Below are 70,688 nucleotides of genomic sequence, written 5' to 3'. Positions count from 1 at the left end.
GGTCTCTCCCTCTCTGTGGTCACATCCGAAAGTTCCACCCTCTGAAGTCTTAAGAAAGGTCAATGATGTGTGTGTGTGTGTGTGTGTGTGTGTGTGTGTGTGTGTGTACACACACACAATTTAAGCCTTTAAAAATGGCAATTTTTTAGATGATTTATGGGTTTTTTCCCCCTTTACTACTACAATTTAAGCCTTTAAAAAATGGCAATTTTTTAGATGCTTGAGATAGTTTGGGGGATCCCTAGCTCTTAATCGTGGCACTCTGTTGAGTTTGTGAAATGGATCTTCAAAGAGGTTGTCAATAATAACCAAATTTTTGAAACGAGTCAGATTACTAATTATTGATGAATAAAAAATGAGTACTTTTAGGCTAGGTGCAGTGGCTCATGCCTGTAATCCCAGCGCTCTGGGAGGCCGAGGCGGGTGGATCACGAGGTCAGGAGATCGAGACCATCCTGGCTAACACAGTGAAACCCCGTCTCTACTAAAAATACAAAAAATTAGGCAGGCGTGGTGGTGGGCGCCTGTAGTCCCAGCTACTCGGAAGGCTGAGGGAGGAGAATGGCGTGAACCTGGGAAGCGGAGCTTACAGTGAGCCGAGATCGTGACACTGTACTCCAACCTGGGAGACAGAGTGAGCCCCCGTCTCAAAAAAAAAAAATGTGGTAATATTTGAAATTGCTAAGACAGCAGATTTTAAATGTTCTCACCAAACACACGCAAAAAGATAAGTATTGATTGGCCAGGCACAGTGGCTCATGCCTGTAATCCCAGCACTTTGGGAGGCCGAGGTGGGTGCATCACGAGGTCAGAAGCTTGCCAAGATGGTGAAACCCCATCTCTACTAAAAATACAAAAATTAGCCTAGCGTGGTGGCAGGCGCTTGTAATCCCAGCCACTCAGGAGGCTGAGACAGGAGAATCACTTGAACCTGGGAGGCAGAGGTTGCAGTGAGCCGAGATTGCACCATTGCACTCTAGCCTGGGTGACAGAGGGAGACTCCATCTAAAAATAAAAAAATTAAAAAAAAAAGATAAGTATCTAAGCTAACAGATATGCTATGTCGGTTGATTTAGCCATTCTATAATGTATGTCTGTGGCTATATAGATACACACAGATTTAACTATTCTACAATGCTTGTCTGTGTGTGTGTATATATGTATAATGTGGTACAACACAAATACACACAATTTATCAATTAATTTTTTTAATTCCAAAGATTTTTTTGACTAATATACAACCCAACCACAAGTTTAAGAGCATTCTAATTAGATGTTCTTTCCAATACCTAATTTTGTCAGTCTTTCTTTTATATATTCTGGTTAGTGGGTAATGTTATTACATTTTTATTGATTTTGGTCTTCTAATTATTAAAATGCCTGAGACCATTTTCATATATGTTTATTGAAAATGTATATAATCAGGCTGGGCACGGTGGCTCATGCTTGCAGTCCCAGCACTTTGGGAGGCCAAGGCGGGCAGATCACTTGAGGTCAGGAGTTTGAGACCAGCCTGGCTAACATCATGAAAACCTGTCTCTACTAAAAATACAAAAAAATTAGCCGGGCTTGCTGGTGGGAGCCTGTAATCCCAGCTACTCGGGAGGCTGAGGCGGGAGAATCGCTTGAAGCCTGGAGTCGGATGTTGCAGTGAGCCGAGAACTTACCATTGCACTCCAGCCTGGGCGACAAGAACAAAGCTCTGTCTCAACAAACAAGCAACCAACCAACCAACCAACCAAACAAACAAAAAGTAGCTTCTTGGTTGAAAGGCTGAGGTGGGAGAATCCACCCGGGAGGTGGATGTTGCAGTGAGCCGAGAACACGCCACTGCTCCAGGCTGGGCGCAAGAGCGAAACTTCATCTCAAAAAACCAAGCCAAAACAAAACAAAACAAAAAAGAAAATCTATATAATTGTATTTTCAGGGATCTGTGCAATATTTTTTTTTTTTTTTGAGACAGTCTAGTAGCTCTGTTGCCAGGCTGGAGTGCAGTGGTGCGATCTGGGCTCACTGCAACCTCCACCTCCCGAGTTCAAGCAATTCTCTTGCCTCAGCCTCCCGAATAGCTAGGATTACAGGCACGTGCCGCCATGCCCAGCTAATTTTTTTTTTTTTTGAAACGGAGTCTCGCTCTGTCGCCCAGGCTAGAGTGCAATGGCACGATCTTGGCTCACTGCAAGCTCCGCTTCCTGGGTTCACACCATTCTCTTGCCTCAGCCTCCCGAGTAGCTGGGACTACAGGGGCCCGCCACCACGCCCAGCTAAATTGTTTGTATTTTTAGCAGAGACGGGGTTTCTCCACGTTGGCCAGGTTGGTCTTGATCTCCTGACCTCATGATCCGCCCACCTCGGCCTCCCAAAATGCTGGGATTACAGTCATGAGCCACCACGCCTGGCCAAGACTACTCTTTAATTCCCAAGGCCAGCCACTGTGGTTTGAGCATGTGCAACAGCCTGTGCTCGGGTTGATGCCCCACATTCCCATGGTTATCCAAAAGAGGCCCTCAGACTCACAGTGGCCATTATTAATACTCTGAGGTTCAGCAGCGGTGGCAACTGAAAATCTACAAGCATCAGAAGAAAGAAGTGCTGCAGAGAGGAACCACAACCATCACAAACCTGGAAGGCTGGGTGGGCCACCCCCTGGATCCCATCGGCTGCCTGTTTCTCACTTTGACTGAGGCCTGCCTCCTGAATGATGACAGGTATCTAGATACGAATGAAAGCAGACCCCCTGTGTACCAACATGTACCTGTGGCTGTAAGCTCCCCAAACAGCAGTGAGTCCTACTTGTCATTGGCCCTGGAGGCTGCATCGATGGGCCTGGGTCACAGAGGGTAATGCCTGAAGGCTCCTATGCACAGGACAAGGTGTGCCGTAATGAGGAGCAGCTCCTCAGCCAACTCCAAGAGCTGCAATTGGATGATGACCCAGTGCAAACACTCCAAAAATAGTGCATCTTGCTGCTGGAAGGGGACCCTTTCAGGGATCTGGGAGAAGTCATCCACCGAGAGAGCGTTTCCATGCATACCTCTGCCAAGTATTTGTTCTCAGCTCTGCTGTCTTGTGATCCAGACCCTGCCTATAAATTAGGCTTACGTGTATAAGGTTACCTGTTTTAGAAAATTCAGGTTGTGCAGGCCACACATCCCTCACTCACTGTATGGTGTCTCTGGTGCCCAGCCATTATCCTCCCTGGTTCTCGCTTGGACACTTGGAATCACAGCGGTGGGAACTGGCCTCCACCATGCTGACTGCTGCCAAAGGAGACACTCTGAGGCTCTGAACAATTCCGGAAGCAATGCAGAAGCACATTCGTTCTTCCCCGCTCATCTTCAAACTGGCCCAAAATGCGTTCAAGATTGCTACTCCCACTAACAGTAGTACTGACAGCACCCTGCTCAATGTGGCCCTGGAACCTGGGTTACAGGTGATGCGATGACCTTATCATCCCTTAACTGGAGACGCGGAGAGATGGTACGATGGTTGGTGACCTGTGCTACAGAAGTGGGTAGTGCCCACCTCCCTCTACTCCCACGGGAAAGGAGTTTCTATACCCTACTCTTGGGACAGGAGAACGAATCCTTGGAGCTCTCATATTCCTATTCCTGATGGCCTAAGAAAGGATGCGGCTGCTGGTGGGAGAAGATAGCGTCTGTTCAGCCAGCCCAAGTTCTGTCCTCACTGCTTAAACCAACCACATGCTGATGTCAGCAGCACTTTGACCCTCTCATCAGAGACATGTCTAAGAGAATGAATTTTCAGCTGCCAATACTCAAGTGTGCCCTTGGGAGGTAGTGGGCCTGGTGGTTTGGTCCCCGTCCCTGTCCATGCTTGTGAGAAACTCCAGACACCTTGGAGGCTCAGGACCCTTTCTAAAGCCCAAAGCCCCAGCACAAGACTCTACCCTGACAGGCCCCACTTCGGCTAGAACCCCTGGCAGATCTGCAACCCTGGCCTCGGGTTAAGCAAACCCCAGGATCTACTGCTCCATCCTTGTGAGGGGCTGAGAGCACCTGCAGAAACCTTCAACCCTCTGACCTGGGTAAGGAAGGGATAGGAAGAGACCCCAAACAAGGTTTGGCCATCTGGGATGCTTCTCTTGCCCTGGTTTGCCTCAGATCGTGTCAAGGTTGCTGAGGAGGAGGGAGAACTCATCTCTGCAGGCCAAGTTCAAACCCCACACGGTAATGTGGGCCGAACTGAATCAGGACTGAGATGGCCACAGCTGAGCTCAGGCTCTCCCCGACAGGTGTGTGGGCCTCAGGGAGCATCTTGCAGAGCTGGCACACACTCTTCACCCCTACTGAGGCTGCTAGTATTGTAGCTGCCACAGCCGTATCCCACACCACTATCCTGCGCCTCAGTCTTGACTATCCACACTGGCTAGCTGTGCTTGCACATTGGCCCTGCAGTGTGCTACGAAGCATCCACAGAGATGTGCCCTGTCAGCCCTTACACTCTGTGAGAAAGACCACATTGCCTTTGAGGCAGCCTGCCAGATTGCCACCGAAGCTGCTGCCGGTGGCATGACCCATTCACAGCTGTTCACCATTGCCTGCTACGTGGAGCTCCGGGGCTACACGCTCCACGCCTTCGAGCTGGTCTCATTGGCCATGAGCCATCTTAACGTGGCTCATAACCAGGATACCCACCCAGCCATCAGTGATGTGCTCTGGGTTTGTGCCCTCAGCCACTCTCTGGGCAAGAATGAGCTGGCAGTTCTCATCCCCCTGGTGGTGAAGAGTGCGCACATTGCCATGGTGCTTTCAGACATCCTGTGTGCGAGGCTGCACGGTGACTGCACCTGGCCTGGCCGGCACCCCGGGCCACCACAGCTCTGGAAAGCTCATCTCCACTGACAGAGCTCCATGGCACCAGTTGCTGATGCAATGCTTACATCAACACCACACACTACACCTAACACACATTAGCCATTGCCAGTATGGACAGTTCATTGAGTTTCTAAGCAAGGCTCGGGAGACCCTCCTGCTGCCTTAGGATGGCTACCTGCAATTTGCCCTGTTCATCAACAACCACAAACGATCTACAAAGGCAAGAAAAAGCTGATGCTGCTGGTTCGAGAGCCCTTTGGCTGAGAAAGCAGATAGCTCACCGGCCCGGCAGCCTGGGTCCCCAGGTAGTATCAGGTCAGGCCAAAAACACTGAAACATTTGTCCACCCTGGGAGGACTCTGAGCACCTGTGGCTGAGGCCAAAGGACCACAGGGCTAAGGATGGGGAGAGTCCAACTCCAGTCGATATGCATACCTTGGCAAGCTTCTCACTACAGCCCACTGTTCATGGAGAAACTGGGCCTTGTAGATCGACCAGAAACCCCCACGATATGCCACCTTCTGCCCCTATGTCCTGAGTGTCCTGGGCATTGGCCCTGTCTCCCTTGGCAAACACAGAACACTGTTCCATCTCAGAGATTGCTTCACCAGAGAAACAGATGCATTTATGGTACTGTAAGTACTATAGTATATCTGTTGCCAATTACTGTAAAGTCGTAAGTATTTATAATTCTGGTTCTGATTTGATGGGCACTTGAGGTAGCTGTGGGTGGGAGGGTATGCTTATTGTCCGAGGAGACTCACAACCATTTCTCAGGTTTCCCTTGCAGAGTGTATGCCGTTACCAGTGGGATAGTGGGTGTGCCAAGGAGAAAAATGGCCAGTTAGAAAAAAATCCCAAGACTAGTCTATGCAGAATCTCTCGCCTACAGACAGGGCATTAATAGCCCAGTGGTGGGTGAGCGGCAGAGGCCAGGACTGGACTCAGACTTTTGCCTCACAAAGCTGTGAGGACTCTGAAGGTCCTGCCCCTGCCTCACACAGCCTCGCCAGGAGTCTGCTGAGCACCTTTGAAACAAGAGTAGGGAAAAGATGAAGGTCTGGGAAGCCACTGAGCTCACAATATTCATCTACACTGGTCACCTTTGTGTTAGAGAGTGTGTGTATCTGCATGACTGAGTACATGTGTCTATGTGCATAGATATATCTGCGCGTGCCTGTCTGTATGTGCACATTATATGTTGATGTGTATGTATGTCAGTTCTATGGCTGTGTACCTGTGTGGATATGTGCACACTGGAATGTGGGTCTCTGTGTGAGGATGTAACATTTGCACACATGTGAGGGTGCATATCTATGTGTAAATGCTGTCGTGTTTTGCATGTTTAGTGTGTGTGTATCTGGGAACACATGAGTGCATGTGTAGAGATATGTGTCTGTGTGTATGCTTGCTCTCCATGCATCTGTGTTTTTATATGTGTAACTGAGCATATTTCTACATGTAGGGATGACTGCGTGTCCATCTTTGAGGATCTGCATGAATGTGTCCTTTTTGCGAGATTTCTCTTCCCATTCGTCTTAAATCTCTCTCACTAGTTAAATGTTTGTTCCCCATTTCTGTGCCTCCTCTATTCATTCCCTCTCACCAAACAAGCTTCTAAGCACCGGTCTCCCTCTGCCATCAGATTGGCTGCTTTCACTGCACATTTCCCTTCTCGCCCCGTACTTGCTTTCTTCCCCTGCCTTTCTACGTCAAGCTTCCTCTGCCTGCTTTTGTCACAGTCTCATTGCGTGCTGACTTGGAGGCTAGGGCTGGTCTGCACTTAGCCTCTCCCTTCTTAATTTCTAGCCCTAATGAGCAGCCCTGTCTTAGCCCTGGCTGACCTCCACAGTGTATCATCATGTTCCTGCTACCTTCCTGACCCCTATGCTCAGCCTGGAATTGTTGTAGGAGATAGCCAGGGCATTCAGAAGAGTCAGTTGGTTACCCGTGCCTTTGTGTTTACTCTTTTACATGTTAGATCCTGAGTTGGGGGTGGGGTTTGATAAGGAAGAGGTAGTATAGCTAGAATGCGAACTAAGAACTTCTCCATCTGCTTTACTTTTCCTTTTGTTGACAAACTGTCACCTTTTCTACTCCAAACTGAGCAAGAAGTTGTATTTGCCGTATGTAGCTACTCAAGTCCTACTGCCCAGCCAAGGGTCCCTACAATGTCTCAGCCCAGTTGGTTGGTTAAAAAGAGAGAGAGAGAGGGAGGTCACTCTCATTTTTGTATCGCAATTGTCCTTCTTTTTAGCAAGTGTGTGAACTCACAGTGCTTTCTATGAATAAACCATGGATCACATGAAAGATCATTTTTCTTAAAGAAAACAAAAATTGTCTAAATTTTTGTTTAGACAATTTTGTTTAGACAATCCCCAGAGGGGACCAGCAAATACTTAATAGAAGATTATAGATTTCCCGTGAGTGCATATGGCTCGGGGTGACCTGATTCTATAAAGCAAATGTTATTGTCCTCCTCAAATTCATGCGTTGGATTCTATGTGATGGTATTTGGGGGTGGGGCCTTGGAAGGTGATTAAGTTCATGAAGGCAGGGACCTCATGAATGGAATTGGTGTCCCTATCAAAGGGACTGCAGAGAGCTCCCTCACCCCTTCTGTCATGTAAAGACACAGTAAAAAGATGGCTGTCTATGAACCAGGAAGCCAGCCCTCCGCAGACACGGAATCTGCTGACCATTTGACCTTGGATTTTACCATCTCCAGAACTGTGAGAAATCAATTTTCTATGCTACCTAGTCTATGGCATTCTGTTTTGACACCCAGATTAGCTAAAGTACCAGCATGTCAATTTGCACACATAATTCTTGGAAACTCTGATGCCAAATCCTTGATGGCAAAAGGTGAATGATCTGCCGGAGACATGAGCCTACATCATCCTTCTTTCCACAATAAACCAGAGAGTCAAAACAGGCAAGAGTGGGTCAAGGTCTTCTAAAAGCCATACCTGAAAGGTTTCCAATAACAGATGACTCGATGGTAATTCAGCCACACAAACAACCACAACAAAAGACACAACTATCCGAGATTTTCAGGATAGCCTCAAAAACACCATCTAATATTAGGGAGTTCAAAAAGGTGAGAAGTTTCAGAAATCAAACTTTATTTATATTTCATTTCATAAACTTGTAATTCTAACACTATTAATAAATGCTAGGGCAGGTGGTGGCATGGAGAGCCTGGAGCACAACGGCTGTCTTTAAAAGCTTTCCTTGCTGTACCCTTTGGAGCCACGTCCTGGTCCCCTCAACCCCTGCCCACCTAAGAGCCCGTTCGGGGCAGCACATTAAGGGCAAACAGCCTGGATGCCCAGTTGCAGACACACATCCATGCCTGGAGGAGAAGATTGCGTCTGAGAGCAGGAGGAGCTGCTGGAACTCTTCTTCCCAGCCTTCTTTTAATGCTCTTGAGCACCACCTGCACAGAGATATACCCCACCAGCATTAGCACAATAAACAGGCACTGCAGCAGCAGGGCTGTGGTTCTAGTGAATGAGAGAAGCCTCTCTCCAGCGAGGTACAGGAGTCCAGTCTGAATACCCTGGTCTCCGCCTCCATGTTTGCCACCATGCCCAGGACTAGGGGCAGCATGGGATCTGCTGGCTGGGGCTGTGCTTGTCACCCCCTCCCTCCCACTTCTCTCTCCAGCCACGTTTTCAGCTCCAGCATTAAGGCCAGTGGCTACAGTAGGTGCCATGATTTCAGGCAGCTCTTGGCTGGGTTGGTCCTTGGCTGGAGCTCCCTCCACCTCCAGCGCTCTCTCTGGAGGGGGCTCTTCCCATGCTGGCTTTGGCTTGACAGCTGGTGCCGCAAGTGCTCTTATTTCTGCGTACGGACCAGGAGCTGAAAAAGGAGAAAGGGTCACCAGCATCAGTCACTTTCCACTGGAATTTCCAAACACAGAGACAACCTCACTGAGTTCAAAGGAATTCCAGCCCAAAAGCACCGCCCCCGCAAAGTCTTCCAGGCTGCAGCCACCTCACCATGTGTCTGTGCCTCCATGGGCTCCCGAATCTCCTCCTGGACAAGGACAATGTGCAGAGGCAGCCCCGATGGGATCTCTGGTGTGGCCTGGCCTGCTAGGGCCTGCCCCGGGCTGTCCTGTGGTACCTGGGTGCGCCTTCTTACAAAGGGCCACAGGCGTCTGGGGTGAGGGATGAGCCTTCTTCGGCATCGTCGGAAAAGGCTCTCACTCCCTCCGTTCCTGAAGCAGCAACCTCTCGAAGTGGGGAAGCAACACGAGAACATCTTGCTCTCTTGAGCGTCTCCCACAAAGTGAGCTGGTTACGGCGCTGACTCTAGGATATGGGTGCCTGGTTACCAGAGTTCTAAGTTCTGTTCGTGTGTGTCATCATCGAGGAAGTGAGGTCGCTTCTTTACGGTTCTGTCCCCTAGGCCCCTTCCTTCCATAAGCCTACTCAGGACTCCACTGGGCTGCTGACTACTCACCCTCCCCCCAGGTCAACTCCTTACCCGTACACAGTTATGTCCACCCAGGGTCTGCTTGGACACCTGTGCCTGATGTTCACCAGGGGCCAGATGTCGTCCTCAGGCCTGATGTCCACCTAGGGCCTGATGTCTGCCGTGGCCTATGTCCCTCTTGGGGTCTTGTGTTCACCTGGGGACTGTATCCAGCTGAGGCCTGATGGCCTACTGGGTCTTGTTGTTCACCTAAGGCCTTGTGTCCACCTGGGGACTGGTGATCACCTGGGGCCTGGGTGTCCACCTGAGGCCGGATGTGCACCTAAGGCCTGAGTTTTCACCTGGGCCTGATGATCACCTGGGGACTGGGTGTGTGCCTTGGGTCTTTTCCCTTTTCCTGAACAGGGCTTGCAGTTTCCAAACCAGACACAATCTCCCAGTTGGAGAAAGAAAAAGGATCCTAGATGATAGTGAGACAAATTTCAGGAAACTCCATCCAAATAAGTAAATGAGAATGAGGACAGGATTCATTGTAAGTAACATTCTCAGGTGGTGTTCCAAAGTTATCTTTTGCCTGGGTACAGTGGCTCACACCTGTAATCCCAGCTCTTTGGGAGCCCAAGGTGGGAGGATCACTAGAGGCTAACAGTTGGAGACCAGCTTGGGCAATGGAGTGAGATCCCCATTCTGAAAAAAAAAATTAAAATTTTACCAGGCATGGTGGCATGTGCCTGCAGTCCCAGCTACTCAGGAGGCTGAGGTGGGAGGATCGCTTGAACTCAGGAGTTGAAGGCTGCAGTGGGTGAGGATCACAACACTGAATTCCAGCTTAGGTGACAGAATGAGACCCTGTCTCTCTAAAAAACAAGCAAGCAAACAAACCAAAAACCACAAACAAACCAGATCCCTCTTAGCAGAATACTTCCATGAGGTAATAAAAGGTATGTACCAAATGCCTACAACAAGCATATGTCATGATGAAATGTTAAATGCTTCCCATGGAATTAGGTTCAGGACAAGGTTCCATCCACCATCGCATTTGAATTCCACATTGCACAGTGTAAAGGGGCTGCCCAAGGTCATAACATTGCACACTGGGTAAGTCAAGAGAACCCAGTACAGCACTTTAGATCCTTCATTATAGTTTTGTTCTAAAACTGCTCCTGTTACCCTTTGGACATGAGTCTCTTAAGTATTATCATTTGAATTCACGTATACTAGTTCATTTTCACACTGCTCTAAAGAATACCTGAGACTGGGTGATATATAAGCAAAAGAGGTTTAATTGGCTCACAGTTCTGCATGGCTGCGAAGGCCTCAGGAAACTTACAATCATGATGGAAGGCAAAGGGGAAGCAGGCAATTTCTTCACAAGGCAGCAGGAGAGAGGGGAGAGCAGGGGAAACTGCCACTTATAAATCCATCAGACCTCATGAAAACTCACTTACTATCATGAGAAGAGCATGGGGCAAACCACCCCCATGATCCAATCACCTCCCACCAGGTCCCTCCCTTGACACAGGGGATTAAAATTCAAGATGAGATTTGGGTGGGGACACAGAGCCAAACCATATCATTCTGACACTGGTCCCTCCCAAATCTCATGCCCTTTTCACATTTCAAAACCAATTATGCCTTCCCAACAGTCCCCCAAAGTCTTAACTCATTCCAGCATTAACCCAAAAGTCCAAGTTCAAAGTCTCATCTGAGACAAGGCAAGTCCCTTCCACTTACGAGCCTGTAAAATCAAAAGCAAGTTAGTGACTTCCAAGATGCAATGCGGGTACAGGCATTGGGTAAATGTTCCCATTCCAAATGGGAGAAATTGGCCAAAACAAAGGGGCCAATGGGCCTCATGCAAGTCCAGAATCTGGTAGGGGAGTCATTAAATCTTAAAGCTCCAACATTATCTCCTTTGACTCCATATCTCACATCCAGGGCATTCTGATGTGTGCTCCCAAGGCCTTGGGCAGCTCTGTCCCTGCGGCACTGCTGGGCATAGCCCCTTTGGCTGTTTTTACAGGCTGGCATTGAGTGACTGCAGCTTTTCCAGGCACATGGTACAGCTGTTGATGGATCTGCCATTCGGGAGTCTGGAGGATGGTGGCCCTCTTCTCACAGCTCTGCTAGGCAGTGCCCCAGCGGAGACCCTGTATGGGGGCTCCAACCCCACATTTCACTTCTACCCTGCTCTAGCAGAGGTTCTCCATGAGGACTCTGCCCCTGCGGCAGACCCAAAATTATATATATCATTATAGTTGATATTCTGAGGTAGAGATAAAATAAGCTATCAGTTTGATTAGGAGGTTTGGGTTTTGCTTTTTCTATGGTAATGTAAAAAGGCAGGAGGGTTAGTATGTTACAAGTTCACTGCAATTACAAATCAGTTTCTGTGCATATGAGAAAGCACAAAATCACAGACCTAAGGTCTTGATAGATATGAAAGCAACCCTATGTGATATCATGCCCACATCTTTACCTCAAACTCTCGCCTAAATTACTAGTGAGGACTTTTTTGTCCTGCTGTTAGTATTTGATAATTCTAGCTAGCATGCAATAAGATATCGATATATGAATAGTAACTTGATTTTATAATATTAATAACAGCTTAATTTTAAACATTTATGTTGTGCCTTGTACTCTATGGAAAATGTACACTTTCCATTTTTCTCTAAATTAGGTTTAATTTATTTCAGAAGTTTCTAGATTTTATTGTCTCTATTTAGCCAAAGCTACAAGAAAAGTCAAATTCATATCTTTAAATGCTTTCATTATCAATCAAGAAAGAAGAAAGTGAAACGAACAAACAATTTTACTCAAGAAACTAGTGAGAAATCAAAGAAATGTCCAAGAAGTAGGATACAAGAATTAATCAAAACAGATTAACAGTGGAATAAATAAATGAATCCAACTGGTTCTTTGTCATGGAATGTGGAAAGACATACTCTATTCTTCTGGATAGGAAGATGAAATATCATAATCATATCAATGCAAGTTTTATGCATGCTCAAACATGTATAAACTAAGAAAAAGTCTGAAAGGACATACAGCAAAATGTTTGCATTTTTTTCCTCCAAGTGGTAAGATTAAAGGTAATACTTTTCTTTTTTATACTTTTCTGTATTTTCTAAATCTTCTGTAATGAACATGTAATTTTATGATGAGGAAAAAATAAGACATTTTTAAGATGCAAAATTACTTCTCGTTAATACATATAATGCAAATGCCAATCAAAATAATAAATAAATAAATATAATAAATATATAAATATAATAAAAGAGACAGATGAGTGACTAGGGAAGAACTTCAAAAAGGGCCACATGGGAGATTAAACATAATGCAAAAGAGTAATGAGGAATCTAGGCCGGGCGCAGTGGCTCACGCCTGTAATCCCAGCACTTTGGGAGGAGGGGCATGGTGGCAGGTGCCTGTAGTCCCAGCTACTCGGGAGGCTGAGGCAGGAGAATGGCGTGAACCCAGGAGGCAGAGCTTGCAGTGGGCTGAGATGGTGCCACTGCACTCCAGCCTGGGTGACAGAGCGAGACTCCGTCTCAAAAAAAAAAAAAAAAAAAAAAGTGTAATGAGGAATCTTAAAGCAAAAAAGAGAAAGTAATCTTATTCTTATTCTACAAGATATTAAAACCTAATGCAAAGCCTGGCTAGTAACTTCTATTAAAATTACTTTTATACTTTAAATAAAATACCTGCAAATTTAGAACACAGACAAAAATAGAAACTCCTCACATGACCCACCACGAAGCCCATCAGATGGCAGAATGCCGAATCAAGTTGCAATGGACTGATCTTAAAACAGATGAAGCAGTGGAGAAAATCTTCCTGGAGCTGATGGTATAATTTGCTTCTTGAAACAATGACAGTCCATGAAATAAGGTGGGAAGATGTTTTGAACCTCTCTCAGCAGCAGATCCCTAAATCACAGACCCAGAACTTGGAGGAAACAGGAAACAGGAGGCCATCTCTGCACCTCTCCAGCACTGCTCTGGTTGGTGGGCAGAATATCATACAATCATCACGATTCTTATATCAAAAACCAAATTCTAGACTGATTAAATAATTATTTTTTTAAATGAGAAAAGTTATCGTTTATTTGATCTTGGGCTAGGGAAGATATTTCCAAGCAAAAAGGGTAAAAAGAAGGAAAAAGAAATGATTAACAGATTGGAAGGCAATAACAATATAATATCAAGTGTTGGCAAGAGCTCAGGGAAGTGCGTGTTCTCATGACTGCTGGAACAAATTGGTATAATATTTCTGAAGGGCAATCTGGCTGAATATGTTAGAAGTCTTTAAAATGTTTATACTCTGACTCAGTAATTCAACATCTAGAAATTTCTCCTAAGTAAGTAATAAGAAAGAGATGAAAAAAGTATTTGAATATTGAAAGACTGGAAAGAACATAAAGGTTCAATAATACATATATGTTCAACAACAGGGGACTAGTAAATATGAATTATTTATATGATAAAATGCTATCTAACCTTAAAATAATGTCTTAAATAATATTTAATGATGAGAATATGCTGAGAAAAGTTTAATCATTTTTTAAAAGTTACATGCAAAATTAAAGTTAATAACATGTACAAGATTATTCTAATTTTTTTTTTTTTTTGAGATGCAGTCTCACTGTTGTCACCTGGGCTGGAGTGCAATGGAGTGATCTCGGCTCACTGCAGCCTCCACCTCCCAGGTTCCAGCAATTCTCCTGCCTCAGTCTCCTGAGCAGCTGAGATTGTAGGCACCCGCCACCATGCCCGGCTAATTTTTGCATTTTTAGTAGACACGGGGTTTCACCATGTTGGTCAGGCTGGTCTCGAATGCTGGCCTTGCTGGGGTGCCGTGGAGTGGGGCCCCGCCCTGGTGAGTTGTTCACTGGGACCACCTTTCTGGAATGCTGGAAGGCGGCGTGGCAGGACCCACCGAATGCCTTCAAAAGCCAGTGGTCCATGCCTCTGTCTCCTTCCTTAGACTCTTCCAGAAGAGACTGGTCAGAGGTGCAGCACAGATGAACCTACAAAGCTGTTCATCAAAGCATTACTTACAGTGGTGAAAAGGCAGAAGAATCACTGAATTCCACCAAGGTGGAGCAGCTGAGGAAATCATGGGTAGAACACTAGGGAGTCACAAGAAACAACATATTTGAGGGGACATTTATAGCAGAGGAAAATGCTCATGATCTAATGCTACACAAAAAGGGCAGGATACAAAATAAGGTGTATTTGAAGAAAGAGGGTGGCATGGTTGTCCATCCACTGCTTTCAGGAACTGGACTAAGTGACCCGGATCAGAGGGAGGGCAAGAGATCTGCTTCCTGCCTGAGCCCTGTGAACAGCTGAAATCACTCGTGTGTCTGCAGGAATCATTCTTATATTTGCTATTCTGAGGTAACGTCAAACCTACACAAAATTTGCAAGAATAAAAAACACCCTGCCACATACTCTTACCTACATTCACCCATTGTTAACATTTTGTCACATTAATTTTCTCTCTCATTTTTTTTTTTTACACGGAGTCTCACTCTGTCGCCCAGGCTGGAGTGCAGCGGCGCGATCTCAGCTCACTGCAACTTCTATCTCCTGGATGCAAATGATTCTCCTGCCTCAGCCTCCCAGGTAACTGGGACTGCAGGTGTGGACCACCATTTACTTGTATTTTTAGTAGAGACAGGGTCTCACTGTGTTGGCCAGGTTGGTCTCAAACTCCTGATCTCAAATGATCTGCCCGCCTCAGCCTCCCAAAGTGCTGGGATTACAGGTGTGAGCCACCATGCCCAGCCTGTTTTTCACATTTCTATTTGATGCTCCAGAATTCAGGAGCTCTAAGAGGAGGCTGCCTGGGTGACCTGCCTGCGGTAAGAGTGGACAGGCTGCCTCCCGGCTGCTCTGAGGATGGCCCTGGGTCTGAGGGAGGGCATTGCACTCTGGCGTGTTTGGGACCGGCCTTTGGAGATGTAAACATGGAGCCTCCCTCAGGAACCCAGGGCAGGCGCCCCTGGGAAGAGGAATGGCTCCTTCTTTCCTCCCTCAGTCCCTTTCCTGAATGCCTATGTCACTTCTGGGCACACAGGGGCTGAGCTTGCAGGGAGCCACTCTTCAGGTGAGGCTCAGGTTTGGGGGCTCTCTGTGTGCCCCATCTGCTCCAGCACACTCTCCTCAGATGGGCCTCCTCTGTTCTCTGCTTTGCTCTCCCTGCAAGGAGTCCAATCCTCGAAGGTGGGAGAGTCCAGAGAAGAAAAGAGCCAAATGGAGGAAGAGGACCCTGGGAACCCTTGGGTGCAGCAGAGCTTGGGAGGTGACGCGTCTGGCCCAGCTCTGCTCCTCTCTGCCAGTTCCTGAAGCCAGAAGTAGGAAGCACCCTTATGCTGTCTCTTCAGAGGAAGTGTTGAGTCCAACAGGATGGGGTTCAAATACCAGCCTCACCACTGATTCTGGACAAGTTTATTCTCCTTTCTTAGCCTCCGTTTCCTCATCTGGAAAGTGGGGCTGTCTGAGAACTAAACCTGAGAAGGTACAGGAAGGGCTTCCCGTGGCTTCTGCAAAGAGCTCCACGAACACTCGCTGTCCTTCATCCGAGCAGCAATCCTCCCTGGGCCTCAGGTGCAGGGGGTAGCGGGGAACAAAACACCATCCTTGCACTTTTGCAGCTTACAATCCAGTGATTCTCATCATCAGTACATGTGGCCAAAGGCCCCTGGCTGACTTGTAGGCTGTGGGGTTGAATAGGAGCCTGTGGGTGGTGTGGAAAATCCGGGAAACAGGTGGAAAGGGCAGCTATTCAAACCCTGCGAGGGTGCCGGGGCCATCAGGTTACACGTGGCAGCGCAGGTGAACTCAGGTCTTCTCACCTGGGGCTTGTCAGGTACTAGGGACAGAAGGCACCCAGATTCCTCTAAGGAGCCACAGGGCTGGCCAGGCCTTGAGAAGAACAGAGTGTCAAAGTTCAGGGGACCCTTTCTCTCATCCCTTCAGGAGCCGATGTCCCTGCAGGGCCCCCACAAAGCCAGCCGAGTTTCTCCCACTTTCTCTGCATCTCTTTCTGCCTTCAGCTTCCTTTGTGGTGGCCTTTGTTTTTCCTGCCCATCTTTGGTGGCTCTCAAATGTCATCCCTGCTCCACAGAGAAAAGGGTGCCAAGTAGCCAACCATCCAGCATGAGGGTCCCCTGCAGCAGCTCGCTCAGGCCAGGGTCCTCCCAGGATGCTGGTCCTGTGAACGGATGGAGGCTTCTGCCTGCCTGGTCACCGTGGCCCCGGTGGGGAGGGGCGGTCAAGGAGCACAGGTGGGATTTGTGCAAAAGATCTGGCCCGTGGCTCCTTTCTCAGTAGGGGCTGTGGGCTTCCAACCTTCCCAAGATTCCCCATGCAGAGCCAGGGCCTAAGTCTCAGACCCCTTGGTCATCCAGGCCCCTCCAAGGCCCTGGGCCCGCCAAGACCTCTAGCCTTGAAGCACATGGTCCCCAGCTTATGTAAAACTTGGCATGAGTGAGAAACTCAACCACAGCAGGTGAAGACTGCCGCCTCTTTCCAGCCTGTCTTTCCTTCACCACACTTCGGGGAGGTGAGGGGGCTCCGGCTTGATCATCAGCGGGTGCTCAGGCACCTCCTTGCATAGGAAAGTTGTTTCTCACCATCCCAGCGTGGGCTTGGCTTCCGGGAGCCCTGCCTCCTCCTAGGCTGACTCACCTGCTTGGCGCCAGGACATGGGAGATTCAGGGCCAGGGGTGGGGTCCTGCGGTTGTGGGCTGCACGTAGATGGTGAAGGAGAATCAGAGTTGAAATGCATAGAGGCTCTCTAGGACACAGTGCAAATGTACCGGCAATCCACCCACCGATTCCAACACCTGACCAAGATCCCCGGATGCAGAGCAGGCAGGCTTTGCCCATAGCCATGGAGAAACCAAAACCAGTGGGAGGGTCACTTCCCATCTCTGCAAACGTGCTGTTCCCAGGAGCTCTGTCTACCTTGAATGCCCCATTTCTAGCTCTAGGATTTGCATCTGACAGTGGGATGTGTGTTTATGAAGGGAAGACCACAGAATAGAATCTTTTGGGAAAATAAATGGTCTTCCCTGCTTAGCCTGCTTTGATAATGCAGATTTTCCTTGCACTTGGAGCTTTCCTTCTCTAGGCTATTTTCTATATAACAGTGGATGTGAGTTTGGCCTTGGAGCCAGACTACTTGGCTTCAAAGTCGCTTGCCACTTCCTACCTGGGACCTAAGGCGAGCCGTGGAGCTCTAGGTCCCCCACCTGTGAAACGGGAAGAACCATGGTGCCCATGTTGCATCATACACATGCATACACAGGCACACCCTACCTGCAAAAAGCAAGGAGCAGGGTAAGGGGGCAGCTATCTGGGTCACGTTCCCCGGAAGTAGATCCTGATTTGTATGGCAGTGACTGATGAAGGACGGCACCCAAGGAGAGCGGTAAGGGAACGGGGGTAGCAGACAGAGAGGGGAAAAGCCATGCAAGGCTGTGGCCCCAGGCAAAATCCTACAGAAGCAGGTCCCTCTGGGGACTGTGGAGTGGAGTCACATCTCCGTTTCCCAGCCTGAGCTAAGGATACACATGTCAGTCATTAGTGAAGGGCCATCCTGCGGCAGGGGGACATTTCCAGCTCTCTGCAGAAAGGACCAAGGGGCTCCAATAGCCTGATGACAGTCTTGCTGCAAAGAGTCATAGGTGTGGACAGTTGGAAACCAAGGCCATTCAGGCCAGGAAAGGGGCACATAGAAAGGTGCGAGGGGTCACACTTCTGTGACCTGCCGGTGGAGAGTGGACAGTAGCCACACAAGACAAAGGTGAGCGTTCTGAATTCAGAGACCAGAAGTGGAGGCTTTCACAAATATGCATGCACCATGCTTTTTCGTGGGATAGTCTATCTGGAAGATCATTCCACGCTGCAGTATGTAAAGCTACCTCATTCTTCTTTTTCACAGTTGCAGAGTTCACTGAGTGGCTACATTATTATGGAGCTCACCAACCTCTATTGATGGGTATTTAGATTGTTTCCAATCTTGCTATTACAAGAGAAACACACCACAATAAATATCTTTGTACTAGGGCCATCAGCACATTTGCAAGTGTCCCTGTACATTTCTAGGAGTAAGTTTTCAGATCAAAAGGCATGTGCATTAAAAAAAATGTTGATAGTGGCCTTACCAGTTTATACTCCCACCAGGAATGCAGGAGAGAGCTTGTCTCCCACACCCACGGTGACACAGTGTTATCACAGTTTTGGATAATTGCCAATGTGATAAGTGAAAAATGGGCTTGAACTATAGTTTCCATTTGCACTTCTCTGGTTATAAATTAGGCTAAACATTGTTTATCAGCTCAAGGGCCATTTCTACTTCCTGCTCTGTGAACTATCTGTTCATGTCTATACTCGTGGACATTTTTTCTATTTCATATTTTCGATTGCAGTTTCATTTGTCTTATTGACTGTAGGAACTCTTTATATATTAAGGAAATTTGGATCTTGAGTAGAGTGACTTGAGGATGGAAGCAGAGGGAATTCATTCATCCAAGGGCTTCCCATTAGTTCGGCTACCTAAATTTCATATCCAAAGCAGTCCTTTCCAGTATGTGGTTTTTTACTTCTTCTTTTGGTTCTGTGAGCTAACCTATAATCTCCCGGCACATTCCTTGCTTGCTTTGCCTTGGCTGGACTTAGCCAGAGTTGATTTTGGTAGTGTAAGGAGTCTTGATATATCCACTCTCCCTCACCAGGTTGAGTCTGAGGGTCTGAGTTGATATCGTCCCCATCTTCCAGCTGAGATTCCCTGCCTTTCTCTGTGGGTCCCTCAACTTCCAGGTCCAGGCAACTAGTGACCCTTCCTAGCCAGCTCGCTCAGGGATGTTTGCAGCCTCCTCTCCCCGGTCCTTGTGTCTACGCCAGAGGTCCTGTTTTCTTCACTTGGAAGGTGATGTCGCTGATTGATTTAAGAGCTTGTTTGTGCTCTCAGCTCTGGGAGTGTAGGCAGTGGTCTCCCTTGATAATTGTGTCCCAGAGCTTCAAAGGTGAGGGCCAGCAGGACCCTTGGGGATCTTGGGGACCAACCACCACAGTGGACAGAGTAGATGCAGTGCAGAGGGGGAGTGTCGTCCCAGGTCACACACTGTGTTGGGGGACACATGTGGGTCCAGGACCCTTTCTGAATCACAGTGCTCGTTCATTCTTTTGGCAAGCACTCCTCAATGGCTGGATTCCCCAGCTTACAGGCAGGGCTGTGCCATAGTGAGCACCGACTCCACATGCAAAGGCAACCATAACTGCCCTGCAGGCGAAGGACAGAGGAGCCTGTTTAGGGAAGTGGGGAGGTGGCTCGGAGGCGGTGGCCTGGAAAGACTAGCTTGGGTTGGGGCATGGCAAGTGCAAAGGCCCTGAGGCAGGTGAGAATGAACATTTTGAGCATGGAGGCCACAGGGAGAGGGTCCCACAGGCAGGGGTGTCGATCAGAGATACCATCCTCCAACCAAGACCACATAACCAAGACCAAGCAGAAATGGAAACAATGAGCAAAAAGCCTTCTAGGCAGGGGAAGTGGCCCAGGGAAGGCCGTGCAGTTGGAAGGAGCCACAGAGCTGCAAGGAAGTGTGGCTCCAGACTGGCTGGGACAGACAGAGTGAGCTGAAGCAGTCAGACAGGATGGGGTGGACACAGGTAGGATCCATCACAGGATGGAGGGAGTCAGCTTTCCTCAGGCACCTCACTCAGCTTCCCTTGTCCATCTGGACAGATCCCCCGCTGGGTGTGGCCATCGGGAAGGAATCCTGCCCCATCGCTGACAATGAGCTGCATTCTTTGGAGAGGCGGCCCCTGTCCCCAAAGCTGGTGCAAGCCCTGGGTGTAGCAGGTGCACTCAGGAGGCAGGGCTGCCGGCCCAGTGATGGGTGGAGCCACATGCCTGCCCAAGTCAGGGTCTACCCAGTGTGGCCCGGCTGAGGCCACCATACGCACGGTTTTCAGCTATGCCTCATTCACTTGCTGTGTGAATCTGGGCTGCAGGGCCCGCTTCTGTGTGCCACAGGCCAGTGCCCTGCAGTGCAATTGTACCTGAAGACCTAAGGTGGCCAGGGAAGCCCCAGGTGGGACTTGGCAGGGGAAGCAGGGCCTGTGGATGGATGGACAGCTGTCATGTGGAAAGGCAGTGTGTCCACAGGCCCTGGCCCAGCCTCCAACCCCCACAAGTCCCCTCCAGGCCTCTCCAGACCAGGGCCACCACATACTGGCTGTGCCATTTGGGTGAGTGACCTCACCTCTCTAAGCCTCAAAGTCCTGATCCCCATTGGGAGGGTGCAGTGAGAGGGTGAGTCTGAGCCCACTAGGGCCTGGCAGGCTCTGTGTGCATGGCAGCCACCTGCCCACACTCACCCAGACATCTGCTCATTCCAGAAACCTCCTGGGAACATCCACCATGTGCCAGGCACAGTGTCAGACAGGAGGGGACAGAGAGAAACAAGATCAACAACCGCCCTGCCCTTGTGGAGCTGGCGTTCTAGTACAGGAGACAGACAAGGTGCTTCCGAGGAGGGAGCCGTGCTCATCAGGCAATCCGCAACGCCACTCAGGAGGAGACTTTGGAGAGAGATGGAGGAGCCACCTGGGGTCTTGGCAGAGGGAACTGCAGCTGCAAAGGTCCTGAGGGAGAATGAGTGCCCAGCTTTGGAGGAGCAGAGCTGGCCTCTCGGTACCCACCCTAGGGAGCAGGTTTTCCACCTTATTCTTAGGGCCCTAGGAGATCCCCTCCGCTGCGAATGCACGAGGATGGCATCGGCCCTTTTATAGAGGGGAAGTTTTTCCTAAGAGAAAACCAAAGTCCCAGCGGTTGCAACTGAAGCTGAGCCTTCTCTTTTCATTGCCTCCACCTCCCAGACCCAGAGCCAGCTGGTTCCTCCTGCCTCCTGCTCACAGCTCCAGGAAATCGTCCTGGTGGGGAAAGTAAGTGAAACACCAGGTGGCCTAAGGTATCTTCCCAGGACTCCAGGGTGACTAGACAGGGCTATCTTATCAGCCCTGGGATGCAGTCAGGGGGGGAAAAGTTCTGAAAAGAAATTGGACCCACGGCACTGAGGGAAGCCTAGGTCCCTTCTGAGTGTTCTGCACAGAGACAGGAGGAGAGACAGTCAGGTGTTTTGTGAGGGAGGGGATAGGTGGGTGGTAGTAATGAGGGGTGTTCCAGTCAGTGCCCAGTAACCAAGAGGAGAAAGGGAGGAGAGGGGGGATCAACTTCAGGCACAGCTGGATCCAGAACCCTGAGGCTTGTGCTATGGCTATTCCCCACCCCCCGTATCACCCGGGTCTCAGTCACCTTCCTCTCTGTGACACAATAGCCTCCTCCCTAGGGCTCCTTCCTTTCACTCTTGCCCCCACAAATCCATTCTTCATATATTGTTCAAACTATGCAACTCCCCTGCTTAACACCTCTCCCCATGGCTTCCTGACGCCTTCCACGTAAAGCAGAAAACTGTTTGCCCAGGCCCCAGAGGCCCCCCCGCTGACCTCCCCAGCCCCACCTTGCTCTCCTCTCCCCTTGCTCCGTCTGTCTTTTCTGTCCTTTGAACACATCAAGCACATCCCCATCTGGCCAACATTGCACCTGCTGTCCCCTCCTCCTGGTGTGTCGCCATGTGGCCACCCCTTCTCAGCAGGACAGCCCAGATGTCACTGTCCTCAACCGTCCAGCCCCCAGCCCTCTGTGCACTCCCCACACCAGCCCTGTCCGGTAGTTCCTTCAGTGATGGAAATGCTCCCCGTTCGCTGTCAAACACAGCAGCCACCCCGTGCGGCTAACAAGCCTCTGAAATGTGGCTATTGCGATGGAAGAACTGAACTCTTAATTTTCTTCATTTTTTTTGAAAAATAAAATTTCTTTCTTAAGCTGTTTGAGTGCAGAGATGTTCTTCATAATCCCAATACAGTACAGATTTCTTTTCCAAAATGAAATGAGCAAGGAAAAAAAGAAAAAGAGCTATATAAAATTTTCTCATGAAGAACCAAGACAATCTCATCTTTCTTTAAAAACAAAACAGGCTGGGCACGGTGGCTCACGCCTGTAATCCCAGCAGTTTAGGAGGCTGAGGTGGGCGGATCACAAGGTCAGGAGTTTGAGACTAGCCTGACAAACATGGAGAAACCCCGTCTCTACTAAAAATACAAAAATTAGCCAGACATGGTGGTGGGCACCTGTAATCCCAGCTGCTCAGGAGGCTGAGGCAGGAGAATGGCCTGAACCTGGGAGGCGGAGGTTCCAGTGAGCCGAGATAGTACCACTGTACTCCAGCCAGGGCAACAAGAGTGAAACTCTGCCTGAAAAAACAAAAACAAAAACAAAAACAAACAAACAACAAAAAACGATCCTTTTGAATGTGTGGTGCAGGTGTAGGATTGAAGCCATGGGCTTTAGCGGTGCCGTGAGCCCAGGGCTTTGCTCACCGCTAGCACCACAGGGGGAGTAGCCCTCTGGCCCAAGCCATCCTTACTGCTTGTACAGAAGCTTCCTGAACCTAAGTGATCAGTTCCCAGCTCTCCTTGAATTCCCAGTCCCCACCCTGGGCCTCTCTCCCTAACACCCTCATTGCTTTGGGAGCCCCTGAAGTGAACCCTGAAATAGTCCCTCTGTCAACTCTGGGCTCAGACCTTTGCCCTTCTCTGTGTCACTAGGACATTTCAGTCAAGACGGTGGGAACGGGTGCTTTCAGACCCTGCCGCAAAGCCACTGCCAGGCAAGATTTTTTTTTTTTTTTTCCAGACAGAATCTCTCCCTGTCCCCAGGCTAGAGTGTAATGGCGCAATCTCGGCTCAGTGCTACCTCCGCCTCCTGGGTTCTAGCGATTCTCCTGCCTCAGCCTCCCTAGTAGCTGGGATTACAGGCACCCACCACCATGTCTGGCTCATTTTTGTATTTTTAGTAGAGACGGGGTTTCACCATGTTGGTCAGGCTGGTCTCGAACTCCTGACCTCAGGTGATCCACCCGGCCAGGCAAGTTTTAAGGCAAATTTTATCTCTTATTCGATCAGAGCCAGACCTAACCTTCTCACCACTGAGCAATCCTGCGTTTGCTGGAGATGCAACTTAGGCAACTCTGGATGAAGGTGGGATGAGGGAGCCCGGGGCAGACTCCAGGAGGTCTGGGACTGACTACAGGAATGGACTTGTGTGCTTATGAAGGCTACAATCACCAGGTGCCACTCCTGGCCCAGCTGCCCCTCAGTGGTAAACAGGAAGGGGGGCCCAAGAAAACTGAGATGGCAAAACAAATCTAGGCTCCAGAAGCAACATGAGGTTGCACAGATCCCACTAGGCAGCCTCATTATATGTAAGAGAAATGCCAGGAAAAGGGGTTACCGCAGGAGGCACCTCGGATCTGATGACAGGCAGGACCTTGCATCAAAATAATTTTTCTTTAGAACAAAAGAGAGGGGGAGAAAAGAAAAAAATCAAAGAAAGGGGTTCCACAAGCTTCATGAGATAAGACACAGCAGTGTTCTAAGGGAAGCAGGAAGGTGGGGGCTGTGGACACAGGGTGGCGGGCACTGCCTCTCATGGATTCTTTTCTCCCTGGTGGGCTGGTGGGTTGGTAGCTGAGGCCTGAGGGCCCCTTCCCCGGGGAGTAGACAGATGACTTTGGCAAGGGGCAGTGGGGAAGCTGGGGTTACTCCACCTGGGCATTGTAATTGATTCCCCCAGTCTTCTTCAGTTCGCTTTTCATTACATCTCCCTCCAGCTCCTTCTGATCACTGATCACAAACTCCTTAGTGAAATCCTGTATGACCTCCTTCACCAGGGTCTTGACATTCTCGCCGATCCACCTGATGAGGGTGGCATCCCTCGTGGTGACGCACACAAAGGCAAGCAACCAGATCTCATCTGTGCACTGTGGGATGAAGTGCTGGTATTCCACTCCTTGCCCGATACGGACGATGGTGGAGCCGTCATATTTAAAAGTCACCCAGATGACGGCCAAGCCGTCGTCTCGCGCCAGGTTGTAGGCCTCCCAGCAAGCCTCTTTGTCAACTTTGGTGGCCATTGCCACAGGGCCACAGCGGGGACACTGCCCGGGGTGACTGAGCATGCCCCTGGCTGCAGCGGGGATGGGAGCAAGGTAGTGGTGACAGTGACGCAGCGTCTGCAAACTCCAAGCACGGCTGCAGGTCCGCTAAACTCTTTTTTTTTTTTTTTTTGAGATGGAGTCTCGCTCTATTGCCCAGGCTGGAGTGCAGTGGCATGATCTCGTCTCACTGCAAGCTCTGCCTCCCAGGTTCATGCCATTCTCTTGCCTCAGCCTCCCGAGTAGCTGAGATTACAGGTGCCTGCCACCACCCCCAGCTAATTTTTTTGTATTTTTAGTAGAGATGGGGTTTCATCGTGTTAGCCAGGATGGTCTCAATCTCTCCCATTCTCCTGCCTCAGCCTCCTGAGTTGCTAGGATTACAGGTGCCCGCCACCACGCCTGGCTAATTTTTTGTATTTTTAGTAGAGGCGGGGTTTCACCATGTTAGCCAGGATGGTCTTGATCTCCTGACCTCGTGATCCGCCCACCTCGGCCTCCCAAAGTGCTGGGATTACAGATGTGAGCCACCTTGCCCGGCCGCTAAACTCTTAATTTTCAATTACTCCAATTGCTTGAAACTCAAATAGCCGTATGGGGCTAGTGGCCACCATTTGGACAGAGTGACTCCAACATTCCATGTGGTGTAATTTTATTTGCTAGCCTTTAGCATCATGTAATGTGATCTTCTTCACTTGTTTTCTGTCTCTGTGACCAGAGCATCAGCTCCTTGAGGTGGGGATTGGTTTGTCTTGTCCACTGCTGTATGCTGGGGCTAGAAGTGGGCCTGGCATATAGTAGAGGCTCCATATGTAATTGCTGAATGAATGCATGAGTAAATGAATGACTCCTGGGGACCATGAACTCTGAATTTCTCCAAAAGGAATGCTAGTTCTGCCAGGGATTGCTGCTCTGTGACCTCAAGTCAGGATCTTGCCCTCTCTGGGCTCAGCATCCTGACCAAGGGGCACTGGGGCCCCTCTGGTCCTGAGGCTCTGAGACTTACTGCTGCTTCCTCTGTCCTGTTGGGAGAAAAGCTGAGTGTTGGGAGAGAAGCTGAGGCAGGGCTCGCATGTCTGCTAGACTTGCTGGCTCTTGCTTCTAGCACTCCCATTATCTCAAGTAGCCACATGTTTCAAAGAAAATGCTACACCATGACAGCTGTAGCTCACTCACTTGATACATTGCTTCCTTTAAACCCCCACATCCTCACCATGTGTTTCTTTGTTTGAGCACCAATAAATAGCCTGGGCTCCCAGAGCTCAGGGCCTTTGCAGCCTCCATACTAGTGTTGGCCCCCTGGTCCCACTTTATTTCCTGTCTTTTCTCATTCCTATGACTCTGCTGGACTTCGAAGCCCCCATGGCCTGATGTTGGGTCTGATCACCCCAACCTGCCCAAGCTGCCCTTATCTATCCTTCATACCCGAGGCCCACCTCCTGCCTCCCAGCCATGTCATAGGAAGGGGGCCAGATGGGCTTCCTGTCCCCAGAGCCTGTGTCTAGGAAGTCATCACAGCAGGCTGCCTGTGCCCATCTCCTAGCAATAAATGGCCTTAGGAAGTATTTGGGGGTGGGATAAAGTGGTGATCACTGTGGGGCTGTGTCCCAAATCAACACCTCTCCAGCTGGCCAAGGGCAAGTGTTTCCCAGGAGCCAGGCCAGGGCAGGCTGGCGGTTGTGGCATGTGCACCAGGAGTCAGCTCCAGGGTCCTCCAAGCCTGGGCCCTGCAGTCGGCCACCTTCACCCTCTCATGCCTGTGCTTGGGGTTAAGAGGTGGCAGGGAGTGCTTGGGCCCTACATGCTTCTTGTGGGGGCCTGTAGGAACCAGGCATGAGGAAGTGAAGAGCAGGTGCTGACTGTGAGTGACTCTAACCCTGACTGCCCCAGCATCCAACACTCACACACATGCACATGTGCCTACTCACCTGGACACAACACAGCTATGCATGCTGACACGAACTTGCTCGGAGGCATGGGCACAGACACATACTTACTTGTTTTTGTTTTTATTATTTTGAGATGGAGTCTTGCTCTGTCACCAGGCTGGAGTGCAGTGGCATGATCTCAGCTCACTGCAACCTCTGCCTCCCGGGTTCAAGCGATTCTCCTGCCTGAGTCTCCTGAGTAGCTGGGACTACACACAGGAACCACCACACCCAGCTAATTTTTGTATTTTTAGTAGAGACAGAGTTTCATCACATTGGCCAGGATGGTCTCCATCTCTTGACCTCGTGATCCACCCACCTCAGTCTCCCAAAGTGTTGGGATTACAGGAATGAGCCACCGTGCTGAGCCATTTTGTGTGTTATTTTTTTAATTTTTATGTTTAGAGAGGGATCTTGCTCTCTTCCCCATGTTGGATTGCAGTGGTGGTATCCTGGTGCACCGCAGCCTCAACCTCCTGAACCCAAGCGAGACTCCCTCCACAGCCATGCCAGTAGCCAAGAATACAGGCCTACACCACCATGCCTGGCATTTAAACTATTTTTTTGTACAGATGAAGTCTTGCTATGTTGCCCAGGCTGATCTCAAACTCCTGGGCTCAAGTGATCCTCCTACCTCAGCCTCCCAAAGTCCTGGCATTAAAGGGATAAGCCACTATGCTCGGCCCTGTCTATTCATTAGATTTGAATTGCAAATCTTCAAAGTTCATCCATATTTGCAGGAAGTATAAGTATTCCATTCATTTTAATAACTGAATAGTATCCCCCTGTGCACATATAATACATGTTGCTCATTTATTCTTCTGTTGATGAACAATTGGGCTGTTTCTACCTTTTGGCTATTGTGAATATGCTGCTCTGAATGTTGGGACACAAGTATCTGTTTTTTTTAAAAATTGTGTTTTATTTTTTGATAAGTTATTGGGGTACAGGTGGTATTTGGTTACATGAGTAAGTTCTTTAGTGGTGATTTCTGAGATTTTGGTGCACTCATCACCAGAACAGTATACACTGCACCATATTTGTTGTCTTTTATCCCTCGCCCCCCCCTTCCAATCTTCCCCCCAAGTCCCCAATGTCCATTGTATCATTCTTATGCCTTTGCATCCTCATAGTTTAGCTCCCACATATCAGTGAGAACATATGATGTTTGGTTTTCCGTTCCTGAGTTCAAGTACCTGTTTGCAACCCTGCTGTCAGGGGTTTTGGACATCTACTTAGGAGTGGAATTGCTGGGTCATATGGTAGTTTTATGTTTGACTTTTTGAGGAACTGCTAAACTTTTCCACATTATACATTATACATTCCCATGAGCCACTGCATTATACATTCCCATGAGCAATGTGTAAGGGTTCCACTTCCTTCACATCTCCAACACTGGCTATTTTCCATTTGTTTGATAATAGCATCCTAATGAGTATAAAATGATGTCTCATTGTGGTTTTGATTTGTATTTCCCTAATGACTAATGACATTGAGCATCTTTTCATGTGTGGATGCTGGAAGTAGGGACACCGTGACAGGACAGTAGCCTTGGCATTGCCTTAGCAGCAGTGTAGGATGGGGACCAGGGAGCATGAACGAGGGTGAGGAGGGAGAGGAGTGGGGAGAGAGAAAGGGAGAAAAGAGATGGGGAGAGGGAAGAGAGAGGTAGAAAGCAAAAGATGAGTGGAAAGAGATGGGGGAGAGACAGAGGAGGCTGAGAGGGAGAGGAGGATGGAGAGAGCAAAGAGAGAGAAAGAGAGATGGGGAAAGGGGCAAGAGATGACAAGAGAGACAGAGAAGCCAGAGAGGCAGAGGGGGAGAAAGGGAGAAAGGGAGAGAGGGAGAGAGAGACAGAGCAGGAGGTCGGGGCACTCTGGGTCCCAGTTTCCAGTGCAGTTGTAGGTCACCATCACCTAACTGCATGTGCAATAAAGCCCTCGTGCCTGCTGCTCGCAGCCCCTAAGAGTCCTTCCTCCTGGAGAATAAAACCTTTGAGGGCTGCCCTTCCTCACTGGATTTTGATTGTTTCTAATGAACCGAGTCATCCTGTCTATCACCTTCCTGGGCTCACGGCTCCACTGAATGCTGCCCCCTCGGTTTGGGAGGACCAGTGGTGCCCCCATCTCACCAGGCTCCCAAGGAAGCTTGTGACCTTGGCTTGGGCCCAAAGTAGCCGGGTACCCACTGGGACTCTGCTTCTCCCTTCACTAAGAGAAGAAAGAGACCAAAGAATGGTCTGCACAGAGGGCACCTGTGCAAACACCCAGGGAACCAGGGAGTTGAGCCGTCTTCATTTCCTAACAGACACATTCCCTTCTGTGCCTCCTTAATGAGGGCATGAAGCACAGTATGCGTGTGTCCAGCTGTGTGCAAAGGCATGTGTGTGTGCATGTGTGTTGTGGGAGCATGCAGTATGCAGCAAGGAAAGGGCAGCTCCTGCTCAAAGCTGCAAGTCTCTCTGAAGGAAAGATCAAGATTCCCTGGACCACAGCAGGACAGTGTTTTCATTTGCATTGAGAGCATTTAAACCTGTATCTTGAGTAGCATATAAACTTTGTTGGTTAACTGTTCTTACAAGCATTTACACAGTAAGATAAACATATGATAACATACACTGAAATTATGCACCCTGCACCCCACCGTCCCAACCCCGGCCAAAATTATCTTGCAAACCTACACCCAGCAAAAGATCCCATAGTGCACTTTGGAAGGTATAGACAGGAAGCCTGAGTCTCCATCGCTCATTCCATCTTTTCACCAGCTGTGGGCTACCAGGCTGCATTGGTTTGCTAGGGCTTCCTTAAAGTACCACATACTGGGCAGCTTCAGCAACAGAATCTCACTGTCTCACAGTCCTGGAGGCTGTAGGTCCAAGATCAAGGTGTCGGCAGGGAAGGTCCCTTTCCAGGGCGGTGCAGGAAGGCTCTGTTCCAGGTCTCTCTCCTGGCATGTAGGTGGCCTTCCCAGTGTCTCTTCACCTCATCTTCCCTCTATGCATGTCTCTGTGTCCAAATTTGCCCTTTTATAAGGATATCAGTCATATTGAATTGGGCACCCCCTACTGATCTCATTTTTCATGTTAACTTATTTCTATAAGACGCTATCTCCAAATAAGATCACATTATCAGGCACTGGGGCTAAGGACATCAGCATAGGAATTTCAGGGGACAAATTCAACCCATCACATAGGCCATCCCCGAGGCCACCTCTGCGTCATCTTTGTCTACAGGCAAGTTGGCATCTAAAAAGTGTCTGCCCAAGACATGCATCTGGCCCATGGTACAGCCAGTCCACACGGCCAATGGTGAAATCCGGGTGGCATTGTTTCCTCACCGCCATGCCTCATGCAAGCAGCTGCCTTCTTATAACGGTGGACACAAATCCCGGCACTGGTGCAGACGCTTGCTGGCTGTGGGTGAAGTAGCCCCATGTCAGTGTGCTGCAAAGATGCAGCTTAGAATGTTATGGCTTGTGTGAAAGATACGCAGATTTCTATTCCTTCCGATCTGTGGTTTCAAGTTCTGCTCATCTGAACCCAAGGGGCTCTATAGGGTGCCTCTGGAACAGCCGGGGTGTTAGGGGTGCTGAAAAGGTGTTAGGGTGCCTAGGCTCAACCCCAGCTTCAATCACACAAATAATCTTGTTGACATGATTTTTGGTTAATTTTTTTTTTTTTTTTTGAGACAGAGCCTTGCTCTGTAGCCCAGGCTGGAGTGCAGTGGCCTGATCTCTGCTCACTGCAAGCTCCACCTCCTGGGTTCATGCCATTCTTCTGCCTCAGCCTCCCAAGTAGCTGGGACTACAAGTGCCCGCCACCACGCACGGCTAATTTTTTTTTGTATTTTTAGTAGAGACGGGGTTTTGCCATGTTAGCCAGGATGGTCTCGATCTCCTGACCTCGTGATCTGCCCGCCTTGGCCTCCCAAAGTGCTGGGATTACAGGTGTGAGCCACCGCGCCTGGCCTGGTCAGTTTTTTAATTGATCTTTTGTATAATTTTTTTGTTTAAGAAAGGGATCCTTTGGCAGAAAGAAAATCTGAAACTCTAAATACTGTCCATTTTATCCATATATTGTTGGTCATACCCCCAAAATATATCCTGATTCCAGCCATTTGTCATGACTGCTTTAATCTGAGCTCCCTTCATTTTTCACCCGGATTATTGTACCAGCCTCCCCAATGGCCTCCCCACTGCCACCTGGCCCCTCCCCAGGGCTCAGAAAGATTTTTCTGCAAAGGACCTGGTAGTAAGCATCTTGGGCTTCGTGGACCCTGTGGTCTTTGTTGCACCTACTCAACAGTTACTCAGCTTCGCCACTGCAGCCCCAAAGCAGCCCCAGACAAGAAGCGAACACAGGGGAGGAACTGTGGCTCCAATAAACCTTTATTCACAATAGGAGGGGGGCTTCATCTGGATTGTGGGCCATAGTTTGCCCACCCCTGCCTGACTTCATGGCAACACTAACCTTCGTATTTACGCCTCTTTTTTTTTTTAATATTTATTTTTGTTGTATGTATTTATGATGTACAACATGATGTTTCTTTTTTTTCTTTCTTTCTTTTTTTTAGTATTTATTGGTCATTCTTGGGTGTTTCTCAGAGAGTGGGATTTGGCAGGGTCATAGGACAATAGTGGAGGGAAGGTCAGCAGATAAACACGTGAACAAGGGTCTCTGGTTTTCCTAGGCAGAGGACCCTGCAGCCTTCCGCAGTTTGTGTCCCTGGGTACTTGAGATTAGGGAGTAGTGATGACTCTTAACGAGCATGCTGCCTTCAAGCATCTGTTTAACAAAGTACATCTTGCACCGCCCTTAATCCATTTAACCCTGAGTTGACACAGCACATGTTTCAGAGAGCAGGGGGTTGGGGGTAAGGTTATAGATTAACAGCATCCCAAGGCAGAAGAAATTTTCTTGGTACAGAACAAAATGGAGTTCCTATGTCTACTTCTTTCTACACAGACACAGTAACAATCTGATCTCTCTTTCTTTTCCCATTTCCCCCTTTTCTGTTAGACAAAACCGCCATCGTCATCATGGCCCGTTCTCAATGAGCTGTTGGGTACACCTCCCAGATGGGGTGGCGGCCGGGCAGAGGGGCTCCTCACTTCCCAGACGGGGCGGCCGGGCAGAGACGCTCCTCACCTCCGAGACGGGGTGGCGGTCGGGCAGAGACACTCCTCACTTCCTAGACGGCATGGCCTGGAAGAGGCGCTCCTCACTTCCCAGACTCCGTCTGCAATCCCAGCACCTCGGGAGGCCCAGGCGGACAGATCACTCGCGGTCAGGAGCTGGAGACCAGCCCGGCCAACACGGCGAAACCCCGTCTCCACCAAAAAATACAAAAACCAGTCAGGCGTGGCGGCGCACGCCTGCAATCCCAGGCACTGGGCAGGCTGAGGCAGGAGAATCAGGCAGGGAGGTTGCAGTGAGCCGAGATGGCGGCAGTACAGTCCAGCCTCAGCTGGGCATCAGAGGGAGACCATGGAAAGTGGGAGACAGGAGACGGGAGACGGAGAGGGAGACGGGAGACGGGAGACGGGAGACGGAAGAGGGAGAGGGAGCATTTACGTGTCTTAAAAACATGTGTAAGCCGAGTGCAGTGGCTCATGCCTGTAATCCCAACACTTTGAGAGGCCGAGGCTGGAGGATTGCTTGGGGGCAGGAGGTCCAGACCAACCTGGATAACACAGTGAGATAACTGTCTCTACAAGAAACCATTTCAAAAGCAGCCAGGCATGGGGGCCCACACATGTAGTCCCAGCTATTCAGGAGGCTGAGGTGGGAGGATTGCTTGAGCCTGGGAAGTCAAGGCTGTAGTGAGCTGTGTTTGGGCCAGTGCACTTCAGCCTGGGTGACAGAGCAAGACCCTGTCTCTGTCTCTCTCTCCATATATATATATATATATATATATATATATATATATATATATATATATATATATATATATATAAAATTTATTTATAGTGTGTGTAATGGTTGTCTACAAGGCACACCTTTAATTAATCACAGCCAACCCTCAAATAATACGCATAGTGTAGGACCCTTACAACGTTACACTCCCAGCTCTTCCCCCCACCCACCTTTTGTTTTCTTTCTTTCCACAGATTCTGTGTCCGTCTTCCTCTCCTCATTGACTCTGCATGAAGGGGATTTCTGGTGGAGTAAGGGTAGCAGGCGAGAAATGAAGTACCAAGAAACTAGCAAAGGGTCTTCTGGTTGTCTGGGGACAGTCCTCCTGTCATCCCCAGCCTAGTCTCAAGGGTTCTGGGCCGGTCACCCTGCGGCCTCTGTGCTGTCTCTGGATCTGGCCTCCATGGGAAGGACCCTGGGAGACCCAGCAGAGTGGGGTGCCTGGGTTGACAAACATCTTCCTGTTCCTCTGGCTACGTGGCCCAGGAATAGGCCCAGACAGTGCATCCAGATGTGCGAGGCCACATCACTGCCCCCTTTGAGATGGCCCAGAGGACCTTGTGGCACAAGCGTGAAGCTCAGCACCCGGAGCCTGGGACCAACTGCCCCTCCCTGTGTCCTGGAGTTGGGGTCCAGTCCCGAGAAGACTCTCAGTCACCTGTGGGTGCTGATGAGGGGAGGGAGAGGTCTGTGGACTGAGAAGGGCCATTGGTAGGGGACTCTGAGCACCACCGCTCAGCGGTCTGGTCAGTGGGGGTCTGGTCAGCAGAGATTGAACTCTGGGGCTCAGACACAGAAAACCTGCTCAGTGACCCTTTCTCCTTTTTCAGCTCTTGCCACACGTGCAGAGAGAGAGGAACTTCCAGTGCCCGCTATGGAGCCACAGCCCACAGCATGGGGAAGTCCCCATCCAGAGGCAGTGCTGCAGCTAGAGGTAGCTCCAGAGTCCTCCAGGCCCTGCACAGATACAGCCAAAGACCAGCAAAGCGACAAGCTGCCAGACCTCATGCCACCTGCTGTAGCCACTGGGCTCAGCCCTGGAGCTGAGAGCATCGCTGGAGATAGACGTGGCAGAGAAGAGGTTACGAGCATGGCCCCAGCCAGCAGCTCCCACGCTGCCCCTAGTCCTGGGCATGGAGCGAGCCTTGGTGTCAGAGACCAGGGTGTGCAGTCTGAGCTCCTCTACCTTACTAAAGAGAGGCCTCTTTTATTTACCAGAGCCACAGCCCTGCTGCCTCAGGACCTTTTCATTCTGCCGGTGCTGGGGCTGTCTATCTGCAAGCTGGAGGTGTTGAGAGCAGGAAAAGGAGGCTGTGAGGAAGGGTTCGGGCAGCTCCTCCTGCTCTCAGAGGTGGCCTCCTCCTCCAGGCATGGAGGTCTGTCCACTACTGGGCTTCTGGGCTATTTGCCCCTGATTTGCTCCCTGGTACGGGCTCTTCTTAACAGGCAGGCAAGGGGTGCGGGGACCAGGCGAGGGCTTCAAAGGGTACAGTACCAAATCTTCCAAACTCAGCACTTGTGCCCTGGGGTCTCCAAAGTGTCTTCTGCCCTAGGATTTATTCATACTGTTAAATTACCAGTTTATGCAAATGATATGTAAATAAAGCTCAATTTTTTGAAACTTCATGCCTTTTTTAACTCCCTAATGTTAGATGGTGTTTTTGAGGCTATCTGCAAATCTCTGATGTGTCTTTTGTTGTGGTTGTTTGTGTGATTGAGTTACCACCACCAAATCAACTGTTATTGGAAACATTTCAGGTATGGCTTTTAGAAGACCTGGACCTACTCTTGCCTGTTTTGACCCTCCAGTTTATTGTGGAAGGAAGGATCATGTGGTTTCACGTCTCCGGCAGATCAATCACTTTCCTCCATCCATAGCAGGGAGGAGTCATGGCACCCCAGAGGGATGAAATACTTCTCCCCAAGTATTTCTTATTCTGTCTCTTCCTCTCTCTCATTCCCTGCTCCACATCTCTCTTTCTGCCTCCTTTTCCAGTTCTCTCTCCCTCCTCATCTCGCTGCATGCCACTGTTCAGGCTCCTGGGGCTCCACGTGGATGGGCGGACACGGGACTCCTAGGCTAAGTTTCACGGCACAAGCACAGGGCTGCAGGACCTAGGTCCCCCACCTCCCAGCACCCTCAAAATGAGAGGTGTGGGGTGTGCCCGTGCTCTCCTGGGTGGGTGCCCCATGCTCCAGGAAGCAGAAACTGCAGGACAAAGCTGGCACAAGTGACATGCCCACGTGGCTGCCAGCTTCCCTCTTGGGATCTGCTGAGGCCAAAGCAGAAGACACCTGCCCACAACCGACCCCGCACCAGGGTGGGGGGAGGGGTGGGTTTGGGGGTGGGAATGGGGATGGGAACAGCCACTGCAAAGCAGTCCCTGGCTGGCTTCCTGCCCTGAACCCTGTCATGCAAGGCCTCTCCTCCCGCCCCACCCCTGCCCCTCACCACCTCCACCCCTAGGCTGTCCAAATCCAGGCTCCAGAAGTCTCCCAGGATCCAAGAACTAAGGGCAACCACTGGGCTCCGCAGCCCCTAGTCCATGAGTCAGCCACCCCTCTGCATGCTGACAAACCTTGGCTGTCACTTATCCTCCACCCCAAACCAGCCCCAGCCCCATCCTACTGCAGGCCTGTGTGGCTGCTGGAGAAGCCGGGCTCCTTTCCTCACCCCAAGGCTGCCTGATATACTTTCTGGATCCTGGAGAAAACTGACCCACTATTCTCATACTGGTGCAGCTTCTTCCAAGACCTCAAAATTGGACAACATGAACTTGTCTTGTTTCTTGTCTCTTCTTGCTAGGACTGTCATGGGGACAGTCCGAGATGGGGGGTGGGGGGAGAAAATGGATGAATGGATGGATGAGTGGACATCCCCCCACCAGCATTACCACCTCCTCCCAAACATAGTCCTGAGAGCTCTATCTGGTAAACTTCCCCCTTCCCACCCTAGTCCAGGGAAGCCCAAAGGCCAGCGCCCTCCACCCACCCTTCCTGGGGTCCACTCTACTGTCTGCTTGCCCAGATGTCTTAACCCGGCTTTACCAAGCTAGAACAGATAGCAGGGATGAGCCCCCAGCCTGTGCCAGGAAGATTTGCCAAAATATTCTCAGTTTAGAAGCAGGGGCAGTGACGGGGCCTAGGGATGACCCCAGGGTTGTCACTCAAGTAGCAAGAAGGGCAAGGAGCCCTGTTTCCTGCCCTTACCCTGGGAGAACTTGGCCGGGGCTCCACAAGGCCCTGCAGGGGCAGCGGGCAGCAGGAGAGCAAATCCACGCTCCTTTTGAGGAAGTCACCACCATCCCTAGGAAGCAGCAGATGGGGGCGCACTGGCAGAGCCCTCGCGTGCTATAGGGCGAGGCCAGTAGATCTGTACTCAGCCTCAGCCCCAGGGGAGCTGCAACATAGACTGAGACCCTCACAGGTTTGGCTCTGTGTCCCCACCCAAATCTCATCTGGAATTGTAATTCTCCTGTGTCAAGTGAGGAATCTGGTAGGAGGGGATTGGATTTGGGGACAGGTTCCCCTGTGCTGCTCCCTGGATAGTGAGGTAGTTCTCAGGAGAGCTGATGGTTTCAAAATGTGGCACTTACTGGTTCTCCACTCACTCCCTCCTGCTATCTTGTGAAGAAGGTGCCTGCTTCCCTTTCACCTTCTGCCGTGATTGCAAGTTTCCTGAACTGCAAGTCAATTAAACCTGTTTCCTTTATAAATTACCCAATCTCAGGTATTTCTTTATAGCAGTGTGAAAACAAATGAATACAGTCCCATTCCCTGAGGTGCCTTCTCCTTAGGCAACCAGCTGCCCCCATGCTCCTCCTCTGCCCCCTGGTATTTCCTTTCCCCTCATGAGGCCCAAGTGATCCACATGGCCAGACCCAACCCCATCCTACTGCAGGCCTGTGTGGCTGCTGGAGAGGCCGGGCTCCTTTCCTCACCCCAAGGCTGCCTGATATGCTTTCTGGATCCTAGAGAAAACTGATCCACTATTCTCATACTGGTGCAACTTCTTTCAAGACCTCAAAACTGGACAACATGAACTTGTCTTGTTTCTTATCTCTTCTTGCTATGGCTGTCATTGGGACAGTCCGAGATGCGGCAAGAGCTGAAAAAGGAGAGCTGCTCAGAGCTGAAAAAATCTGCTCAGTGACCCTTCTCTTTCGTCCTCATGGTGGCTTCGTAGAGTGGGTGCTGTTCCCGAATGTACCCATTCGACAGGTGAGACATCTGGGGTCAGAGAGGCGGTTACCGGCCTGGGAATCAGACATGACCCTGGATTCTGCTCTCAGCCCTGCTGTGTGCCATGCTAGACTTCAGGCCTCAACCCTGAGACCTCCCTGCTCTAGATCCCAAATCTGCCCAGATTTCCGATCCCGATGGGGCAGAGCCTGGCCCTGGCAGAGACACTGGAATGGATCCACTGTGGGTGGGGAGGAGGGAAGGGTCCTCAGAACACAGCTGGGGCCTAAGCTGGGTCCTGATGGTCACTGTGGGACCCACTGGACACACATAGTCCCTTGTCTGGGAGTGGCATGGGGAGGCTTCTGCCCTTGGGCAGTTGTGGAAAGTGAAGGAGCCCTGGAGGGCTGGCTGAGAGGAGACTATCTTCCCTTGTGTTCAAAGGGGTCCGGGCACTGGGGTTCTCCCCAAGTATTTCTTATTCTGTCTGGCCTCGCTTTCCTTTTGCCCTGAGTATTCTCAGGAGGGACGGTCCATCTAGATGTTCTCCAGGAGCAAGGACCCACTCTTCTACATCAGTGACACAGGAACATGAAGCCCTCTCCTGTAGGGACAGCTCAGAATGGTGGAGTCCATAGTCCGTCCCTGAGAGACATGGTTTCCATGAGCACAGTGGCTGCTTTGGAGACAGTAGATCATTTTCATCCCCAAAACCAAACACACTCCTGCTCAAATGGCGTTATTCTTAAAGCAGCTTCACTGGTTAGACTGAAGGGCCATGGTAGCCCAAGTGATGAGCGGGGTAGAACGGAGCAATCAGGAGAGATCTTGTTCCTCATAGGAAACTGGGCATCTCTGTGGCCCTGAGCATCCCAGGAGGCTGATCGTACAGAGACCTCTGGTGCCTGACCGCAGTTCACATCCACATCCCCGGAATAGCCCATCACAGGCTCTTCACCCTTGGCAGGTGGACACCATTCAACCTGCCAGGGCAGGTGTGTGCCCGTTTCATGGCATATGGGGACAACGGGATTCTCTGTCCAGGTCCCACTCTTCTCGAGTCCTTGGGAAGATGCCCACCCCTGCTTAGGGCTTCAGACTGCAGAGACCCATGGATGTGTGGGCCACGGGGTTTGGACCCTTTTTACCAGAGTGCAGTGGTGGAATGAAGGTTATACAACCAGCCAGCATCTGGGAGCCCGGCGGGAGCAGTTCAGGGGTTCTCCGAAGCTGTTGGGTACAGTGTAACCTTTAGACAATTTTGTCTCACAGGATGGACATGGTAGAGGGCGCGGATAGTGTGCAGGCATAGAAGCGGGAGGACATAATTATGAAGTATCAGAAGGTACAGTTCGGTCTGCTCCTTGGAGGGAGGCCTCTTCCAGTGCGCCCTGGTCAAAGGGTCCTGGGTTCCCTCGGAGCACAGGGCAGGGACAGGTGGCCAATATCCCCAGGCCCTTGCACCCTTTACCTTGGACCCCTCACCAAGGCTCCCTCTGGGTTGCAGGGACACCGAGCTGAGCTGCCAGAGGACAAGGGGCCTGAACCTGTTGGAATCTACAGCAACATTGATCACTTTGGGATTCTGCAGTGAGTCCTCTGTGCTCCCCTCACCCCTAAAGCAGCTGTCTCAGCTCAGGGATGGGTTTGCTTTTAGAAAGGCCTTTCTGACGCAGGACATGTCTCGCCAGGTGGGGCCAACCTCTTTTCCAGGGTCAGAACTGCTCCCTGGCTCCCCTGCAGGTCCAGCCCAAGATTGTTGTTAGGCCAGAGGTGCAAGGCCCATCTAGGGAGCCGGTGGGAATGGAGAGGGGGCTAGGCCAGGCCCCTGGGCTCTCAGCGGTTCTGTCGGCAAGTTAGCACAAGAGGAGTGGGGCAGCCTGAGGTTCTGGCCCTGTCTACCAGGAGACAACCCCAGTGAGATCCACGGGTTGTGGCCACAGGGTGAGGAGACACCTGGCCCAGCCTCAGGGCTGCTGTCCAGCAGGTCTCTCAGAGCCCACCTGCCCCTGTCCTCCTCCATTTCCCTAGAACTACAGCCCTCACTGTCGCCATGGGGAAGGGGGAAAGGTGTGGGGACAGTGGGGGCTTTGGCCCAAAGAGAATGGGGGAGAAGACGGGCAGGGCCCCGCTCTGGGCATCTCATGATGAGACCAGAGAGGCAGCAGGGCTTGTGGCTAAAGACCCTGGGTCTGGTGCTGGGAAGGGATCTGGGGCCAGGTAAGAGGAGCCCAGCCAGGAGCCCATCCCTCGGGGATCATAGGATGGAGAGACAGAGGATCCCGGGGGAGGTAGGGTGGGAGGGAGCTGATGAGCCGTGCCACTTCTGAAATGCAGGGTGTGTGGCTCAGATGCAGGGAGAGGCAGGTGGATACTGGGAGGTCAGAACAGCCTTGGGGCTGTCAAGTGGGATGGGCCCCTGGTGCACCCAGAGTACACCGGGCAGGTCTCAGGGCAGGCTCCCTTGACCCTGGTGGGGTGATGTGGTCACTCCCTGAGGGACTCCTGTCAGGGCCCGGTCGCCCACCCTGGGTGGCCCCCATCCCATCTCAGGGCTAACCTTTCTCAGCTCCAGCAGAAAGCACCACCTTGAGTCCAGGACGCGCAGCCCCATTGTGCAGCCTGACCACCCCCCATGCCAGGGCCCCAGTAACCCCAGCCAGGCTGTCCCTGCACTTCTTCTTCTCCCAGGTCCTGCCCCTCCTGGGAGTCAGCCCCACAGGAAGGTCCTTGTCCTCCCTTCCCTGTGACTTCTCCTGGGCTGAGCCCTGAGCTGAATAGGGGCAGTGCCAGTCCTTTCTGGGGATCGGCTCCCAGGCTTGGGCGGCTCCAGGCCCTGTTCAGGTCCTCAGCTCTGCCTGGGTTGCCCTGAGACGGAGCTGCCTCCTGTGACTGCACGGGAGGCGAAGGTAAGAGCCTGATGCATGGAGGGGCTGGTCCAGGGACGTAGGGACTGGGCGGGTGGTCAGTGAGGCAGAGGAAGCAGCTGGCCTGGGCGGTGGCGGGTGAGGGCAACACGCTGTCACTGGGAGGGGCAGCAGAGACCTGACCCCAGTTGCTGTAACTTTGGCAGTTTGATAAAATTCCAAAGTGAGAACCACAGTCCTGGCTTGGGGGTGGCTGCCTGCTTGTGTCAGGAACCCACCTACAGGCTGGGACCTAAGACTGGTGTGTCTGTGGCCTGAGGATGGCACATCCTGGGGTCCCAAAGCCAGACCACTGGCGCTCATTTGCTCAAAGGCTCTCAGCCCTTAGGGTCTGCCCTTCCCTGGCTCCTTCCAGCTGGGTCCCACCAGGGCTCCAGAGCCCAAGACCCAGCATCCACGGGCGGCTCTGGGAAGCCGGGCGGCTCTGGGAAGCCTGGCAGCTCCGCTAACTCCAACATTCCTCATTTGGCAGCAAATTCGGCAGGAGAAAAAAAGAAAGAGCAAGTGGCTGGAAATGCTGGGCAAATGGGAGACATATAAAAACAGCAAAAAGGTAATGTGTGGAGGGAGAGGCCCCCGGAAGTACTCTCTGCAGAGACAGGAGAGAGGCACCCATGGCTGTGGCCTGGCACCGTCAGCCTCTCAGAGGGCGGGTGGCACACTGTCCTTGCACAGAAGACTGCAGGCCTGGTCGTCAGATTGCCTGCCTACTCGTGCAAGCGTCACCTTGCTGGGAGGGAATGTGAATCTAGGGCTGGGACCACCTGGAGCTCAAGGCTAGGGATGCCCTGGTGACCTGAAGGAAGAAAAAGGTTCAGATCACAGTTTTGACTCTGAGTGTCCATCCACTCTTTCAGTCCTGGGAAGGGAGACCCTGTCCCAGCTTGATCTCACCTCTACTGAGGAATCATGAGGCCAAAACCGAAAATTTCCAGAATCCCTGGGCTCTGATCCTCACTGGGGTCACCCCATGGCCTGTGACACCAGATTGTTTTCTGCCCACAGCTCATAGATCGCATCTATAAGGGCATTCCCATGAACATCCGGGGCCTGGTGTGGTCAGTCCTCCTGAACATTCAGGAAATCAAGTCAAAATACCCAAAAAAATACGAGGTACGCTCAGCCAGAGCACAACAAACAGGACAGGCCGTCAGGGGCCCAGGTCTCCAGCTGGAGGGAACGTCAAGCCCAGCCTGGGGGGGTGGGGGGGATGGTCAGATGCACTTCCTGGGCACAGATGGTGACATAGTCACCACAGATGAACTCGGCTCTGGTGACCCTCCCTGGCTTCAGTAACAAGCCAAAAAGCAGCTTTCGGCACAAGGAAACCTTCCTTCTTTCCTTCCTTCCCAAAGCGCTGACTGTGGGCTGACTGCCATTTGGGGCAGGGAGTCTTCCATCTGTTCTGAGGCTGCTTCCTCCTCTTGGCCCTGCCCTACAGATCATGAAGGAGAAGGGCAAGAGGTCATCTGAACACATCCACCAGATCAACCTGGACGTGAACAGGACTCTCCAGAACCATGTCTTCTTCAGGGATCGATATGGAGTGAAGTAAGCCTACGGGAGCCACAGGGTCCCAGAGGAGATGGGGTGAATGAGAGGGATGGGGACTTTCCCAGAGCAGAAGCCAGGGTCACCCAGGAGGGATGACAGAGCTGCCAAGAGCTCTCCTGGCCCAGGGAGCAGCCGGTACCATGAACCGAGCACCTCCCTGGTTCCAAGCCCTGGGCCAGGCTGGAACATGTGGGGCCAGAACCCAGGAGGATCCTGAGGAGACAGAAGACAGCAAACAAAATCATGCATAATGGTGAAAGGTGCTCTCCCTGACCCACGGGGACCCATGGTAGGACCCACGGGAGGGTGGCAGGATGGAGGGCCCATGAGCCTCCCCAGGCAACACTGACAGCACCAAATGCTGGGAGAATTAGGGGTCCTGGAAACTCTCATCCAGGTCTGCTGGGAATATGACATGGCACAGCCACGTTGGCAGCCAGTTGGGCAGTGGCTCACAAAGCTCAATGGACTTGAACCACGCGTCCCCAAGGTGTCACAGATATTGAACCCACTGATTTGAAAACTGACATCCACATGAAACCTGCATGCCACGTTCACTGCTTGATTCCTCATCAGTCACACACGGAGCCTTCGGGGATGGCCTTCAACACGGGAATGGGGAGAGACAGTCTGGTCCTCCCTTCAAACGGAAGACCCAGTGAGAAAAGGGAATGAGCCAGTGATGCCCGCAGGAATGTGGGTGGATCCTAGATGCATTTTGCTAAGGGAAAGAAGCCAGACCCAATAAGCTACCGCAGTAGGATTCCCATTCCGGAAAAGACCAAACTATAGGGACTGAGAAGCAGTCTGGGTGGCCAGGGGCTGACGGATCGGGGAGAGGCTGGGTGCATAGGGGAAACCCTGGAGATTTGGAAGATCAGGAGTCACTCCAGGAGGGGCTGGAGCGGTGGCCGGGAGACTCTGCACACTGGTTTGGAACCGTGGAGGAACTGTACACCCAAAGACTGAAATGGCATGTGTGCAAACTGAAAAAAAAAAAAAAATCATTCAGAGTGAAAAGGATCGGTCAACTCCCTGTACAACTGGGCTATTTGCATGTCACAGATGTGGGTTTTACTGAAACATTTCTTCAACAATCTGAGGCCCTGAAAGTTCACTGCTTATCTGGAGAATCATCTGAACCTGAAATGGGATTTGTTGTTAGGATTTGTAGACAAAGTGAAACTAACAGCATCTGCATAAACCAAACCCTAGCCCCCTTTCTCTGTTTCCTAGGCAGCGGGAACTATTCTACATCCTTGTGGTATATTCGGAGTATAACCCAGTGAGTATTCCCGGCAGTGAGGTTCCTGGGCCGTATTTCCATATTCACAGGAGTGGGTGTCTGATGGGGGTGTCGTTGCTTCTTTTAAAGTTAGTATTTGTGACCCACCAGGATATAGGAGGTAGGATTCCAGGTCACCGCTGGCATAAACCTCCAAGCAAGGGGGTGGTCTCAAGGGGTCAAGCTGAGACACAAAGGACTTGGGGCCTGGATTCCTGGTGTCACCTGGGCCTGTCACCTGGGCACTTCTCAGAACAAGAAATGACGCCCTCCTCCTGGGGCTGCCCCAAAGCCCGGGAGCTTGGCAGTGTCACATGCAGGATGGTGCTCTCAGGAGACAATTTGGACAAGGTGCTGAAGTGCCTGATGGACTTGGCTCTTGTCATGAAATGAATTTGCATCCTGAGGAAGCCTCTTCAGAGGAAGCCTCCCCAGTCACCTCTGCCCTCTCCAATGACATGAGTCCTCCCAGGTGACCTCGGCCCTCCCAGGTGATGTCCTTCCATGGCGACTCTGGCTCTTGCAGGAGGCGGGCTACTGCAGGGACCTGAGCCACATTGCCACCTTGTTCCTCCTTTATCTGCCTGAGGAGGATGCATTCTGGGCACTGGTGCAGCTGCTGGCCAGTGAGAGGCACTCCCTGCCAGGTAGGTGAACAGCTGCCCGTGGGGCCTCATGCAGCCAGACCTGGGGACAGCCACCGTGGCGAGGTGATCTCGGCTTTCAGCCAAGGCACCATCCTTGTGTCGCCAGCTTGTTGGGAGCCTTTAGGACGTCTCTGCTGAGGGTCCCACAGGAGTCCGCGGCTGACCCCCACAGCCCAAGTCAGATGCCTTTCATCCCCATCAGCAGAGGGCATCTCAGCCTCCCCGTGGCCCCCCTCTGTGTCCTGGAGCCACGCCCTCTGGCTCTGACTCTGTGCAGCTGACTCTCCCCTCCCTGAGAGTCCTCCTGCCCTCCAGCTGCCCAGGCTCCTGCTGCCCTTGGTGCCCACGAATGGGCTAACCAAGCCCAGGTAGCAACATCTCCCCATCCCGTGTCCCCTGGCCCAACCCCACTTCCACGAGATGACCAGGAAGCCCAGCAGCCACCGTGTTCTGGCCGCTCTGTTGTGACCTCAAAGTCAGTCTTGCCCTTTTTGCACCCTAGCCCAGGAGGCCTCCAGGGGAACCTCCAGCCAGGCTCCAGGGGATGTTCTTGTCCCACCTCCCCAGGGCAAAGGCCGCATGGTGGGGTCACCAGATGGGAGGGTGGGAGGCCTTCGGGTTTGGGGGCCTCTGCAGCTGCCCAGCTCTTGCAGCTGATGGCTCCACATCTTAGGGGAAGGCTCTGATTTCATGATGGGCTGGGGGCTTCTCAGAATTCCACAGCCCAAATGGCGGGACAGTCCAGGGGCTCCAAGACCAACAGGAGCATGTGGTACCCAAGTCACAACCCAAGACCATGTGGCATCAGGTGAGTTTATTGTCCCCTCGGCTCTTCTCAGAGGCCTTGCCTCCCGTGGGGCTGTAGGAGCAGGGGGACTGGAGACCCTCGTGGGACTGGTGACTGGCGGAGTCCCAGCCAGGGCCTGACCTGGGACGTCGGGTTCTCCATGGGCTGGGAGTTTGTTTCCTTTCCTGCCCTGGAGGAGACAGAGGCACAGGGATGGGGGCCCAGCTCCCGCAGAGCAAGTCAAAGGTCAGTGTGTCCACCGAGAGTGTGGGAAGGGGACAGTGTTGTGTGGAGCTCTGGACACCGCCCAGTGTTCTGCACTAGGGGAAGGGTCTTCAGAGGCCCTGGAAGATGGAGGTTTTTAGGGCAGCCCAGGGGGCCCTGAGCACCTCTGTTCCTCCCATCAGGACAAGGAAGGTCTATGCGGACAGTGTTCCTCATTAGGCTGCCTTCTCCGGATGTTGATTCAAGGGGTAAGGAGGCATAGGGAGACCCTGGCTCAGGGACCCTCGTTGCCCTGCAGTGCCCTGCTTCCCCAGTCCGGAGGTCTGGCTCACTCCCAGCCCACAGGAGGCTCAGGCGGGTCCCCGAAGGACACAAAAGCAAAACCCTCTGCCCAAGAGGGGTCATCCCAGGGCAATGGCTGGGGCTCAGGCCCAGCCTCATGGGCAGACTGGGCCAGGACCCAACTTGAGAGGGCTCAGGGAAGCCTCAAGCCCTGGGCAAGCCCCTCTGTCCAGGAGCCACATCCCCACTCAAATGAGTGCCCCCTATGAGGAGCTGCAAGACCTTGTCTGACCCAGCATTCTGGATGGCTCAGGCGACCCTCATGGGGAAGGTCACTGACTCTGGAGACTGAAGCCCCAATGTGTGCAGCTTGAGTCACCAGCCCCAGCCTGGAAGGGCCAGGTTGTCTCACACCTGCTGTCCCCACAGATCTCTCTCGGGCTCACCCTGCGCTTGTGGGACGTGTATTTGCTGGAAGGACAGGTGTTGATGCCGATCAGAAGCATTGCTTTTAAGGTTCAGAAGAGTAAGTCTATGTGTACCCAGTGGGGCCTGGGGAGCCCTGTGGTCAGACCAAACTGGCCTGAGGGCAGCTTCCTCACACTGTCCTCATGATCCTCTGTTCTGGCCCAGAGGGAGGTCTGGCCAGGTGGGCTGGGAAGGGCACTGTGACACTGAGCCCATCCCTCACATGACCCAGATGAAGGTCAGGAGTGTGGTGAGCACTTCCCTGTCCAGATCACCCCCCAGCCACAGTCTCCTGTGTACATCTGGATGCCTGGGGTGGCCACAAAAGGATCTGGCACCGCCCAGTGGGAGACTGAAGTGGCCACGGGGTATGAGCTGTGACCATTCCCAGGTAACTGTCCTGGCCTGATATCCACCCTGTCCCTAGAGCGCCTCATGAAGACATCCAGGTCTGGCCTTTTGGCATGTTTTCAGAACCAGTTCTTCCATACCTGGGCCACGGACGATGACACTGTGCTCAAGCATCTTAGGGCCTCTACGAAGAAACTAACAAGGAAGCAAGGGGACCTGCCACCCTCAAGTGGGCTCCAAGTGCCATGTCCCCTCCCATGTCACCCTCTGGGGCAGTCAGTAGTGAGGGAGTGCCCCGGACCCTCAGCCCTACTAGCTGGGCCTTCCCCTTCACCTTTTCTTCCTTCTCTTCCTCCTGGACTCTAAGAAAGTACAGGAGGCCCACCAGTCCTCAGGGCAGGTGCTCAGTGTGTGTATACTGGACATGTTGTGCACGCAGGAGGGGGATGTGGGCAAGACCCTCCAACAAGCCCCCTCCCACTTTCCACGGTGTCTCGCTCTGCCCCTCACAGGGCCCTCAAAGTTACTAGAGGAGCCAGACCCATTTGTGGGAGACCCCGCCCCTCCCTACCAGAACCCACAGCCTCAGAGAGCAGCAGAGGCCCCTCACTCCTGCACCTCCTCCGAGGTTGCCAGGACAACAAGCCTTGAGCAAGGGAGACAAGGGAATTGGGTGTCCCTGACCCACAGGGCATTCAGGGAGAGGGCACAGGCGGGACCATTTTCTTGTCTACTTGATTTTAGAGTCAGTTCTTACTATTAGGCAGCTACTAATTAGTTGATATTAAAACCAGCCCTCGTTTAGGCATTATACTTTGATAATATAGTTTTTATTGTTTAGGCATTTTATAAACTTAACCTTTCTCTTGCTATCTCTCCAGAAAGATGATAAACCTGCATTTATAGTTTTGCAGCTACAGATAATTGTACAAGTAACTAAATATGTGGAATTGTTAATTTGTGTCAAGCACTGTACTAGGCATATTATATACATAATTTATTTACTCTATATAGCCCAGTATAAAGTAGTTACCATTATAATCCACATTTTTCAGATAAGGAAAATGAGGCACAGAGAATTTAAGAAATATATGTAAGTTACACTAGTAGGATGTAGCAAAACCCACATTTAAACCCACATTTCTCCCCAAAGAGCTTAAACTCCTAACTTTTATGTTATACTGATTTGGTACTTATCACTTTTGAGTCTCAGTTTTCTCATCTAGGAAGTATACTACTTCATTTGTTCATTAATTCATTCAGTCGTTTCATTGTCTACCACGTGCTAGGCTATACGGAGGTGCAGGCACAAGGATTAACCAGGAACAAAACAGACTGTGCGTGCTGTCAAGGGCATAACTTTCCAGTGAGAGGAGTCAGAGAGCCAGGAAATAAATGACTGTAACGTCATGTGGTGACAAGAACTTTTATGAAAAATGAAGTAGGCTAAAGTAGAGAGAAAGTGTTGTATTAGAAGCACATTTTACATCATATGTGGAAAATTCTGGTAATGAGACATTTGAATAGCAAGAAGAAGATTCTAGGCAAAAAGTAAGACAAAGTTAAGTAGGAGGATGTTCTGGGAAGAACGTGCCCATCAGTGAGGCCAGAGCAAAGTGCACAATGGGAGGATGGTAGACGACAGTTTCAGAGCAATGCCAGGAGCTAAATAATGCCAGGCCTTGGGAGACATTGTGGTCAGTTACTGTCCAACCAGGAGGCTGAAACTGCACAGTAATTCGAATAAGGAAAATTGAAAGTAAATAACTGTTAACTATTTCAGGGAATTCTCTCTTAAAGCAGGGGTGTCCAATCTTTTGGCTTCCCTGGGCCACATTGGAAGAATTGTCTCGGGCCACACATAAAATACATGAACACTAATGATGGCCAATAAGCTAAAAAAAAAAAAAAATCACAAAAAAACCTCATAGTGTTTTTCTGTTTGTTTTGGGTTTTTGTTGTTGTTGTTTGGTTTGGTTTTTGTTTTTTGGGGTTTTTTTCGATACGGAGTCTCGCCCTGTTGCCAGACTGGAGTGCAGTGGCACCATCTCGACTCACGGCAACCTCTGCTTCCCGGGTTTAAGCGATTCTCCTGCTTCAGCCTCCCGAGTAGCTGGAACTACAGGCACACACCCAGCTAATTTTTGTATTTTTAGTAGAGATGAGGTTTCACCATGTTGGCCAGCATGGTCTCGATCTCTTGATCTCATGATCTGCTTGGCTCGGCCTCCCAAAGTTCTGGGATTACAGGTGTGAGCCACTGCACCCAGCCTGTTGTTTTGTTTTTTTGGACAGAGTCTTACTCTGTCACCCAGGCTGGAGTGTAGTGGCATGATCTCGGCTTACTGCAACCTCTGCCTCCAGACTCAATCAATTCTTGTGCTTCAGCCTCCTGAGTAGGTGGGATTACAGGCATGTGCCACCACACCTGGCTAATTTTTGTACTTTTAGTAGAGAGATGGGTTTTCACCATGTTGGCCAGGCTGGTCTTGAACTCCTGAACTCAAGTGCTCTGCCTGCCTCGGCCTCCCAAAGTGCTGGGATTATAGGCATGAACCACTGGCACCCAGCCAAAAATCTCATAGTGTTTTAAGGAAGTTTACAAATTTGTGTTGGGCCTCATTAAAAACCAGCCCTAGGCTGTGGGTTGGACAAGCTTAGGAAAGGCAAAGCAAACACACACACAAAATAGGGACAGCAAATTCACGGAGCTGCCAATGTGCTCTCCAGAGCTTCAGGCAAGCACTGCAGGAAGAAACAAATCTGGAAGAATCTCCCACACACACCAGAAGTGAGTGCTAGACCTCCTTGGAGAGGGTGAGGATGTGGCCTGCTTGACAGCAGAGAATTTTGCTGAGTTTCTACACTGACAAAACACTGGAAAGCTGCTCCCCTAGGTGCTGCTTGTGACCTGCTCTGTCCCCAGAGAGGTGATGGCCAGGGTTGGCTGCTGTCCCCCACAAGAGCAAGGTAAGAGGAGCACTCAGAACTAGAAAGAGCCCCAACCTTCTCCAGCGTCCCTTTAGCAGATGCTGCAGATGAAGTTTCACACCGTGCCACAGAAAAGGCAAAGCCGGCAAGCAGGGTAAAGGGGGGAGGTTTGGAACTGATGGTAATCAGCTCAACAGTGCAAGAAAAATGACTTTTCTTTTGAAAAGACGTTCAACATCACTGATCATTAGAGAAATGCAAATCAAAACCACAATGAGCTACCACCTCACACTAGTCAGAATGGCTATTACTAAAAAGTCAAAAAATACCAGATGCTGGCAAGGTTGTGGAGAAAAAGGGAACACTTAGGCACTATTGGTGGGAGTGTAAATTAATTCAGCCATTGTGGAAGACAGTGGCAATTCCTCAAAGACCCAAGACTGAAATACCATTCAATGAAGCAATCCCATTACTGGGTGTATACCCAAAGGAATATAAATCATTTTATTATAAAGACATATGCATGTGTATGTTCATTCCAGCACTAGTCACAATAGCAAAGACATGGAATCAACCCAAATACCCATCAACGATAGGCTGGATAAAGAAAATGTGGTATATATACACCATGGGGTACTATGCAGACATAAAAAAGAATGAGATCGTGTCCTCTGCAGGGACATGGATGGAGCTGGAGGCCATTATCCTTAGCAAGCTTATAAGTGGGAGCTAAATGATGAGAACACATGGACACATAGAGGGGAACGACAAACACTGGGGCCTTTCGAAGGGTGGAGGGTGGGAGGAGGGAGAAGAGCAGGAAAAAAAAATAGTGGGTACTAGGCTTAATACCTGGATGATGAAAGAATCTATACAACAAACCCCCATGACACAAGTGTACCTATGGAACAAGCCTGCATATGTACCCTGACCTTAAAAGTTAAATTTTTTTAAAAAAAGAAAAGATGAGTTTTGCCCTCATTCAAAGAATTTGAGCCAAAGGGTGACATTTTAAATGATATTTTTGAAAAATCAGCTAGATGGCTTCATGGAAAGACAAAAGGAACAATAGAAGGAGTAAAAAGCATCCAGAAAGACAGGCTACTAATCGAGACCTGAGATGACAGATGGGAAGGGGTGGAAGCAGTAGACCTGTAAGAGATGCTTGGATTCACAAAAGGTTTGTTTTTTTTTTTTTTTTTAGTGCAGTGATGAGATCTCGGCTCACTGCAAGCTCCACCTCCCAGGTTCACGACATTCTCCTGCCTCATCCTCCCGAGTAGCTGGGACTAAAGTTGTCCACCACCATGCCTGTCTAATCTTTTGTATTTTTCGTAGAGACAGGGTTTCACTGTGTAGCCAGGATGGTCTCGATCTCCTGACCTTGTGATCCACCCTCCTCGGCCTCCCAAAGTGCTGGGATTACAGGCATGAGCCACGGCACCCAGCCTCATTTGCTGTTAAACTCATTTATTGAGTCACCTTTTTCTTCCTCACACTTTTTAGTCTTAGAATTTTTGTGTGTTTTTATTTACCCTAATCTGTCAACTTCATAGTTTCCACTTTCTTGTTGAAGTTTCCAAGCTTGACCTCATGCCTTTGAATATACTAATTCTAGTTGCTTTGACACATTTTTTTTCTTTTTCCTTGGCATCTGTTTATTCCTTCTCACAGTGTCTTTTTTCTTCATTGACCCTCATATCTTTGAGCAAATGTACAAAATATAGTGGGTGAACAACTGGTTTTGTCTGTCTTTAGAGGCCCAACTAATGTTTTCTTTCTCAGATGATTGCTATTTGCTCGTGCCAGAAGTATAAGGACAGTCAAATTCTGAATTACTTTCATAAAAATTTGGAGTTGGAACCTTTTTGGGCACTCAGTTGGAGAGCAGCCAGCCTGCTGTGGTGACTGGGTGAATTCTGGTTCCTTCTCACTGCTTTAATGTACCAGCAGCTTTTGATATCCATGACCAAACTGGGGGCCTCTGCAAGACTAGCAGAGGTTTAACACAACCTGGTAGATATCCCATCTGAAGTAATAAATGGCTCCAGGGCAAAGCAGCTCTTATTTCTCTAAATGCTGTTTCTCTCCAAATCTTAGCCTGACAATTCTTAGCTGTGCATTAACTCAGTTAGTGTTAAAAAAAAAAATAAATTATTACCTATTTATTTTATTCATTTATTTATTTTATTTTTATTTTTTTGTGATGGAGTCTTGCTCTGTCACCCAGGCTGGAGTGCAGTGGCACAATCTCGGCTGACTGCAACGTCCGCCTCTGAGAATCAAGGGATTCTCCTGCCTCAGCTTCCCGAGTAGCCGTGACTACAGGCGCACACCACTACTAATTTTTGTATTTTTAGTAGACACGGGGTTTCGCCACGTTAGCCAGGCTGGTCTCAACCTCCTGACCTCAGGTGATCCACCCGCCTCGGCCTCCCAAAGTGCTGGGATTATAGGCGTGAGCCACTGTGCCAGGACCTGATTTGTTTTAAAATGTTATTTTACATACAAAACCTAATTTAAATTATTCTAGGATACCTAATCTGTCTTTATCAGAAGCATAAGTCTGACATTTATTCATCATAAAAAATGGTATTTGAAATTTTCTCTCACTTGTGTTGTTTTGTTGTTGACCTCACAAAATTATCTTATAAAAATGTTCTTGATTATGTCTGATAATATTGTTTTATTTGACAAATAATTTTTTCTTTGTGCCATTCTTGAAACTTTTATATTGTAACGTTAGATGAAAAGAATTAAGAACTATTTTAAACTGGTGTTAGAAAGCAGTGCTTACTAAGGACCTATGTGTTAAAAGAGAAATGGCACTATTTGTCAAAATGTCTACACAAACACCTAATTTGAATGTATGCTACACTGCAAATAAAATGTTTATATTTATAAATGTCTTATTTTTTGTCACAGCATAGAATGAATTGGAGAAGGAACAAAGAAATCTGTAACCGGTGTGATCAATCAGTTGTAAACACCAGCCTCCAAATTACCTGTTATTAATTGTTGGTACTGAGCGTTCACAGTGAAATAGAACCATCAGAAAACATGGGCAAATAAAATTATTAAAAATTCATCTCTATGATGTGCCATGTTCTGAATAGGCAGTTTCTGAGTGTCCAGGCCATCTGTACAAGAAAGAGAGTTGTTATTTGGTCAAGGACACGTGCATTTTTCAGTCTAGAAGAATGTCATCATTTTCTTGAGGTAATTGCAATGTTCCTACTCGGTATCAAACAGCAAATACCTCTGATTCCTAAGTCAACAGCATAGTTATTATTTGATTTTTTCCAAGTGAATAAAATGAAAAATGAAATGTTATGTCACAATCCCAAAACACTGCTGGCATATGGAATAGTTGAGATGATAGAACATGATTTGACAACTCCAAACTGAAAATATCTATCCAAGCAGTTGCACCCCTGAAAAACTATTATATTGTCTGGCAAAAGACTCTCTCATGATAGGAAGGTTTTCTAGATATTTCTAGAAATAGAGACAGGGATTAAACTTTATGTGGCCCCAAGAAAAGGAATCAGAATTGAGTATTGTCAATGATTGCTTATGGGCTTGAGAATTAAGAAAAAAAGGACCCCTCCCCACAGGTACCAACAGTTACATAACCACGGGTGCCATGGAACTAATTTGACATACTGAAACAATTTTCTATAATCATTCAGATTTCTGACAAATCAAAATATAACTATCAAATTCATACTTATGTTAGTTACAAGTCAAATCTTATTTTTAAAAAATCCAAATTCTTTGAAGATTTATCTTAACAATGACAAAGCAATTGACTGGGAAGTAGTATTGTTAACCATTCAATTGACTATTTGACCTAAGAATGTTGTATGTATATATATTTAATTTCTATTAAACAAATGAACATATTTGTTTATACCATATATAGTTTGACTTTTTTTAAGAATTCAACCAAAACCATCAATCCTGAAGTATCAAACTCCAGTGACTTCAGCAATTCTACTTTAGAATTCAGTGATTTGGTAACAAATGTAAGTAAAATATTAATAATTTCAGCCAGACGCGGTGGCTCATGCCTGTAATCCCAGCACTTTGGGAGGCTGAGTTGGGCGGATCATGAGGTCAGGAGATCGAGACCACGGTGAAACCCCGTCTCTACTAAAAATACAAAAAATTAGCCGGGTGTGGTGGCGGGCGCCTGTAGTCCTAGCTACTTTGGAGGCTGAGGCAGGAGAATGGCGTGAACCTAGGAGGCGGAGCTTGCAGTGAGCTGAGATCACGCCACTGCACTCCAGCCTGGGCAACAGAGCAAGACTATGTCTCAGAAAATAATAATAATAATAATAATTTCATGGTAACCCTCTTCATTTTTTTCAAAATCAGAACAACAACATTTTACCTTTGCTGATTAAGGAATGTTCTCAGTATCATCTAATATTTATGTTCTTGCAAATGCAAGCACTGAACACTGGTATTTTAAATAACATCTTGTTTTTAAAAATCATGTATCTTTCATGCATCTGTAACCATCTGATCAATGATCAGAAAACGGAAAAGTCAGTAAGTATCACTAGGATTCTCTCAGAGAGTCACATTTAATTGGCTGGGCCCGTTTGAATTTCCATCTAGAATCTTCTGAGATTAATGTAGAAGTAATCACGGTGCATAAAAGCAGCTTAAAATATTGGACATAGCTTCAGTATCAGAACACTTTCAACTATAGTGTGACGTGCACAATTGCTTTATTTTTCTTGAATATTTTCTCTTCCACTTGGTTAAGAATTTAGCAGATTGTGCTTTTCTGGAGAAAAAAAACCAATGTTGGAAACCAAGTTTTATTTAACAAAATTAAGTGATTTAAGCACAGAGAGATTTTGAACTTAATTCTACAGTATGTGTTTCACAACAAATTTCCTTGTATTAACGGTACGCCATTTCATACACAGAGCAAGTTCGAGCACCGCAGAACACAGCTAATTTTGCTCATGTATCACAATTACAGAAATACCTGTGCTAAATGAACTTGTCCTATTTTCATGAAAATGAAGTGTTCAATAACCCTCAAAATATTTTATTTCATGCTGATTCAGATTTTCTCTAACCATTTTTTTCTGTGACTTTGCTTCCACAATAACATAGTATGTTTTTAAAAAGGCAAATGTAGTTTGTTTTCATATATATTTTCCAGATATTCTTTCTTAAGAAAGCATGGTTACTTGCAGTTACTACCATGCATATCTTTTTTTTGGCAAAAGGATATAATTTGTTTTAAAAAGCCAATCCAAACACTGTCCTATGTGTATACAGGGTGGCCATGCTGTTAAATTTGCACATAGACTGTCAGTGACTGAGGATGACCCAAATTGCAACTTCCTGTTTTAATGTTGCAAAGGTTGCCTATGCCTGATGGTGTGTCAAATACCCAAAGCTTGCACGGAGGGACCTAACAATGGACCTTTTTACAGCTGTGTTTCCAGAATCTTTATTGACTTTACTTCATAGTACAATAAGATGAAAACAAAAGGCAAACCGCCTGATTTCCAAGAGCTTATTTAAAACCAAAACCACCATGTGAGACTTAATTAGTTAGTATAGTACACATTAGATATGGATGACATTTCTGCAGTAAGTCATTGTAAGTCTAGTAAATAACCAGATGATAACATCTATTTAAGAACAGCACTGATAATTATATACGAGGAGGTCATGTTAAGTATTCCACAACAAATTAAAGAGATGATGTCCATGAAGTTATCTATGCTACTCCATATAACAGATGGAAAAAGCTTGGGTAATATTCAGTGCGGATACTGACTTGTGTTCCTGACTCATAGGCGGTGCTCAGACACATTTAACCCACTGTCTGACAGAATGAATGAACGTGTGCTGTAAGTGAACCCGTTCTGGGCATGAGGTTAATTATTTTCTATATGAGTACATTAAATCATTTTCTTTTCCAAGGGTAAATGAAGCCTTCAATTTGATTGAATAAAATACAAGATGTGCACCACCATGCCCGGCTAATTTGTTTATTTTTGTACAGGCAGGGTTTCACCATGTTGCCCAGGCTGGTATGGGACTCCTGAGTTCAAGCCACCCACCTGCCTTGGCCTCCCAAAGTGCTAGGATTACAGGTGCGACCCACTGCACCTGTCCTAAAAGACAGATTTTGCTTAATTTCTACACTTGATGTTCTGGTACAGACATTTGCTTGGAAATACAGTATAGTTAGCGGAAGCCTTTTCATGGGGAAATAAGATATCAGTAAGTATTCCAGGATTTTAAACTAGAATACAAAAGAAGAAAATATTTAAAATAAACTATAGGGTAATATAAAATGTATTTACATCCTTACATTTAACTGCTTATTTTACAAGCAATAAGTTATCATTCACCAATTAATAATTTATGTCAAGTTCACCTGTATTAATACACATAAACTTCTATGAAGTTCCATAATGCCAAATAAAAAAGCAACATTTAGGTTTAACATGTATTTTATATAGGCATAACGCAACACCAGCATTACAGGATTGCATTTACAAATTCTCTTGACTCTAAGCATGAAGTTATGTTAAAAGACTAAGGCAATTTAACTGTTTTTGGGTTTTTTTATATTAAGAAAACCTAAATTTGTATGAGTGAATTAAATTGAATTACATTTTCTTATAGGCATATCAGTTTACCCTTTGTTAAAATAACATTCACTGCCCTACAAAATGAATGCCGTAGTCACAATCATGTTTCTGCCACAATCTTAAAGATTTGGGGAAACAACTACAATCTAAAATCAGAGACTCCATGTTCAATGCCAAAGGTACACACCTCTATTTTTCCCCAGTAAGCCTCTTGGAAAAGTCTTTGAATTACACGTTAAAGTGCACTTCAAGGAAATGTGATGTTTTCGTTTATAGCTGGTGAACAGCAGGCAATTTGACAGCACTGTCACTAACAATCAGAGACTGCTCTGGATCTAAGTACTAAAAATGACCCACACTGCAATCACATTTGGAAATGGGAATTTATTGAACAAAGTTAGGCCGGGACTCTAAAGCAGCACTTGCTTCTTTTGCTCCAAGACGACGACGTTTAAACATTAGCATCACTATTGTTTCTTTTTTCCTCAACTCTTCTCCCACACTGCCTTCTTCTCCCCCACCACCTTCTCCCATCGTCTTTCCCCGCTTCCCTTCTCCCTCCCTCCGCTCCTTCTTCTCCCAGCACTCTTCTCAGCCCGTCTTTCTGCCTTTTTCTTCCCCTCCCCACCTCGTTCCCTGCCTCATGCTCTTCTCTCCCACCAATCGTTTTCCTCTCTCCATCTCTTTCCCCAAGGTCGTCTTCGCCGCTTTTCCTCCCTTCTTCTTCCCCCCAACCCGTCCTCTTCCCTACTCCCTCCCCATCCTTTTCTTCCCTTCACCCCTTTTCCAGTCTTCTTCCCCACCTTCTGCCCTTTCCCTCCCCTCTCCTTCCCGACCTTTCTCCTTTCCCACCCCTCTCCTTTCCCAACGTCTTCCCACCTTTTTCTCCCCTCTCCCTCTTCGTCTTCTCCCCTCCTTCTTCCCTACTGCGGTCTTCCCGCATCCTCTTCTGCCGTCTCCCTACTGTCTTCTTCCCGCACCTTCTTCTCCCCCGCAGTTTTTTTTCCCCTTCCCCACCGTTTTCTTCCCCTCAGTCTCTCCCATTCCTCGCAGCACGGGTTCCTGTGGCGGCAGCTTTTCCTTCCATCTCCTTTTCTCCACCCGCTGGCTTCCAGTCTCCACCTTCCCGCCTATTCCCCCAGCAGCGTCTTCCCGCCGCTCCCTCTTCTCCCCTCCCCCTCCTCACCGTCTTCTCCCGGCCTATTACCGCCCACCGTTTTCTTCCTCACCCCGCACCCTTTTCTTCCTCACCCCGCACCCTTTTCTTCCCACGTCTGCCTTAGTCTTCTTCCCACCCTCTTCTCCTCTCCCCATCGCCTTCTTCCCACCCTCTTCTCCTCTCCCAATCGTCTTCTTTCCCAGCCTCTTATTCTCCATTTTCTTGTCGCCTCCATATCCCCTTTCTCGCAGCAGCGTCTTCCTGCCGCGCTTTTCTCTCCCCTCACCATCTTCTCTTCCTCTTCCCCACCGTCCTCTCCCCACGCTCTCTTCTCTCACTGTCTTCTCCCCGCGCCTTCCCCACAACCGTTTTCTCCCCCGTTTTCTTCCCCTCACACCGTTTTCTTCCCATGTTCTCCCACCGTCTCGCAGCAGCGTCTGGCAGTCGCAATCTTCTTCCCACTTTCTCTCCCTCTCCCCATCGTCTTTTTTCCCCAGCCTCTTATTCTCCGCCATCTTCTTCCCCTCCCCACCTTCTCGCAGCAGCGACTTCCTGCCGCGTTTTTCTCTCCCCGCACCCTCTTCTCCCCTCTCCCACTCCCCACCGTCTTCGCCCCCGATCGTCTTCTTGCCCACCCGCTTCTCGCGCTCTCCAACTGCCTTTCACCTAGAAGCGCTCCACGCGTGCGCGCGCCTGTGTCCCTGCGCCTGGTGTGTCTATGCGCCCAGGCAGCCCCATGAGCTGGGCCCCTGAGCTCCGCCCCAACAGCCAACAGGAGACCCAGGAGAGTCGCTGCCAGTGCCATCACGGCTGCCGCCGCCCCCGCCCCCGCCCGCGCCGCTACCTCAGAACTGAACAGTGTTGGCTGCGGGCGAAAGACAGTGGGGCCCAGAAGACTGCGGGGAGAGGGGGAGGAGGGGACGGAGAGGGTGGGAAAGACCTTGGAAAGTGGGATGGGGAGAAAGAAGGTGGGGAAGAAGACAGTGTGGTAGAGAAGACAGTGGAGGAAAACGGTGAGGAGAGGGAGAAAGGAGGGTGGAAAAGAAGACGATGAGGACAAGGCCGGGCGCGGTGGCTCACGCCTGTAATCTCAGCACTTTGGGAGGCTGATGCGGGCGGATCACAAGGTCAGGAGTTCGAGACCTGCCTGACCAACATGCTCAAACCCAGTCTCTACTAAAAATACAAAAATTAGCTGGGCGTGATGGCGAGCGCCTGTAATCCCAGCTACTCCAGCGCCTGAGGCAGGAGAATCGCTTGAACCCCGGAGGCGGAGGTTGCAGTGAGCTGAGAACTCACCATTGCACTCCAGCCTGGATGACAGTGAGACTCCATCTCAAAAAAGAAGAGAAAACTACAGCGGGAAGAGGGCGAGGGGAAGAAGATAGTGGGGGAAAAAGACCACCGAGAAAGGGAGAAGAGATGGGGAGAGCTCTATTGTTTCACTGAACATTCCTCAGTTGAAGTTAAAATGTTCTCATAAGTTTGTGTGTTTTCAACTTTTGCTCTTCCAGTTGGTATATTCTTTTCTTCCTCCATCTCCTTTTTATAACTCCAACCACCTTTCTCTTTTTATTTTCCAATGTTTTTCTTTCTTCTAAGAACATTCTTAACGCTGGTAACACTTTACAATGTTGCAAAGCTCTGAATCCTATTTCCTGTCATCTCTTCATGCTTTCCCATTGAGATATCAGGAGATTTTCCTCCTATTTGTTTACACTAGGAACATTTCAGCTTGGCTAGACCTGTTTTCTACCTAAATTTTTTCAACTTCAAGCTTGAGAAACCCAAATATGCTCCTGGTTTTCGTTGTTGTTGTTGTTGTTGTTGTTTTTTGAGACGGAATCTCTCTGTTGCCCAGGCTGGAGTTCAGTGGCAAGATCTCAGCTCACTGCAAGCTCCACCTCCCAGGTTCACGCCATTCTCCTGCCTCAGCCCCCCTAGTAGCTGGGACTACAGGCGCCCGCCACCATGCCCGGCTAATTTTTTGTATTTTTTTAGTAGAGACGGGGTTTCGCCATGTTGCCAGGCTGGTCTCGATCTCCTGACCTCGTGATCCCCCCGCCTTGGCCTCCCAAAGTGCTGGGATTACAGGCATGACCAAATGTGCTCCTTTACCAATTGTTTCTGTTTCAGGAATTGGTTTCTTGTTGCACTGTGATACACATGAAGCCATATACCTTTTTCAGCTCATTATCCCCAGAATGTATTTGTACATTATTAACACAGAATAGACACCTAATAAATATTTCTAAATTTTTATTGTTCTTCCTTGCCACAAAACAGCAATCACTTTTTTTTAGCATGATGTACATGCCCTTCTATCATGTTGCCCTGAACTATTTATCAAATCTTATTTCTTCCCACTCCCCCATTTGTTTCCCACGCTGTGGCTGTACAAAACTACTTAGAGCTCTGTCAACTCTCCATGCTATTTTATAATAGTCAACACTAATGAAAAGAAAAGGGGCTTTATAACAGAGGCAGAACTCATTATGTTCTAAAAAATACACGCATGTTTCCCATGTTGAATAGTGTCCCGCAGAAAGTCATGTCCAGCTGGAACCCAGGAATGTTAAACTATTTGGAAACAGGGTCTCTGCAGATAACACTTGGTTAAGACAAGGTCACAATGCATTAGGGTGGGCTGTAAAGCCAATGGCTGTGTCCTTTCAGGAAGGTCGTGGGAACATACAGAGACCTACAGGGAAGACGGCCATGGGACAAGGGAGGCAGAGTCTGGAGTTACGCTGCCTACAGTCACGGAATGCCAAGGACAGCTGGAAACCATCAGAAGCTAAGAAGGAGATTTTACCTGAAAGCCTCTCAAAGAAATCAATCATACTCACACCTCCTTTTTGAATTTCTGGCCTCGTGAATGGTGAAAAAATAAATTTCTGTCATCTTAAGCCCCACGGTTTGTAGTCATTTGTTCTGTCATCTTAAGCCCCACGGTTTGTAGTCATTTGTTCTGTTCCTAGCCTTAGGAAACTAACACAGCATGATAAGGGAAAATAAGAAAATTCTGCATAAAATGTCATTTTACTTTTTAAAACAACTACTGTTGACAGTAAATGAGTATTCTTCCAAGATTCATATGCAGAACATACATGCAGCCCGGAACATTTTTTGAGACCCATGGCATAAGTGATTATGATAGATAAAATCCAAATATTAACCTGCCAAAAGAGTTATTTTTTCTTTTGCAGTCATTTAAAGGTAATAAGCAGAGGTCATGAGCCCTATAAAAATTAACCTATTCATTTGTTGTCACTTGATACTTATGATCCGTTGACATATTTAGGTTTTAATTCTTTGTACAGATTATGGTTCGCCTTGCACTGTAATTTTATTGCACAACAAATTTTTTATTTATCATATATCTAAGTTGTTTCTTAAATGTGAGTAACTTTGCACTTGAAAATACTCAGAAGACTTCTGTCGACGTTCTCATAACAGCTTCTTCTAGTTAATGAAAACCTAATCCCATTTTCCTTTTATGTATAGATTACAAGTAAAATCGGCATTTAAAAAGTAAAATCTGTTCCACAATTTCTATTGCTATTGTAGGTAGTATAACATAAAATGTGTCTTATTTGTCCCTCACTCATTGACAATTGAAGTAAATTTTTTAAACCAAGCAGCTCTTTTCACATACCAGGCCCAGTGATTGGAATCGAGTATTCAGTATTGAACAGAGCAAACAAGTTTCTTATCATTAAGCTCATATTCTATGTTATAAACATTTTTCCAGTGAAATTACTGGAATGTTTTCAAGCAATATTGAATTGTGTTCTTATAATCACCTATCTCCATTTATTGTTGAGAATGAAGAAAATTTTGGAGCATACAATTCAATGCAATGATTTTTTTTTTTTTTTTTTTTTTTTTTTTGAGACAGAGTTTCGTTCTTGCTGTCCAGGCTGGAGAGTAGTGTCACGATCTTGGCTCATTGCAACCTCCACTTCCTGGGTTCAAACAATTCTCCTGCCTGAGCCTCCTGAGTAGCTGAGATTATAGACTTGTGCCACCATACCCGGCTAATTTTTTGTTTAGTAGAGACGGATTTTCACCAGGCTATCCAGGCTCGTCTCGAACTCCTGACCTCAGATGATCCACCCGCCTCAGCCTCCCAAAGTGCCAGCATTACAGGCATGAGCCACTGTGCCCGGCCCAGTGCAATGATTTGATAGTTATTATGGTGGTTTTAAAATGACCTGAATGAAATATAGTGCTTACATCAATTCCTTATCTGTCATGCATTTCATCTAGTAATCTGCTCTAACTACATTAACATTATTTCTTTTTATTAAATGTCTTGAGATTAAAAAGATGTTTTGTAGTTATACTCAAGCTTGGAACCATAGTGACCAACTGTTATGGACAGACTGGATTGTATCCCCTTCCAATTAAGTTACGGTGCTGCTACAGAAAGAAAAGAGGTGAACTATTTTTTAAAAGCATTTCTCCATTGGCTTTGAAAATGCCTATATCATCATGAATAGAATGTTGGTAAAATTCTGAAAGCTGAAGGCCATTCTGGTGAGATCTCATATGGAAATGAGATGCAGCTTATTAGAAACAGGAGGAAAAGTGATCCTTGTTTTAAAGTGGCAAAGAACTTGGATGTATCATGTTCTAATATTTTGTGAAAGGTAGAACTTGCAAGTGATGAAATTGTATATTTTGCTGAGGAGATTTCTAAGCAAAGTAATAAACGAATGGTGTGGTTTCTCTTTACCACTTATAGTAAAGTGCAAGAGACAAGAGATAAAATAATACTTAAAAAGGAATCACAGGCCACATGCAGTGGTTCACGCCTGTAATGCCAGCACTTTGGAAGGCCGAGGAGGGCAGATCACTTGAGGTCAGGAGTTGGAGACCAGCTTAGTGAAACCCTGCCTCTACTATTTTTGTAAACATACAAAAAATAGCCAGGTGTGATGGCATGCACCTGTAGTCCCATCTTCTCGGGAGGCTGAGGCATGAGAATCAGTTGAACCTGGGAGGTGGAGGCTGCAGTGAGCTAAGATCGCTCCACCAGACACCAGCCTGGGTGATGGAGCAAGAGTCTGTCAAAAAAAAAAAAAAAAAAAAAGGAAATCACAGCTTGACTATCTGAAAAATCCTCAGCCTGTCTATATTGCAAAACATAAGAAACATGTTCGGCTGGGCGCGGTGGCTCACGCCTATAGTCTTAGCACTTTGGGAGCCCGAGGCGAGCAGATCACCAGAGGTCGGGAGTTTAAGACCAGCTTGACCAATGTGGAGAAACTCTGTCTCTACTGAAAATACAAAATGAGCCAGGCATGGCGGTGCATGCCTGTAATCCCAGCTACTCCGCAGGCTGAGGCACCAGAATAGCTGGAATCCGGGAGGCGGAGGTTGCAGTGAGCTGAGATCGCACCACTGCACTCCAGACTGAGGGACAAAGTGAGACTTAGTCTCAAAAAAAAAAAAAGAAAAGAAAAGAAAAAAAAGGAAGCAAGCTGGGTATGTGTGTTTAGAGGTGCTGTACCTTTTCAGCATTATAAATGAATAGAGATGAGTGGCAATAGTTACTTTGGTCCATAGATTCTTGGTATCTTAACTTTTTGGATCTCTTCCACTAAAGGAACTGCCTGTTGAACGTTGTCAGGAATGTAAGTACTGAAGGCAAACTGCCTGGGTTTGAATTTTGTTCTGTCCCTTGCACCCTGCCTGGGTTCAAATACTAGCTCTGCTTATTAAGTTCTTTTATGGTGATGACCTTTGAGCAAATGTCTTAGCTTCTGCTTTCCCAAGTAAATGGACACAATAGTTGCTACCTTGTGAAAGATTCATGTAATTGACCAGTGTTTACCAAGTGGCATCAGTGTTCAGTTTCAGTCATTGGTGATTCTGCAGTTGGACTGTGATGGGGTGTTGGGGTGGGGGTGGTGTGTGTGTGTAGCACTTAATTGCATGCGGAAAGGAAAAGATACTTTTTATAAGCGAGAGGCAGCTTTTCTCTGCTTTTGTGTCAAAAGGGAAGAAGGGAGTTTGGAGAGAGAAACCAATTCTCTTTAATACTAAGCTCTCTTCTTCAAAATCAGAGGTAGATAGAATGTGTAATAATTTACAGAATTTCTAGACTGAAACAATCTGATTTTTTAAAATGTATTTTTATTTTTTCAGGTTGAGACTGAGCTACAGTTAATCTGTGGCGACGTGCTGGATGCACTGGACAAACACCTCATTCCAGTAGCTGACACTGGCAAGTCCAAGGTTTTCTATTAGGAAATGTAGGTTCTATACTAGAAAGGAAAACGTAAGATTAAAAGTTGGCCTTTTTAGAATCATGACTTTCTTCTATGTAGGTTTCCAACTTTTATTTTAAAATAATTGTTTAATGTTAGAAGGATAGTCAATGTTGGGATAAAAAGATGGTCAGGCTATTATAAAAAATGCATTAGCTTTTGCTTTACCTATTTATATTCTTTTGCTTTCATGGGACCTATCTCATTCCCCTCCCCTAAACGGCCACACATTTCACAGTGCTGGCTGAAAGTTTCATGTAGAAATTTTATTTTATGATTAATACACTTGTGCCATTTCTTGGAACCACTTGCTTGTTTAATTCTAGTCTATCAAGTGATAATTTTCTTGATATTTAGAGGCTCCTCAGTTAATTTCTGTGGGATTTTTCGTTATATTTAATAAGGAAAATAATAGGAAATAGCTAAGAAAAAAAGAAACAAAGCCAATTATTCCTGAGCGTGTTTAAAATTATTGAAGTACACTTGTTAATTTTTAGTATAGAACCTACATTTCATAATAGAAAACCTTGGACTTGCCAGTGTTAGCTGCTGGAATAAGGTGTTTGTCCAGTACATTCAGAATGTCGCCACAGATTAACTTTAGCTCAGTCTCAACCTGAAAAAATAAAAATGAATTTTAAAAAATTCAGATTGTTGAAGTCTAGCAATTCTGTAAGTTATTACACATTCTATGTACCTCTGATTTTGAGGAAGAGAGCTTAGTACTGAACAGAATTAGTTTCCCTCTCCAAACTCCCTTCCTCCCTTTTGACACAAAAGCAGAGAAAAGCTGCGTCCCGGTCATCAAAAGTATCTTTTCCTTTCTGCGTGCAATTAAGTGCTACACACACACACCACCCCCACCCCAACACCCCATCACAGTCCAACTGCAGAATCACCAATGACTGAAACTGAACACTGATGCTACTTGGTAAACACTGGTCAATTACATGAATCTTTCACAAGGTAGCAACTATTGTGTCCATTTACTTGGGAAAACAGAAGCTAAGACATTTGCTCAAAGATCATCCCCTTAAAAGAACTTAATAAGCAGAGCTAGGATTTGAACCCAGGCAGGGTGCAAGGGACAGAACAAAATTCAAACCTAGGCAATTTGCCTTCAGTACTTATATTCCTAACAACGTTCAACAGGCAGTCCCTTTAGTGGAAGAGATCCAAAAAGTTAAGATACCAAATATCTGTGGACCAAAGTAACTATTGCCACATACCCAGTTTACTTCCTTTTTTTTGAGAGGGAGTCTCGCTCTGTCACCCAGGCTGGAGTGCAGTGGTGTGATCTCAGCTCACTGCAATCTCCACCTCCCGAGTTCGTGCCATTCTCCTGCCTCAGCCTCCCAAGGAGCTGGGACCACAGGTGCCCGCCACCACGCCCAGCTAATTTTTTGTATTTTTAGTAGAGACGGGTTTCACCGTGTTAGCCAGGATGGTCTCGATCTCCTGACCTTGTGATCCGCCCGCCTTGGCCTCCCAAAGTGCTGGGATTACAGGCATGAGCCACCACGCCCGGCCTATTTTTTGTTTTTTAGACAGAGTCTTGCCCTGTCACCCACCCAGGCTGGAGTGCAGTGGCCCTGTCTCGGCTCACTGCAGCCTCTGCCTTCCAGGTTCAAGCAGTTCTCATGCTTCAGCCCCCTGAGTAGCTGGGATTACAGGGGCGTGCCACTATATCTGGTTAATTTTTGTATTTTTAGTAGAGATGCGGTTTCACCACGTTGGCCAGGCTGGTCTTGAGTTCCTGGCCTCAAGAGATCCACCTACCTCGGCCTCCCAAACTGCTGGATATAGGTGTGGGCCACGTGCCGTGGCCCAACTCTACTATTTCAATGAAGCTCCTGTACCCTAGGTCATCACTGACTTTCCAGTTGCTGAATCCAGTTGTCTTTACTGAGTTCGTCGTTAATTTAACTTTCTTTTGCATTGAAGCTACTGACCACAGCATTTTGAAACTCTGTTCCTTTCATTACTGTGATTCTACTTTCCTTATTTTTCATCTTATCTCTTAGTCTGGCTTCTCAGACTTCCTCACAATTGATTGCTTATTTTAAAAATTCAAAAATTTAAACCTCCTGAGCAGTTCAAAAATAATATACTTTTGCAATTTTTTAAATTTTTTGAAGAGTTCCAAGAATAGTTCGGTGATCACCAGTTGATACCATTTTGCCATATTTTCTTTGTCTGTGTGTCCCTCCCTTTCTACCTGCCCCCACATATATGTATATCTATGAATATTCACGTTTTTTTAATTTAATAAATTTTCTTGCTGTACAATTTGAGAGTTAACTGCAGATTTCATAGCACTTCACCCCTAATTTCTTCTATATATCTCCTAAGAATAAGGGCATTTTTTTTTTTTTAGAAGGAGTCCCACTCTGTCACCCAGGCTGAAGTGCAGTGGCGCAATCTTGGCTCACTGCAACCTCCATCTTCCTGGGTTCAAGCGATTCTCCTGCCTCAGGCCCACAAGTAGCTGGGATTACAGGTGCCTGCTACCACGCCTGCCTAATTTTTGTAATTGTAGTAGAGACGGGGTTTCGCCATGTTGACCAGGCTGGTCTCAAACTCCTGACCTAAGGTGATCCGCCCTCCTCGGCCTCCCAAAGTGTTGGGATTACAGACATGAGCCTCCATTCCCAGCCTCTTTTTCCTTTTGTAATTAACAAGTGATCTATGGAATGATAGAAACAGTGTGAATATTCTGTCCCATAATAATCTTTACTTAATGGTTTTATCTGGATTGCTTCTTGACCAAATCAAATATTACTGTAGTGATTATAAAATGGAGACTTTTCTATTTTTTATGTATTTTTTCTATATTGTCATTCTTCTGTAAATATTTTTTTATACTCCTTTTTTTTTTTTTTTTGAGACGAAGTCTTGCTTTGTCACCAGGCTGGAGTGCAGTGGTGTGATCTCAGCTTACTGCAACTTTGGCCCCCAGGTTCAAGCAATCCTCCTGTCTCAGCCTCCAGAGTAGCTGGGAGTACAGGCATGTGTCACCATGCCCAACTAATTTTTTTTATTTTTAGTAGAGATGGGGTCTCACCATGTTGGCCAGGAAGGTCTCGATCTCTTGACCCAGTGATCCAGCCACCTCGGCCTCCCAAAGTGCTGGGATTACAGGCATGAGCCACCGCGCCTGGCCCTATACTCCCTTTTTAAATTTTTTTTTTTTTTGAGATGGAGGTTCACTCTGTTGCCCAGGCTGGAGTGCAGTGATGTGGTCTTGGCTCACTGCAACCTCCGTCTCCCAGGTTCAAGCAATTCTCCTGCCTCAACTAACTGAGTAGCTGGGATTACAGGCGCATGCCACCACACCTGGCTGATTTTTGTATTTTTAGTACAGATGGGGTTTCACTGTGTTGGCCAGGCTGGTCTTGAACTCCTGACCTCATGATCTGTCTGCCTCAGCCTCCCAAAGTGCTGAGATTACAGGTGTGAGCCACTGCACCTGGCCTCTTTTTTTTTTTTTTTTGGAGACAGGGTCTTCCTCTGTTGCCCAGGCTTGAGTGCGGTGGCATGATCATGGCTCACCACAGCCTTGGACCCCAGGCTGCCTCAGCTCACTGCAACCTCTGCTTCCCAGGTTCCATGATTCTCGTGCCTCAGCCTCTGGAGTAACTGGGAATACAGGTGCGCACCACCACACCTGGCTAATTCTTGTATTTTTAGTAGAGATGAGGTTTCACCATGTTGGGCAGGCTGGTCTCAAACTCCAGGCTAACATGGTGATCCACCTGCCTTGGCTTCCCAAAGTGCTTCATATTGTTAGCCCTAATTCTAGTCGAATTCCATAGCATTCTTCTTCTTTATTTTTATTTTTTTGTTTTTGAGGCGGAGTCTCGATCTGTCCCCCAGGCTGGAGTGCAGTGGTGCGATCTCGGATCACTGCAGCCTCCACCTCCCTGGTTCAAGCAAGTCTCTTCCTCTGCCTCCTGAGTAGCTGGGATTACAGGTGCCTGCCACCATGCCCGGCTAATTTTTGTATTTTTAGTAGACACGGGGTTTCATCATCTTGGCCAGGCTGGTCTTGAACACCTGACCTTGTACAAAAGATAGCATAGTATCCATGCTGTTGTACTTTTAAATACTCTTTTGTATCTTGTTTTATAGAGATTTTTCTTCCCCTCACATCCCACTGCCTTGCTTTGTCACAAAACAAAGCCAATAGAATCACCAACAGGCCAAGGTGGGCAGATCACCTGTGTGCCTGGAGGGGCTGAGGAAGGGGTGTAGAGGTGTTGTGGGATCCCTTCCGACAAGCAGTCAAGAACACAGAGAAATACATTACAAAAATTAAATAATCTAGGTAAGTTGAAATGCATGTTAAGAAGAGTCCCAGAGTGAGGTTGCTTGGGTAGGGGTAGGTTCAGGAATTGAAGGGACTTCCCTAGTGCCTGGGTCCCTGCTTCCTAATCTGCCACAAATGTAACAGTGTCTTGTTGCTTCCAGGTCGCTCAGGGATTGGACTCTGAGGTCAGTGATGCACTTGGCACCAGAACTCGATGGGGTTGGCACAGACCTGCCAGCCTCAGCCACTTTCATTCTGGAAGCTGTTAAAAGAGAGAGTTATAAAAATTGAGGAATCAGCAAGGGAATTCCTGGTCCCCTCTCTGTCTTGGCAAGCGTAGGGCCTGTCCACTTGCTCAGGACTCTGTCCAACCTCATCTCCCTAGACCTTTCCTCAGTGGCTCAGGGGGTCTCCTCAGGCAGCCTCCTCCTGCTAACACTTCCTCCTCTCTTCCCTCTGCCGGGGGCAGCTCTTCCCTGTTTCCTTGCAGACCCCAGGTCAGGCCAGAAAACACATCTCTGACCCTTCCCTGTGTCCCTTCACCAGATAGCTCCTCAAAGGCCTGGGGTCCCCAGGATGGCCCTCATACCAGCTGGTGCCCTTGCAGGCTGCCCCCCTCCAAGTCCTGCTTCTCTCCAGAGATGGGCAGGAGCACCAGCCCTTACCAGGCAACAGCTGTGAGTCTCATAATTGCCATCTACCATTTTACTAGGGGTCTTCTGGGGGTCCTAGGAAAAGCAGCAGATGCCTGGGTGCTTGGGGACCTGGGCATTCTGAGGGAAGGAGCAGCGTGACCCTGAGTGATTTTTCACTGGAGACAAGTGAGCCAACTCCTTCTAACCAGTGATAAAATCAGAAGGAAGTAGATGGAGACAGCGCTGTTCAGGGGATGATTTGAGGATGAGAAGAACTGGCCGGAAGTTGGGGATTTGGGGGTGTGAGTAGAAGAGGACAGGGCTTGGGCACTCAGTCGCCAGCCCCCTTCTGGGATCCAAGCTGTGTCCCCTTCTCTTAAGAGGTAAGCCCTGAGTCATGGGAAGATGGAAATGGCGGCTGATGAGAGAGGATGGTTTTTAAGCACCGTGGTGTCTTGTTGAATTGCACATGCAAGGGGTTCTTGGTAGCCACAGGGCTCAGGGTATTTGCTGTACTATTGCATTGGTAACAATAAACAAACCAGATTAAACAAACAATGTATAAAAAGCACTCAGTAGGAGTAAGCCTCAACAATGTAAGTAATTGCTATTAACAGCTTGATTCATCATGAATATGCACTACAGAATACTCTGCTTAATGGTGTCCATTCGAGTAGTGAATTATCCTAGAGCATGCATATTATGATTTGAGTTCTAACATATTCATAGTTTCAGTGTTCCAGAACTGTGTCTCTGTTGTAAAGTGGTTAACTCTGTGGTAGTCCTCCCCATCTCCCCCAATTTCCCTCCATTTCACCTCTTCCTAATCTTTGCCTGTGATTCCTCTTAACCAGTGATTTTGATTTGCCAGAAAAACAAAACCAAACTCAATACTGGTTTACCTTTTAAAAGAGCATCTTTATTATTTCCCCAGGCTGACCACAGCCCTGAACAAAAGCATCCGATACACATTTGTCAGTCTGGTGGCTTTGGTACCATGACTGCCTACAGCAGGCCGATGATGGCCACTCGGTTGTCACCAGACACAGTGTGAGGGAAGGGGGAGGGGAAAGGGGGAACTCTCAGAGCAAACAATCACAAACACACTGTGAAATCGAAAATAAATTACAAAAACTAAATAGTATAAATAAAGTAAAATTTAAGTTAAGGAGAGTCCCACAGTGTGGCTGCTTGGCAACAACCAGTCCATAGAAGAGGTAGCTGTGGAGGTCACGGGGATGTTCCCAAGGCTCAGGCTCCTACTCCCCACTGGGGCCACCGAGGTCACTGGGCCTCGAAGCTTCTGGACCCTTCAGGCACTCAGCTCCAGGTCGCTGACATATTTCTGGACCCACTCCTCACTGGGGTCAGCACAGACCTGCCGGCCTCTCTTGGTTAGGAAGCTGTGGAGAAGGGAGGAAGGGTTAAGCACTGGGGAATCTAGCAGGGGAATCCTGGGCCCACCGTGGCCCCACTATCCCACTCTGTCCTGGGCAGCTCAGGGCCTGCTCATCTCTCAGGGGCCCCCTGCCTATCTCCATCTAGAGAGCTTCTCTCAGGGACTCGGCGGGGTGGCCCTCAGAGGGTCCTGCTGCCTCTTTCTTCCTGTCCCTTTCCTCTGGGCTGGGGCAGCCCTTCCTGACTCTGTAACACTTGCCCCACCCCAGCCCCAAGTCAGGTGACACCTCGGAGCCCTGGGTCCTGTATCCCCGATAGGCTCTGGAAGACTGAGCCTTTCCAGGATGGCCTTCTGGCCTGTCTCTGCCCCCACCCTGACCCTCCCTACCTCCCTAGAGGTGGGCAGGAAGACTGGCACTTACATGACACTGGGCTTGGAGCACTGGCTGCTGGTCTCAAAGTAGTCAGCTATGAAATTCTGTGGAATCTGCCGGGAGATGTAGCTGAAGCAGCAGGCGGTCGGCGTGTCGGCAGCAACTGTGGAGAAAGGAAGACAATGAGCCTGAGTCACAGCTCAGAAGAAAAGGCCAGGCAGCTTCTGATCCCCGAGCAGGTGAGGAAGGCAGGCTTGCTCAGACCAAGTAACTGGAAGGCATTTGGGCTTTTTTGCCGAGAAATGTCTCTTTGTTTCTGTCTATATCCTTCTTTCTCCTTGACTCTACATAGTGGGTTCTCTGTTTCTCTGTGTGATCCAGATACCTGAACGGACTGTTCTCTTATCTCAGCTCTCTTCAGGGAATTTTGTCTGGTTCAAGAAGTCATACCCCAGCCCAAGAGAAGCCTTGGACATCTCTCATAAGACATCCAAGGGACAGACCTAGGGTGAGCTGGAGAGTGAACAACAGATCCCACTGGGAAGTAACCAGCCCTGGATTCTGCCTCTTGCAAACTGAGTTGTTTTGAACCCTGTTTTTCTATCTGTACAAGGGACTGTAACTCCCCTGCCCCTACCTAGCTTCTCATACCTGGAGACTAGGAGGGCTAAGACCCCTTCTAGAGATAAAAATAAAAGTCTTGAAGAGAAAGACCAAGATGTTTGGCAGCCCTTTAAGAAGTTCTCTTTTTTCTCTTGGGGGTTCCCAGGCCACAAGAAAAGACTGATGTGGTCTAACCATGGCCAGAGAGTGGTGATACCCACAATGACAACTCGGACTCACGTGGTACAGAGAAGACCTGGTTGCAGAGAGGGACAGTGCAGAGGAGGACAGCAAGGGCAGCAGTGGAGACCTGAATGATTCTGAGCAGGTGATGGAATCTGGGCTCGAGTGTCAGCAGAGCCAAGAAGGGACTGACCACTCTCTGCTGCCTGTGTCCTTCTGAAGTCTGAAGCCATCTCTCCTCTTTATAGGCAGCCCTGGCAGATGGGGAAATGGAATCTGGGGGTGAGGAGGGAAATTGTTAAGCATAGTGATGCTGTCATGCTGAGTGTTGTACAACTCAGGGTCCCTGGTGACCACAGGGGCTCAGGATATCCAAGAATAGCATCTCTGAGCTATTCTAGCTTCGTGGGGAGATGGTTTCATCTCTAGCTTCATGGGGAAATGGTTTCTCTTGTGAGTGTGAAGAGGTGTGTGTGTCGACCCAAGGCTATTCTTAGCTGATCCCTTCTCATAAGAACTGGTCTGTGCAGCCGGGGCAGGATGGTTCATGCTTGTAATCCCAGCACTTTGGGAGGCCGAGGCGGTGGATCATCTGAGGTCAGGAGTTCAAGACCAACCTGACCAAGATGGAGAAACCCCGTCTCTACTAAAAATACAAAATTATCCAGGCATGGTGGCACATGCCTGTAATCCCAGCTACTCGGGAGGCTGAGGCAGGAGAATTGCTTGAACCCAGGAGACAGAGGTTGTGGTGAGCTGAGATCATGCCATTGCACTCCAACCTGGGCAACAAGAGTGAAACTCCGTCCCCCCACCAAAAAATAAAATAAAATAAACAAATAAAAAATAAAATAAAAAACTGGTCTATGCATGAACTCTCCAGCCCCGTTCCTTTCCACAGAGCTGCAATTCGGCTTCCTCAGCCGCTCTAACCACAGGGATAGGGTCGATGGGCTGATGCTGTGGAGTGCTGGACAACACCCAATCCTCCCAGAGGAAAGGAACTCAATGAAAGCTGGAGGAATAGAAAGCATGAGGTCATGTTTCAGTCATTTGTCTATTTATTAGTCATGGAGTGAGTAGGGCAGTGTGTTAAATGCTAGTTGTGGATCATAAAAATACTTTAGAGGTGGGCGTCAATATGTCAGGTGCCTAGAAATATTTGTAGCCATTAACCTAGAAAAAACATTTCTAGGAAAGAGTTCTGTGGAAACAACCCAAATATGGAGCCATCTTCAAACATAAAGATACCTGACCCAGCATCATTTATAACTCTAAAATA

The 70,688-nt window shown here is 48.5% G+C and overlaps 2 protein-coding genes and 3 pseudogenes across 2 annotated transcripts; 3 read left to right on the top strand and 2 right to left on the bottom strand.

Moving 5' to 3' along the window:
- Positions 1–1,569: 1,569 nt before the first annotated feature.
- LOC117976683 (zinc finger SWIM domain-containing protein 5-like) lies at positions 1,570–5,102 on the top strand (annotated as a pseudogene).
- A 2,840-nt stretch (positions 5,103–7,942) lies between these two features.
- On the bottom strand, positions 7,943–9,196 carry LOC129394393 (CMT1A duplicated region transcript 15 protein-like protein). Its single transcript, XM_055101256.2, has 2 exons — positions 8,843–9,196; positions 7,943–8,702 (listed from the first exon to the last, which is right to left on the bottom strand). Exons 1-2 carry the CDS (start codon positions 9,105–9,107, stop codon positions 8,122–8,124), a joined length of 846 nt encoding a protein of 281 aa, XP_054957231.2. The 5' UTR covers positions 9,108–9,196; the 3' UTR covers positions 7,943–8,121.
- Positions 9,197–22,214: 13,018 nt separating this feature from the next.
- Positions 22,215–31,913, bottom strand: LOC100987570 (coactosin-like protein). Its single transcript, XM_034943310.3, has one exon. It carries the CDS (start codon positions 24,373–24,375, stop codon positions 23,956–23,958), a length of 420 nt encoding a protein of 139 aa, XP_034799201.1. The 5' UTR covers positions 24,376–31,913; the 3' UTR covers positions 22,215–23,955.
- A 5,735-nt stretch (positions 31,914–37,648) lies between these two features.
- Positions 37,649–45,790, top strand: LOC129394516 (ubiquitin carboxyl-terminal hydrolase 6-like; annotated as a pseudogene).
- A 6,363-nt stretch (positions 45,791–52,153) lies between these two features.
- On the top strand, positions 52,154–58,540 carry LOC129394517 (uncharacterized; annotated as a pseudogene).
- Positions 58,541–70,688: the final 12,148 nt, after the last annotated feature.

Source organism: Pan paniscus, chromosome 19, assembly GCF_029289425.2.
Source record: "Pan paniscus chromosome 19, NHGRI_mPanPan1-v2.0_pri, whole genome shotgun sequence".
Taxonomy (NCBI): Eukaryota; Metazoa; Chordata; class Mammalia; order Primates; family Hominidae; genus Pan; species Pan paniscus.
The sequence above is the reverse complement of the archived record's forward strand: the minus strand, read 5'-3'. Positions and strand labels throughout refer to the sequence as shown.

Bases quoted from the DNA above. Each gene is read 5' to 3' on its own strand.
- LOC100987570 (XM_034943310.3), bottom strand. From the start codon at position 24,375: ATGCTCAGTCACCCCGGGCAGTGTCCCCGCTGTGGCCCTGTGGCAATG.
- LOC129394393 (XM_055101256.2), bottom strand. From the start codon at position 9,107: ATGTTCTCGTGTTGCTTCCCCACTTCGAGAGGTTGCTGCTTCAGGAAC. The intron at 8,703-8,842 runs GTGAGGTGGCTG...CTCCTTTTTCAG, and splicing joins CATGGAGGCACAGACACATG to CTCCTGGTCCGTACGCAGAA.